Source organism: Lepus europaeus, chromosome 1 (genome assembly GCF_033115175.1).
Source record: "Lepus europaeus isolate LE1 chromosome 1, mLepTim1.pri, whole genome shotgun sequence".
Classification (NCBI taxonomy): Eukaryota; Metazoa; Chordata; class Mammalia; order Lagomorpha; family Leporidae; genus Lepus; species Lepus europaeus.
This window is the reverse complement of record NC_084827.1, coordinates 25,087,071-25,159,159: the sequence shown is the minus strand read 5'-3', so window position 1 is coordinate 25,159,159 and position 72,089 is coordinate 25,087,071. Positions and strand designations below refer to the sequence as shown.

Below are 72,089 nucleotides of genomic sequence, written 5' to 3'. Positions count from 1 at the left end.
ATACCTTTTTTGTTGGCCCTCTATTTTCGCTGTGAACCATCACAGAATCAAGTAAGTATGCAATTTTCCACTTAGGAGTCATGTCAGTACTTAAAACTTCCAGATTTTTTAGCTTTTTGGATTTTAGATTTTCAGATTAGGGAGGTTCAAACTGTAGTGATGTAAACCTTATCACATGTCATCAGAAATGAGGGGCAGAGGACAAAGCCTCATTTTTTCTAAACTTCTAGGAAAGAAGATGATAATATAAAGTTCTGGGCAAGAGACTTCTGTTCTGGGGCTGGTGCTGTGGCAAAGCAGGTGAAGTCACCGCCTGTAGTGCCAGCATCCCATCTGGGTGCCAGTTTGTGGCCCAGCTGCTCCACTTCCAATCCAGCGCTCTGCTATGGCCTGGGAAAGAAGTAAAGGATGGCCCAAGTCCTTGGACCCCTGCACCTGTGTGGGAGACCTGGAAGAAGCTCCTAGCTCCTGGCCTCAGACTGGCCCAGCTCCGGCCACTGCAGCTATTTGGGGAGTGAACTAGCAGATGGAAGACATCTCTCTCCCTCTCTCTCTCCCTCTGCCTCTCTGCAACTCTGCCTTTCAAATAAATGAATAAATATTTTTTTAAAAATCTCTATTTTTATCTCTCCTGAAAAAAATATGTTCTTAGAACATTATGAATAGGGTGGGCATCTAATTTATCATCCAAGCCAGGTTATGTCAGGCAGTGAAAGTAGATAATATTAATCATTATATCAAAACATAGTATAAACCAGAACAATCCAGGTAAACAAGAAATATTCACTCTGTGTGTGAGCATTTCAATTATGTGTTCTCCCAAAGAACGTTCACTTTTTTGTTCAGTAAAAACATACTCTGCTCAGCACTGTCATGTGTAACACTGTACTAAGCACTGCTGGATACACTGGATGTAAATTCTACTACCAGAATGCCTAAGGCATTATAAGACACAGGAGAGGAAAGTTATAAACACAATACAAAGTAAAATGCATGTGTGGCAGGGGCGGGAAATGTGTACAGCAGAGAGACAAAGTATTTAGCAATGGTTAAGTGCAGACTATCTAGCACCCAACTGCCGAAAAGCACTGGTTCCACAGCTTAGCTACACTCGACAAGTGACTTCCATGTCTATTTTCATTCCTCAATGTAAAATGGGGATAATAATACCTGCTTCATAGGATGTGGTATAACTTACAATAGCACCTGGCACTTTAAGCATCACTAAATGTTAGCATTATTATTCCTTAGAGGCCACAGGAAAGGTAACACCTGAGATATACCTGGAGCTGTAGGAGAAAGCAATTTGCATTAAGACAGAAAATTAAGGAAACAGAATATAGTTCTATTTTCTTGAACTGTGCTATCCAATACAGTAAGTGCTACCCAAATATGGGTATCAAGCATTTAAAATGCAACTAGTCTGAACCAATATACGTTAAGTATAAAAGTTTACTAGACTTTGAAAACTGGAGAACTATAAAATATCATTAATTTTATATAATTATATATTGAAATAATATTTCAAATATTAGGTTAAATAAAATTAACTTTTTCTTTTTAATAAAAAAGTGAATTCTAGAAAATTCAAGATGAAATTTGAACATGGCTAACATTTAAAATTCACATTGCATTTTTAAGTAGACAACACTTGGCTTACAGGCCATATACAGAAATGATCAGGAGATAAAGGTGGAGAAAAGGTCTGATCATAACGACTTTGCAGTTCAAGTTAAAGTGTTTGGGCTTTATTCTCTGCACCATGAAAAGATTTAGAAAAATCCAATGATTTAGATTTGTGTTTCAGGAAAATTCAGCTAGCAGTGAGTTCAAAAGATCACAGAAGAAATGAGGCAGAAAGGGCACTAACAAAGTTGCTGCAAAGTCTCTAAACAAGGACAATGACCTAACCTATGGTTGTAATAGAAGGAACAGAAAAGGGGTCACACTGAAGGGTTACTACAGGAAAGAATCAACAGGGGCCAGCACTGTGGGGTAGTGGGTAAAGCCACCACCTGCAATTGCCAGCACCCCTTATGGGTGCCGGGTTCAAGTCCTAGCTGCTCCACTTCCGATCCAGCTCTCTGCTATGGCCTGGGAAAGCAGCAGAAGATGGTCCAAGTCTTTGGGCCCTTGCATCTGTGTGGGAGACCCAGAAGAAGCTCCTGGCTCCGGATAGGTGTAGCTCCACCAGTGCAGCCAACTGAGGAGTGAACCAGCAGATGGAAGACCTCTCTCTCTCTCTCTCTCTCTCTCTGCCTTTCCTTCTCTCTGTGTGTAACTCTGACTTTCAAATAAATAAATAGATCTTTAAAAAAAATCAACAGAGTTCATCTACTGGAATGGATATGAAGGTATGAGGGCAAGAGAAATATTAACTATGATATCCAAATTCCCAGCCCCAGGAATAAAAATATTCTGATACCAGAGTGCCAGTCCTCAAGGAAGATGGAGAAACCATGAGTTCAAACTTAGTCAATAACGAATATAAAGTCAATATGAACTCATAATGGGTACAAGACATTCATTCAACAGGTACTGTTTACCAATGACATACCATGTGCAAGTCAGAGTTCCAGCAGTAAATAAAACAGTAACGGAAAAAACCTCTGCCTTTATTAAACCAACATTTTAGTAGACACAGACAAACAAGATAAATCCATGCAATATGGTCTGTCGAACAGTGACCTGTAGAGGCTCTTTAAGAACCCAGGCTTTCATTTAGAGCGATAGGGAGTCACTAGAAGAGTTTAAGGAAAGTGGCATGACCTGACTTAGATTTTAGCAGAATGTCTGGTGCTTGGATGAAAAAACACCAACTGAGGCAGTTAACAAGAGTTAGAGGCAGAAACTGGATGATAACCCACAGCACTGATGATGGTAGTGGAGCAGATGATAATACCAGAGAGGTGGTGAGTCACGGTCAAAAATCTGGATATATGTTGAGGGTAGAATCTCCAAGATTTACTGCAGGTCTACATACAGAATGTGAAATAAAGGAAAGAATCCAAAATAATTTCAAAGTTTTTGACTTGGGTCAAAAGAATGGACTTGCAATTCACTTGGCTGAATGAACTTGAGGGAAAAGCAGATTTTAAGGAAAAAATCAAAGACCCCATTTTGGACAAACTTTGGGTTGCCTGTCTGACATCCAAGTGTAGATGTGTACTAATCAGTTAAATATATAAGACTTTCATAAACTGAGAGGTCAGTATTTGATATGGAAATCTAAGAGTGACAACTGTATAGATAGTACTTAAAACCATTAGACTGAGTCCTATCAGGAATAGAAAACAAAACTAAATAAATTTATTTATTTGAAAATTAGTTATAGAGAGAAGGGGAGACACACACAGAGATATCTTCCATCTACTTGTTCACTCCCCAAATCAAGAACTAAATCTTGAAAAACTACAAAATTCCAAAATGGTGACAGGAGAGGACATATGGTGCAGTGGTTAGGATGCAGCTGCTTGGGACTGCCTGCATCCCTTAACAGAGTCCCAGCTCCATCTGGATTCTGACTTCCTGCTAATGTGCACCCTGAGCAGCAGGTGAGGGCTCAAGTACTCGGATCCCCATCACCCACATGTGAGACATGGACTAAGTTTCCGGCTCCCAGGCATTTGGGGAATTAACCAGCAGATGGAAGATATGCGTGTGTATGCATGTGCATCTCTCTCTGCCTCTCAGTAAATATAAATAAATAAATAAATAAGGATATGAGGACTAACCAGAAAAGCTCACAACAGGAACTAAATAATCTTGACATCCAGCAAACAAAGTGCTAGACAGAGAGCACCAAATGTGTCAATGCTGCCACTGGATCCATTAAGATGAGAAATGTAAGCAGCTGACCACTAGACTGACACAAAGAAAATTATCAGTGACCTTAAAAGTGCATTCCAGGGGAAGTAAAAAATTGGAGAGAATAAGTATAAAAAAGAGAGAAATGGAGTGGTTATTGGAGAAGATTTAAAGGAGCTTCCTTTTTGATGGACGCTTTCCTCAATGCTGATTAGAAAGACGACCCAGTACAAGGGTAAAGGTACACCATCTACACCACCCAAGCAGACACAGTGATACAAACGAAAAAGGAGGAAATACAGTAATGGGGCCAGCACCCCACAGGGGCTCAGGTCTGAGTACCTGCTGCTCCACGTTCAGTCCAGCTCCCTGCTAACGCACCTGGGAGACAAGCAAGGATGACCCAAGTGTTTGGGCCCCCTCGATGGAGCTCCTGGCTTCAGCTCCTGCAGTTGGGGCCATTTGGGGAGCGCACCAGGAGGATGGCAGACCTATCTCTGTAACTGCCTTTCCAGTAAATAAATCTTTAATCAAAAAAAGAAAAGAAAGATACAGATTTGGAAGGGCGCTGGCAAGAGAGAAGCTACAAGAATACCAAGGGAAAAAAAAATCTCTAGAAACACAGTTTAACAAAGAGTCTGGAGGAAGGGCGGTGCATCGGATCACGCTCTTGCCCTGAAGAGCGGGCTGTAGTTCGGGGTTTGAAATGCCCGTATCCGGTAAACGCTGCAACACACAAGGTCACAGGGCTCCAATCTTCCTTGGGAACTTGGGGATTAGAAAAAAAAAAAAAAAAAAAAGTACCTACCTCGTGTGGACTTTCACATACAGCCAGTCCCACAAGGCCAGTGGTCTGTTCAAAAACAAAACAGGAATGATGCTGTTGACTGTGGTTTCCACGCGTCCACCACGCGACGGAGCTGCAAAACCTCGACTCCCAGGCTAAACCTGGTCTAAGCCCGCTGCCCGCCGGGCAAGCCTCTTCGCGAAGTTCCGCGTCTCCGCGCCGAGCCCCCAGCCTGATCACCCCGAGAACAGCGCCCGGACAAACCCCCAAACCTCAGCACTCAGCCCGCACCCCGGGGGCAACGGGCTGTCAGGCTGACACCCTCAATTCCCAAAGTGACCTCCATCTGTCTCACCTTCTTCAGCAAACCAGCCATGGCTGAGCCGAGAAGCCGAGAACGCGCAGCCTTCTGGGAAACTGGCTCAGACTTGCTCAATCGAGGGGCCGAGAACACGCAACCTTATGGAAACCTCGCTCAGACCCGCTCAATCGAGCGCGGAAGCTGCCTCTCCGACACCTTGGAAACAGTTTGGTTTCGCTTACTCCAGATCTCCGAAAGAGCAAAACGCTGTGCGCCACAAATCCCAAAAGAAGAAAATTGACGCACGCGCAATGAATACACAAGGGTCCACACTCGGCTTGGGGACAGTTGGCGGGAAGGTCGTGTGTTAACCTGTGTTCTGTCTTGGCCCTGTCCCTACTAAGGCGGATGGCTTGCCCCAAAGTTGAGGGAAACGCTCCAGACTACCAAAAGATATCTCCGATGCAGTCGCTGCACTCTGCTTAGCCTTCTTCAGCCTCCCTTAGTGTATGTCAAATAAATATTAAATCATTTTTTTAAAAAAGGTGAGCAGTAGCGGAGCTGAACTCACATCGACCAAAGTGCTCCCTTGTCTGTATCCTCAGTCTTAGGAACCGAAGCAGCATGCAGTGTGGGGCCCTGCCGGGTCATTATCTGCTGCTTCCCTCGCTGCAGTACATCTTCCATTGTCTCGTTTTCCCAGCGGACGCGATTCCACACCAGGGATGGAGCGCTCCCTATCTACACATTTCCGGTCAAGCGGGATCTCACACCCTGGGATCCACAGAACGAAGAAGACCTGTGTCAGTCAATGAACGGCTTAGTAAGTGAAATAAAAGAGGTGTGTGGTAGCGAGGAAAAGGCAATAACAACCGAAGATGGTGGGTGACAAGTTAAACAAGGAATTTTTCTAAGTCAGTAGGAGAAAAGCACAACAAATTCAAACAACACAGGAACAACGGGACAGATAGAATGTACACTGTGACTGCAGGTGGTTTGATGTGAGTGCAAAGATATGATAAGGTAAACTGCTTAAGGTCATGAATAGCCTACAGATTTTGTAATTTACTCTGTAAGAAATGAGAACAATTAGAAAATTTTAAATATCTGAGTGATATCAAATTCATGTTTCAGGTACACAAATGACTGGTAACAGTCGAGGAGGAAGAGTTGGGAAAGATAGGGCAAGATTAGAGACATGAAATTAGAAAAAGAATACTAAATGAAAAGCAGAACAAAAGAAATAATGATTAGAGCATAAATAAATGTTTTAATGGAGAAAAATCAGTAAAATCAGACATTGATTCTTGGAAAAGGTTAATACCTTTAGAAAGAAACAAGACTCACTAATGTCAAGAATAAAAGAAGAGCCATCATTCATGACCTTACAGAAATGAACAGGAATAAGAAGAAATATTGCAAACAACTGTGTGTTAACAAATTAGATATTATAGTTAAAATAAATTCCCAGAAAGACACAAACTATGTATATAATTCGTGGGTGCAAAGAAAAGCCCAGGTCCAGATAGTTCACTGGTAAATTCCACCAAAAAACAGTCAACGAATACTCTTTCAGGAGTTATTCCAAAATATAGAAAAGGAGGAAATATTTCCTTCTATATGGCAAGTATTATTCTGATACCAACCAAAGAGATCACAAGAGAACTTCAGAACAATATCCCATATGAATAGACACAAAAATCCTTAAAAAAGTATAGTGAACTAAGTTCAGCAATATATGAAAAAGGATTGTGCACCATGACCAAGTGGGATTTATTATAAGAATAAAGGTTGGTTTAACATCCAAAAATGAATTAATACAGTGCACCATTTAATAGAATAAAGGACAAAAACTTTATGATTATTTCAGTAGATGCAAAGCAGCATTTGACAAAACCAATGCCCTTTCATGATAAAAGCAACCAACCAATTAGAAACAGAAAAGTCTTCAACATAATAAGAAGAATTTAGGAAAATCTCACAGTTAACATCACACTTAAGGTGGAAATGCTGAACTCCTTCCTCGTAAGATCAGTAACAAGACAAAGATGTCAACTCTAACCATTTCTATTCAACATTGTATTGGAAGTTTTTGCTAGGGCAATCAGGCAGTTCTGAAAATTGAGGGGATACGGGGAGAGTTAGAATAAATGGAAAAAAGTAAAACTATCTCCACTCACAATGAAGAACCTTGAATATATAAATATTAAGAAATGCACACAAAAACTATTAAATAAACTCAGGAAGGGTTCATTAATATAGGATCAGCCAAGACCAGTTCAGGCTGCCATTACAAAGTACCAAAGAAAGTGGTGTTTAAACTACAGAAATTTATTTCTCATAGTTCTAGATCCTGGGATGTCAAAGACCAATAAGGTAAATCGGTTGTTGAGGCCTTTTCTCTTGGCTTGTAGGTGGTTAATAGCTCAGTATGTACATGACCAAGAATGACCAAAAACAAATTTGAAAAAGAACAAAGCTGGAAGACTTTTACTTCCTTATCTCAAACATTACTACCAAAGTGTATTACTCAAGATAGTGTGGTATTAGCAAAAGACTGACATTCGGATCAATAGAACAACATTTAGAGTCCAAAAATAAATCTTAACTTTGATTTTCAAGAGGGAGCTGGAATAAGTCAATGGAAAAACATTTTTTCAGCAACTGGTGCTGGGAACACTGGATAGCCATGTGCAAAAGATTGAAGCTGGACCACCCTATCCCACATCACCCACCATAAAAATTTTAATTTAGAATGGAACACAGGTCTATGGCCAGAGCGAAAACAATAAAACTCTTAGAATAAAAGCCCTAAGAAAAACTAGTGGAAATCTTGATAATCCTGGGTTAGGTAGTGGCTTCTTAGCTATAATACTAAAAGCACAAGCAACAAAAGAAAGATAATTTGGGCAAAAACCCCATCAAAAATGGATTCTGACCCTGTGGTATGAACAGCAGATGTTTTTGAGAAAGCAAGTAAATATTACAGGAGTAATAATTCTCTGGGAGTGGGAAAAATGCAAGAAAAGGAGCCCAGACAGGTCCTCTGGAGACAGGTCAGAATGCAGTCTTTAACCTTAGGCCTCTGTAGATGAGCCGCGAGGTAAAATGTTGTGCAAGTTTCATCTGTGTATACAAATAAATGGCCCTTACTACACAGAGCCCACCTACAGATCACTGAATGATGAGGGTCATATAGCCATAGGCACTTCTCTAAGGGTTTTAAACAGGGAGCACTGGAATTGAGATTGATATTTACATAGATGTCACAACATTGGCAATGCAAAGAGTATGTCTGAATGTGGCAAGTGTTGGGGGCAGGAAGACCAAGTGCAAGAGTCTAAAAAAAAATGAAAGATTGATAAATGTGACTGCATTAACACTTTAAACTTCTGAATAATCAAAGATGCAACTTAAATAATAAAACGACCCATAGGCTGGGAAGAGGCATTTGCAACCACATATAATAACCCAAGATAAATAGTGCTTAGAATATGTAAGGAATTTCTGTAAATCAGTTTTAAAAATGAATACCCTAAAGATCTCCTTGCTACCTTTCTTGCCTCCCTCTCCAGGATACATTAGGAGACTTAATATGGGCAAAATGGCTGGCTCAGTACCCAAAACATAACACCATGCATTTAATTGCTATCAACTTATTGTTTCACTATGATTATTCTCAACCCAGTAGCTATAACAAACCTTTTCCACAGCACTTTGCTCAAAATCCTCATTGGATTTTTTTTCACTCAAGTATAAAAACCAAAGTCTTTATACCTGCCCACAAAGTCCCCACCCCTCACTTAGACCCAGACACCTCAGCCAGTAGAATATATATAATGTACATACACACACACCTGCACATGCTCACATATGTGCAAGGGGACTGCCAAAGGTTTGTGGGGAAATGGAATGAAAAGATTAGTTGGAGCAAGAGTTGTGACATAGAGGATTGAGGATTAAGCCACTGCTTGGGTTGCCTGCATCCCAGGCCCAAGTGCTTAGGAGAGAGTCTCACCTCCATTTCCCATTCAGCTTTCTGCTAATGTGCACCCTGTGAGATGGCAAGTAAAAGCTCAAGTACCTGTATCCCTGGTACCTGTATGGAAAATCTAGATGGAATTCCTGGCACCTGGCTTTGGCCTGGCCCTGGATTGGCTGTTGAGGACATTTTGGGGGTAATCCAGTGGATGGAAGATCTCTCTCCCTCCCTCTCATTCATTCTGCCTTTCAAGTGAATAAACTTTTAAAAAGATAAGCTGATTTTGGTTTAGAAAATTTTGAAATCCATGCGTAGTTTTTTCATAGTATATATTTTGTCTGAGATGTTTGAAAACTCCTCATATGCAGAGATTTCAAAATTTTTTTGTACCTAGATAAACTGATCTTCTTATTTCATAAAATATAAAAACTTTTTAAAGTCCTCTCACATAAATCTCCAAATTGCACAGGCTAAAATATAATCTAATAACTGGCAAAGCATTATTTATGTGTGCCATCTGTGGTCTCTGAGAATGTTTCTAAAGAAATTAGTGTTGGAATCCATAGACTGAAGCAAAGATTACAGCCACAAATGTAGCTGTATATCATCTAATTTGTTGAAAGTCCAAGGATGAACTCATTCTTCTTTGAGCTGGGATACACATTCTCTTTGACCCTCAGGCATCAGTGCTCCAAGTCTCCAGGCCTTCAGACTCCAAAAAAGACCTAACTGGCTCCCACTGGACTTGAACTGAATTGCACTACCAGATTTCCTGGTTTTCCAGCCTAACGAAGGCTGATCATCATGGGGTTGTTCAGCCTCCATCTTGTGTGAGCCAGTTCTTATGATCTCTCTCTCTTTCTCTCTCTCTCTCTCTCTTTCTCTCTCTCTCTCTCTACCTCTACACACACATACACATACACATACACATACACATACACATACACATACACATACACACACACACAGGGGTTTCCAAAAGGTCATGGACATGAGCATTATCTCTTAATTCTATATCCTATCCCCACCAATATCCCGTTGATTCTGTTTCCCTGGAAAACCCTAATACTATATCCCCCCAAATTCTCACATTGATGTCTAAACTTCTGCTAACTCAGAAGGTGAGCTTTTTTGGAAACAGAGTCATCACAAATATAACTAAACTGATATCACTAAGGTGGGATCTTACCCAATAGGACTGATATCTTTGTTGGTTCTTTATTAAAAGAGGAAATTTGGACATGCACACACACACACACACACAGAAACCACTCTGCACGATGAAGGCAGAGATGGAGATGATGCTTCTATCAGCCAAGGAACAGCAAAGATTGCCAGAAAACCACCAGAAGATAGCAGAGAGACAGGGAACAGATTGTCAATCTCCACTCTCAGAAGGAACCCACACAGACTGCACACTGGTCTCAGACTTCCAGCCTCCAGGACTGTGAGATAAGGCATTTCTGTTAAGTCTTCCCATTCGTAAAGCTTTGTCACAGTCACCATACCTAGAGAATGCACTGAGTAGTAGATCAGTTTTGTCATATGCTCCTCTCTTTAGAATAGCTGTTCCTAGAAACATGAACCTTGGGGATACAATCTTTCCAGTTCTGATTGCCCAAGAATAAGCCTTTACCATAATCACCTTCACAGTTTTCAGTTTTCAATATTTAATCATCCACAATTATAAAATTAGAATAGAGAATACATATATTAACAAATACATGTATGAATGACATTTGAAAGATACATTTGCATGTATATGCACAAATAAATATAAAGAAACCTAAATTTGAGCTAATCCATTGAGCCTGCTGTATCCATTGACTCCTCTGTGAAGTGACATATGCATCTGGACACACTGGATCACTCTTCTCAGGAAACTACATTAGGACTGGATAGAAATGCCCTTATTTTTCAATCCAATCAATGACATTGTAGTCACTGGAACTTAGATGAATTACAGTTTATGAGGTCACGGTCTTTGTTTCCTATTGCTCCAGATTCTAAGAACTTTCATCATTGTTAGATGTATTCTAGAATATGGAACTATATGATTATGAAAGATGCATGTATTTTCATTTCTTGTTAACTTTGGATTCAGGCTTCTGCTGTGCTGTATTTTCTAGAAACACCAAGGCTAGACAGAGCTAACTGATCCTAGCTAAGGTACTGCATAACTGACCAATTCCATATGGTAGGATTATGTATAGCTTTTCTGTGCCAACCCTTTTACAAAGAGACAAATGTATGGAGGTGGCTTGATAGTGGTATTCTATGGCTAATGACAGCAGAATTAACTACAAAAAGGTAGCATCTTTGGCACCTGTGATATCTGAAGGGGATTGGGGAATGTCTTAATGTGAGTAGCAATGAGATTCAGTGCAGCATATTCTTAGCTGGGAGAGGAGTTTAAATGCATTCCATTCTCAAGTAGGAGAGGTAAGCTGTATTAACAAGAGGGGTAAATGTTCCAATCCTCTTCAGGAAAGAGATGAACGTTGGGAAGTTCTTCTATAAATAAAGTTAGCAGGACAGGTGGGTTACGGCCAAAATCTTTGTGTCACATTTTCGCCTTGTGTCTCTCCAGTAAGAAAACTCTTATTTCTCCAAAATTAGGAGACTGGAAAAGTTAGGACTCCCTAAACTGCTTCTCAGTAATGTGAGGCTCTAACCTTACCAAAGTTCGGAGGTGAAAATGTTTCTTTGGAATCTACGGCTCTGGAGATCCACTCCACAGCCAATAACTGGAGAAGGCTTGAGGCCTAAACACTGAAATGCAAGAAGGCATTTCAATCCTCAGGGCAGGAGAGGTTCATTACGGAAAATGTGCATTTAGGGCACTTGTACTGCCTTTGCCAGTTTACCCTTGGTTTTCATGATAGAAGAGCAGAGGTGAAAATAACTTCAAATCAGGGAGCATTCTTTACTTTCTCAACATTGGGGGAAAAACAGTCTGCTGAAGTTAATTGTTAAAATAGACAAATATTCAAATTCCAGTAGTTTGGATATTATCCATCTGTGTCTCCATTCATATCAGGTATGTTCAAAATGATTTGGATTTTTGCTTGTTTCTCCATCAAGATAATTACATATTTCAGGTATTCAAGGTTTTTCAGGTTTTTTGAGGTCCTCATAAAAATGGGCTGAAATGAAGATAAAAGCCATTATCTGTGTTTAGTGGTCATTTCCCTCCATATGGTTCAGGTGATCAGTAGTGTGTAAATGGGGATGACCAACATTGCCACCAGATTTGGATAAGATTTTATATTAAGGTTACACAGAGCTGTCTCCATTGAAAAACAGAGGGACTCTGTGAGAGTACTGAATCACAAGGATCTCTAACCATCTCACCCTGCAACTGGGGGCCTGTCTGGGTCTACTTCTGTGAACCAAATGTTGTTTTTTCTCATTTAAGAATGAAAAGATGTAGTTAGCATTGTGGCATGGCAGGATAAGCTGCTGCCTGCAACACTGGCATCCCATATTGGCACCAGTTTGTGTCCCAGCTGCTCCACTCCCCATCTAGTTCCCTACTATGGATTGAGAAAAGCAATGGGGAATTGCTCAAGTGTCTGGGCCCCTGCCAACCACTTGAGAGATTCTAATGAAGTTCTTGGCTCCTGGTTTCAACCTGGCCCAGCCCTTTCTGTTGTGGCCATTTAGGGAGTAAACCAGTGGATACAATATCTCTCTCTCTCTCTCTCCCTCTCCCTCTGTAATTCTGGCCTTCAAATAAACAAATAAATTTCTTAAAAAATTACTTAGCCTGAAAAAGAAGTGATGAAGTATAAGGTAATATATTAAAGGAGATGAGAACTATTATTAACATAAGTGATAGTAAGGATATGTTAATAAAGAAAATGACAACAAACCATAATTATTTTTAAAAATGAATACCTTAGTGGGATTTAGAAATAGATAAAATTATGTATAAAAACAATTGAAAAGTATGAGAAGATATCATAAAATTTTTTTCTTAGATTTATTTATTTATTTGAAAGTCACAGTTACACAGAGAGAGAAGGAGAGGCAGAGAGAGAGAGAGGTCTTCCATCCGCTGGTTCACTCCCCAGATGGCCGCAATGGCCAGAGCTGCACCGATCAGAAGCCAGGAGCCAGGAGCTTCTTTAAGGTCTCCCACGCTGGTGCAGAGGCCCAAGGACTTGGGACATCTTCTACTGCTTTCCCAGGCCAAAGCAGAGAGCTGGATCGGAAAAGGAGCAGCCAGGACTAGAACCGGCGCCCATATGGGATTCCTGTGCTTCAGGCCAGGGCTTTAATCTGCTGCACCACAACACCAGCCTCAGTATAAATATGTTTATGATATTGGGGACGACCTGTGGTGTAGCAGGTAAAGCTGCTGCCTGCAGTGCCAGTATCCCATATGGGCACCAGTTTGAGTCCAACTGCTCCACTTCTGATCCAGCTCTCTGGTGTGGCCTGGAAAAGCAGTAGAAGATGGCCCAAGCCCTTGGGCCCCTGCACACACATGGGATACCAGGAAGAAGCTCCTGGCTCCTGGCCTCGGATGGGCACAGCTCCGGCCATTGCAGCCATCTGGGAAGAGAAGCAGCGAATGGAAGTCCTCTCTCTCTGTCTCTCTCTCTCTGTAACTCTGTCTTTCAAATAAATAAAATAAATCTTTAAAAAAAATTATACTGTATTTTTAAGTAATCTTATCCAACATAAGATGACAAATTAAGTGAAATAAACAAAATCAGATGATTGACTTCCCTGGTAATTTACAAAAGAAAGAGGATGCAGAAGAGAGCTAGAGTGTAATCAAAACACCTTCCTGTGGATAACTTAGTTAGAAACTGGAAGCACATGATTGTTATGATTATTCTTTGTCTAAGAAAATATGTATTCTCATGGAGTTTGACTATACCTTTGTCAATCATGCTAAAAACTCACAACTACTGTCAAAGCATTTTCTTTGAGACCATGTCACCCACCTTGACCGTTGTCAGACTGTCCTTTCCACAGAGGGCTACGGGGACTGCTGCTGCTACAATGCCCAGGTCATGTGATACCTCCCTAAAAAGCCTTTTTATTTTGGGGGTAATCTAGGTATGAGCAAGGAAAGCAGATGTGCCTTGCTCCCCTGTACCCATATGCTTGAAACTGATTCAACTTGATAATAATGGGACTGAGAAGAATGGCCCTACAGAGTCCTTCCATATTACTTCTAGAAGTGACACACTGCACGGGAGAGAGGTAATTCCTCCTCCCCTAAATCTGAGGAGTTGGATAGGTTTAGATATCTTTGCTTCTCAAGCTCTACCCAGTTTCCATTCCTATTACAATTTATATATTCCTAACAAGTTTATCTCTTGTGTGGGCTTCTCCTCATAATCATTAAAACTGAAAGGAACTCTCAGAAGGATTATAGCTCTGCAATTTGCAACTTCCTAGCTTGGGTGAATCCTTCACTTCTCTGGATCATGGTCAATATTCGTATTTCTATCTGTAAAGTACACAATGGTTAGACTGGGCCATCATTTGCTTATGGGTGGTTCAAGGACCCCTAACTGTCCAAGTCTATGTTCCGGTACATTGAATAGAAGTTGCAGTATTTGTTCCCATTAAAGTGATAAGTAAAAAATAAAAAATGTTTTGAATTTCCTTTTAGACAAAAATACTTGAAAGCCTCCAAACTGCACAGTAGGTGACTACCTACCAACCACAGTGCGTGCTGTGTCCTTAGTGGAAGTCAAATGCTATTGGGAATGCTTTATCAAACCCTCACATCAAAAGAGCTCAGAGTTTTGTCTGTTATCTAGTCTTAAGTTGTTTTTAGTTTTTGTCTCACTGAGATTTTTTTATTTTTAAAGGATTTATTTATTTATTTGAAAGGCAGGTTACAAAGAGGCAGTGGCGGGGGGGGGGGGGGGTCTTTCCTCTGCTGGTTCACTCCCTAAATGCCTGCAAAGGCTGGAGTTGGGCCGATCCAAAACCGGGAGCCAGGAGCTTCTTTCGGGTCTCCCACGCGGGTGCAGGAGCTCAAGCACTTGGACCACCTTCTACTGCTTTCCCAAGATGTGACAGAGAGCTGGATTGGAAGTGGAACACCTGAGATTTGAACTGGTGCCCATATGGCATACTGGCTCTGCAGGCGGCGTCTTTACCAGCTACACTATAGCGGCCACTTGAGGGGTGAACCAAGGGAAAAAGGAAGACCTTTCTCTCTGTCTCTTTCTCTCACTAACTCTGCCTGTCAAAATAAATAAATAAATAAATAAAATTTTAAAAAGTAGGGATCACTTTTCAGTTAAATTTAAATGCCTAAGAATAATTTTGTTTGTTACAAAATGGGGGAATCTGGAAAACATCATGTTGAGTGAAATAAATCAGTCCCAAAGGGACAAATATCATATGTTCTCCCTGATCTGTGACAACTAACTGAGCACCTAAAAGGAAATCTGTAGAAGTGAAATGGACACTATGAGAAAGAATGACTTGATCAGCCCTTGTCCTGACTGTCGAGGAGCAACTTACTATTTTATTCCTTTTAGTATTTTTTTTGTTCTACTTAATTCAATTGGTTGAACTCTTTAATTAACAGTGCAAATGGTTTCTAAGAAGGTATCATGTTGTCTCTGACATGTCATCTAGAGCTGCAGCATACACATGGTTATCAGGGAGTCATGTCAGGTGCATGATAGAGAAGTGGATGAGCTGACCCTGCATCCATATCGGATCAACACAGAGAGGGGTGGAGTTTTAGTGGTGTGTGGCTCTGGCTCAGAGACTGCTTATAGTCTCTCAGCTCCCTATCCTTCACTTGCTTCCTGCCTAGTCAACACCATCGTCATCTATGTAGGAGAGCTGAATGGAGCTCCTGCCTCCTGGCTTCAGACAGGCACTGGCCCAGCTATTGCAATCATTTGGAGAGTAAACCAGTGGATGAAAATATCTCTCTCATTCTCTATCACTCTGCCTTTCCAATAAGTAAGTAGAACTTTTATAAATATTTTCCTTATGCCTTTAGTACTCATTTATTTATTCATTCATTTTGTTAGGGTCATTTGAATTGAGGCTTTAGTTTTTCTACCATTACTATTACCAGTCTTTATATTTATTCTAGATCTCTGTTGGATTTTGTATTTACTCTTTTTTTTTTTTGAAAGATTTATTTATTTCAAAGACACAGTGATGGGGGTGGGGAGCACTTCTAGCCTCCGGTTCACCTTTAAATGGCTGCAACAACCAGGGCTGGGCCAGGCTGAGGCCAGGAGCTAGCAACTCCATTTGGGTCTCCCATGTAGGTAGCAGACTCAAGGACTTGATCCATCATCCGCTGCATCCCAGGCAAATTGGCAGAAAGCTGGATCTGAAGCAAAGCAGCCAGGACTCAAAACAGTGCTCTGATGTGTGATGCCCACATGTGAAGCAGTGGGTTAACCTTCTGTGCCACAATGCCCTACCTTGAATACACCCTTATATCTGAGCTCATAACAGAGGTTGCTGTGTACCACAGTCATTTCATTCAGTGCCTCATCCTTTTATTCACAGTGAGTCTTGCATGCCTGGTTAGAATGTTATGGTACAGTCTGTTCTACCAATGTTGAAATTCATGATACTGAATCTTTGCTACCTTTGTATTCTATAAAGCCTTATTTTTCAAATTTCATCAATCTGAAATACCCAGTTTTGTTTCTTCATGAATATAAATCTGTGATGACATAATTTATGTGCAAGATATTTTGTATGCTAAGAATCAAGTAATAACATTAACAGTAAATGTTACTGGTTTGTAAAAATGTTTGTCATATTGACTTTATAAATTATATTAGAGTATATTGATTCCTTATTAAAGAAGGTTTTCCCTTGAAATTTCAGCTTAATTGGGAAAATCTTATTTATAATTTAAGGATAAGGATCTTATATTTAAAACAGAAAATTATTAAACTTCTATATCTCAATGTACACAAGTAAAATGCTTGTTTTCTAAATTGTTATTTGTTTTTTGTTACAATTTAGTTCTAAGCAAAATAGTCTCCCTAAAAATCTTCTCAAAAATACTCTTACAGGTTTTGGTTTTTTTCTCCTCCTTCTACTAATCTCTGCTAACTCTAGCCTTAGAGCTTAATAGATAATTGTATGTGAAAATGAATGTTGAAAATTAACTCTGAACAGGTTTGCAACCTGCCTGGTACCATGGAATTTGCAAATCTACTCTTCCTTCAGCTCCTGGGAGTTGAGTTAATTATGGTGAATCACACTAATGAAATTTTTTACTAGATCTTTATTAAAAACAAATATATTATGCTATAGAATTCATTGTGGATTTGGCTGATGACTCTCAGCCTGTCTTTCCTTGCATTGTGAAATTCCAATTTAGATGTTTAGTTTAAGTGAGAACATACTGTGTGATGAAGCTTCTAGTGTCTCTCGCTGTAGTTTAGGTCCCCAGGCTTTTAATTTAATTCACATTTATGACAGCTCATGTTGTGCAATGCCCAAGTGTTAGAATTGCTATGTATGGGGTGAGTGTTTGGGCTAGCAGTTAAGACACCTGGATACCATATTGGAGTATCTGCATTTGATTCCCAACTCACACCTGATTCTAGCTTCCTGTTAATGTAGACTTCACAAGGCAGCTTTCATGGCCCAAGTAATTGGGTCCCTGCCACCCATGAACCTGGTTGAATCCCTGGCCCCCTGGTCCAGCCCTGGCCATTGTAGGCTTTTGGAGTGTGAACAAGTGGGGGGGACAGAGGGAGCTTTCTGTCAGTTTCTGTCTCTCACCACTCAAATAAATAAATAAATAAACACTATACAAAGCAAATTAACTAAATAGGAAAATAAAGGAGGAAAAGGGAAGGGCTCTGGCAGTATTAGAAAATGTTCATGGAGATAGAGAAGGAAGATTTAAGTTAGATCCCAAAGGAGCAGAAGAACTTCTACAGAGAGAAACGTGGGAACAGCAAGGAAGGGCATTTGAAACAGGGAGTGAAGTGAATAAGAATCCAGGGGGAACAATGTGCATTTCCAGGAGCATGCAAAGGACTTGGCAAGCATTTGGCTTCACTGTTTGTTGAGCTGCTTGAATCACTTAGTGAAGCAGCCATCGTAGTAGACATGTAAGGTCTGAAAGTTGAAAATTATCTGCTCTGCTTTGGACCACTCAAGCAAGGACAGCTCAGGTATTAAGACTCTGGACAGCAGCGTTCCTGGTTCCAGACTGAGAATAGAAAAAGGCCATACAAACACCTGTACCTATGCACAGTCACACTTCTAGAACATTTAACATAATGGTAAAAAATCCTAGCTGTTTCCCCTCACTAGCTGTTTGACCATGAGCAGTTTTACTTAGCCCCTAAGCACTACTTCTCCATTGAAAAATGGTGACTATGATCTAACACCTATTTTTCAGGAATGCAGAGAGGATTACATAAGTTAATGCATCCAAAAGGCCAGGATTGTATCACAAAGCATTTTTTTGCAGTTTGGAAAATTTTGACCAACTCTATGCAGATACAACCATTCACCAAGACATTCACAGGGTGAGTGGAAATAAAGGTGGATTTTAGTTTCCTTACCCCTTCATCTTCAAGTTTCAGGGCACAGCCTGACCAACAGGGCAAAGGGCCTAATATAACATTTGGTGACAACAAAAACCTCAATAAATACTAGCCATCATTATAATTATGAAGCAGTAAATCACTTCAAAACACAGTGGGGAAGCTCACTCAGAAGCCATCTGCATGCCTAAGGCTGCTAAGAAAACAGATCAGTATTCACAATGCACATCAAGTCTTTGAAAAGAGTTCAGAATTCAGTCTTGGAAAGTGAACCAATGGGAGTCGTTACTGGGTCACTCTCCTACCACCAGAGGGTGCTGGCTTTCCTGTGTGCACATCTTCAGCTTGATGCAATACAAAGGAACTCCCTCGAGAAACATCTACCTACCAACAGGACAATCCTCAGGGTGGTGTCTGCCTCAGTTCTTTGCATACAGAACATGTTTTTGCATACACAGCATATGTTTTTGCACAATGTTTTCAAACATAGTTCTGAGCTCTCTCACTAGAAAGTGGAAGGCACTGGAGGTGTGTGGAGAAACTCCATTCATTCTCCATCCCTTCAAATTTGAAACGAGAATGTCATTGTATAATCAATTTACCGAGTAACAGAATCACTTTACTCTTTGTCTTCCTCCATCACTGTTATTGTGGGAGTGGAGGCAGGACACATCATCCACTAATACAAATGTTAATGTCCAGAGATCCCTAGTCTTCACCCCACACAAAGGGGTTCCTTTCCAACTTAAGTCCTAAGGATATTTTTTGTTGTTGTTATTTTCACCATCCTCTCTCTTTTCAGAATCTAAAGAACTTATGAGCTTTATGACATAACAAAAAAGCCTTTGAAAAATCTTTGGGTTGAATTTATGTACATCAAATTTTGAGGACTTAATACATAAAAAATAACTTAATTACATTATAGAATGAAAATTTTGTTGTGGCCGTTTAAGCCATGTATGTTCAAAGATTTTCTCCTTTTTGGCACTCCCCATCCAAAAAGTTGTGAGGATGGGGCCAGACTGTGGTGCTGTGTGTTAGTCCACTTTCCTGCATCACTGGCATCCCATATCTGAGTGCCAGTTTGAGTACTAGTGCTCCAATTCCCATCTTGCTCCCTGCTAATGTGCCTGAGAAACAATAGTTGATGGCCCAAGTACCTGGGTTCCTGAAACCCACATGGGAAACCCAGAAAGAGGGCCTAGCTCCTGAATCCTGACTTTCATCTGGTCCAGTCCTGCTGTTGTGGCCATTTGGGGAATAACCCAGCAGATGGAAGACCTCTCTCTCTCTCTGTCTTTCAAATAAATAAGACTTTTTTAAAAAAAGATTTATTTATTTATTTGAAAGAGTTACACAGAGAGAGAAGGAGAGGCAGAGGCAGAGAGAGAGAGAGAGAGAGAGAGAGAAAGAGAGAGATCTTCCATCCGCTGACTCACTCCCCAATTGGCTGCAATAGTCGGAGCTGAACCTATCCAAAGCCAGGAGCCAAGAGCTTCTTCCAGGTCTCCTACATGGGTGCAGGGGCCCAAGGACTTGGGCCATCTTCTACTGCTTTTGGAGGCCACAGCTGAGAGCTGGATTGGAAGTGAACAGCGGGACTGTAACCGGCGCCCATATGGGATGCTGGCACTGCAGGCGATGGCTTTACTTGCTACGCCATAACGCCAGCCCCATAAATAAGTCTTTGAAGAAAAAATTTTAGGGAAAAACATGAGACCTCAGTGAAACTTTTCAAAAGATTTCTGAAAATCTTTTAAAACTACATAAATTTTTTAGATGCAATAAATAGACTGTACAGAGCCTTTTAACTCCCCAGCCATGTACCCTGGGATGGAAATTATGTTTCTGTGACTCTGTTTATTTGTGAGCAGAGAGCATCTCATATTAACTTGCAACAAATTCTATATCTAAATTTCAATGGTAAAATATCTTCAAAACAAAGAGAGGGAGGGTAAAGTTTTGGCTCTGCTTATGATATTTTCCTACATAAAACATCCCCGTAGCTTCCTCTTGCCCTGTGGGGCCTAGAACACTTGATGGAATGGCTTAGCTCCACATGTTTTAAGGTCATGTCCTTGTGGAAGGAAGAATGTGTGAACGTTGAAAGCTGGAACTATATTAGAATATCCAAAGGGAATGTGCATTTCAAAATCTTCAGACTAGGGGCAGGCATTTGACCCAACAGTTCAGATGTCGCTTGGGAAACCCACATCCCATATTGCAGCACCTGCATTTGATTCTAGCTTAGCTCCCAATTCCACCTTCCTGCTAATGTGTACCCTGTGAAGCAAATACAATGGCTCATGTACTTGGGTACCTACTACCTACATGGAAAGCCTGTACAGATGGCCCACCTCCAGCTGTTGCAGAAATTTGGGGAATGAACCAGCAATGAGAGCTCTCTCGCTAGCTCGCTCACTCTCTCTGCTTTTCAAATAAAATAAATAAATAAACAAAAGAAACATTTTAAAAACTCATTCAAGGATGAAGATGAGATTCTTAAAAACTTCTAAAAATAGGATATTCAGACTGTGTACATCGTTTTTAGAGATTCTGATGAATAATATCATTTACCCCAGGTTACCCCAAAGAGAAAGCCTTTTCTATTCCCCACTGCCTTAGGAAAAAAAACCAAGCCCTGAATTTCTTATTCAGAATAAGATGTCCTACATATTTAACTACTGCCTAAGGCCCAACTTATCTTCTACATGTCCTCAATGCATTCTGTGACCAACCATAGTCAGTGTTTGTACTTCCCACACACAAACCCTTTCCCTTCAGACCCACATGCATGGTGTCTGCCTGGAATAGCTATCCCTTTTGCTTTTCTTCTCTCTCTCTCTCTCTCTCTCTCTTTTAATTTTTTATTAGAGAAAGAGACAGCTCCCATCTGCTGATTCACTACCTAAATGCCCACAATAGCTGAACAAGGCCAGCTTGAGGCTGGGAGAGTTAGGACCTCAGTCAGAGTCTCCCACAAGGATGGCAGGGACCCAGGTACTTTAGCCATCATCTGCAGCCTTCCAGAGTGTGCACTAGCAAGCAGCAGGAATCAGGATGAGAGCCGGAATTTGAAACCCAACATTATGCTATGGGATGTAAGCATCCCATATAATATCTTAACTGCTATGCCAAAAAACCCTCCTTGTCCCTTTTTTGATTAAAAAAAAAAAAGACGTTTTCAATCTTGATGTCTTAGCTCAAGGCTTTATCTTCTCTCTGACACACTTTTGGGTTTCTCTTGAAAGCTAAGCAGCATGCCTTGCTTTGGTCCTTCCATCAGTTCAGAGTAACAATTCCCTTGTTTCATTTTATCATTGTGGCCCACTCATGGTAGCTAAAAAACACACACAGTGAATAAGTGAATGCAATATTATCCAAAGTTTCCTCAGAAATGATAACTTAGAACTGAATTAAATATGTGTAAATCTTATTCAGAAAATTAACCTACTGGCCTTGTTTGAAAACCTAATCCACCTAGAAGGCAAATAAGGAAGAATTGCAAGCACAAGTATTAGCTTTGAAGGTAAGGGATATTCAGACAATCAAAATAAAATGATAGCATTGTAGATTGTACAGTTGAAGGGAAATTGAAGTTCAAATAATTCTAGGCTTAATGGCAGTATTGCAACTGAGCACCCAGAGAAGTAAGAGACTTACATTTCCAAGTGTCTAGGCAATTTCCTTTCTGATGAATTTATTCTAAATACAAAAATGCGTGGAAGTGAGATTGAAGGTGAAGCCACGATTGAGGACCACGTTGTGTAGAAAAATTCTAAAACATTCCCTCTGATATAGTGTTTTGTTTGCTCTCCAATGCAACATGTTGCTTATCTGGTGTTTGGTGATTCTCTGGGAAATTATAAAAAAGCATTTTAAATTCTACTTGAATTTCTGTTACATGATATACTTTTCTATCTTTTTACAGGTTTATTTTATTAGAAAGGCAGAGCTAGAGCATGAGATAGAGATGGAGAGAGAGAGAGAGAGAGAGAGAGAGAGAGAATCTTCCATGGGTTCACTCCCCAAATGGCTGCAACGGCAGGAGCTAGGGTGATCTAAAACCAGGAGCTTCTTGTGGGACTCTCACATGGGTGCAGGGACCCAAGGACTTGGGCCATCTTCCACTGCTTTCCCAGGCCATTAGCAGAAAGTTGGATCAGAAGCAGAGCAGCCAGGACTTGAACTTCAAGTACCCATTTGGGATGCCGTCACCACAGGCAGCAACTTTACCTACTACACAACAGCTCGTCAATAATTCTTAAATTTCCAACCACTCAGCACTATGACCCTGTGTATATAATGCAAAAGAAAAAATCTAAAATCTAAGAATAAGTGTTATGAAAAGCAGCAAAATGAAAATACAGCTACAAGGAGGGTTATCTCTCCATATGCCGGCAATCACCCTTTTTAAATATACCCTGGACAAACAATTCTAGTCACAGAGAAACAAAAACCACAAACATGAGAGAATTAAGACCCAGGGACTATTCAAGATTTCAATTCAAAAAACTAGAAAACTTTATATCAGTTCAAAAGAGAATTTTGAGTAAGTTCAGACATACTTTTTCTTGGGTGAGAAGATTCAATATTTTTTGACATGTCAATTCTTCTCACAGCAATCTATTTTCAGTGTACTTCTAGTCACAATTTCATTTTGACTACTGTAGGTGATTCTAAAAGTCATTTTCCAGGCAAACTGTGTAAAGTAAAACTATCTTTAAAGAAAACTTATGAAGGAAGAATGTCAGTAAATTTCACATCATTCTATGAAGTTGTAATAAACAAAATAATGTGAACCAGTAAGGAAGTAGACAGGTATGCAATAATGTGCTAGCATTTCCCTAGCTTTTTTAGTTGGGGGATAAAATTATCCAAGCAAATAACTCAAAGAATCTTGCATTTGAGTTGTGTAACAAGTCCTTTTTTTAGATATTCACTTTTGCATGTTAATAGTTCTGAAAAAAAACTGCTTAAATGTGTAAAATGATTAAAGAAAAAATTTTATGGAAGCAAGAGTAAAAATTCCCACCTAGTCTCTTAAACCCAATATAGAAAGCACTGGGATAGAGTCCCCAAATGATACCTGGGGGCCCATTTGTAATATAGCTGGATTAACATCTCTATTATCTGAGCTGAATTTCTTTCTTTCTTTTTTTAAAGACATATTTCATTTATTTGAAAGGCAGAGTTACAGATAGAGAGGGAGAGACAGAGAGAGATGTCTTCCATCTGCTTGTTCACTCTTCAAATGGCTGCAACAGGCTGAATCCAGAAGCCAATGGCTTTTTCCGGGTCTCCCACAGGAATGCAAGAGCCAAAATACTTGGGCCATCTTCTGATTTTCCAGGCATAGTAGTAAGGAGCTGAATTGGAAGTAGAGAAGCAAGACTCACACCAGTGCCCATAAGGGATGCTGGCACTGTAGGTGGCAGCTTTACGCACTATGCCACAATGCTGGCCACTGACTGGAATTTCAATTGTCTTATTATTTTATTTTTTCCAACTTGATTGAGGTGTGATTGGTAAATAAAAATTGCATACATAAAAGGTATACAGTATAGCTATTTGATAAACATATCTCAAAAGGATTACTGCAATTAAGCCGACTGACATATCCATCATCTAGTGTGTGTGTGTGTGTGTGTGTTTCATTAAGAGCATAGATCTATTCCTGGCACACCTTAAGTGTGCAATACCTTGTTATTAACTATAGTTATGCTGTACCTTTGACCTCTAGAGCTTATTTATCTTATAACTGAAAGGCTGTCCTCTTCAATCAATATTTTGCCCACCTTCCTGCCTCTGGCAACCATTATTCTACTCTCTATACTGGTAAGTTCAACTTTTTAGACTCTGAATATAAGTGATATTGCACAATATTTTTCTATCTGTGATTAGCTTATTTCACTTAACATAGATTCTCCCAGGTTCCTTCATGCTATCAAAAATACTAGTTTTTCTTCTTTTTAAAGGCTAAATAATATTCCCTTGTAAATGTCCAGCACATTTTCATTTTCTATTCATCTACTGATGAACACTTAGACTGATCTGTATTTTTGCCATTACAGATAGGGCTGAAATGAACATGAGAGGGTAAATAGTTTTTGAGATATTAATTACAATAGCTTTGGGTATATACTCAGAAACAGGATCTAACTCTAGGCCAAGCAGAAGCCAGGAGCTGGGAACTCAGTCTGGGTTTCTGATAAGGGTGGCACTGTCCCAACTACCTGAGCTATCACTTTCTGCCTTCTAGGGTGAATTTTGCAGGAAGGTAGAATTGGAAAAGAAACTGGGACTCAAATCCAGGCATTCTGACAGAGTGCAAGTAACCACTGCACCAAACTCCCTCTCTCTAGATCCATTGTAAATCAGATAACTTGCTTTTTAGATATTGCATTTATGAGTTCATCATGTATTGTGGATAGATGCATTGCAAATCTTTTTTCCCTTTTCTTGGGTTGCCTTTTCGTCTTGCTGATTATGTTCTTTGCTATGCAGAAACATTTCAGTTTGATACTCACACTTACTTATATTTGCTTTTATTGCCTACATTTTTGAGGTCATACCCCTCAAATTCTTGCCAACCCATTGTCAAAGAGCCTTTCCCCTGTGTGTTCTGGTAGGAGTTCACAATTTCAGGTTTTAAGTGTTAAGTCTTTAATTTTCAAGTTGATTTTTCTGTATAATGTAAGACCCAATGTTGTTGCTTTGCATGAGAATATCCTAGTTTTCTCCACACTATTTACTGAAGACACTCTCATGTCCCCATGGTGTACGCCTGGTGCCTTTGTTGCGTTGTTTATTCCTGTGCTCTGTACTCTGTGGATGTGGGTGTGTCTTTTCATGTCATGCATGTGTTGCCCAGTTTTGATTACTATGGCTACAGCTTATAATTTGAAATTGGGGCTATGATACCATTTGCTTTTCTCTTTCTCAAGAATAATTTCATTATTTGATGTCTTCTGTGGTTCCACACAAGTTCCACACAATGTCAGAATATTAATAAAAATAGTATTGAATCTATACATTGCTTTGGATAGTATGGACTTTTAAAAAAGATTTGTTCATTTATTTAAAAGGCAGAGTTACACAGAGAGGGAGGAAAGGAGGAAAAGACAGGCAGAGAGAGAGAGAGAAAGAGAGAGAGTGAGAAAGAGATTTTTATCTTCCACCCCCTTGTTTACTCCCTCAGTAGCCTGGAATTCTATCCATGTCTCCCACGTGGGTGCAAAAGGCCCAAGCACTTGGGCCATCTTCTGCTGCTTTCTCAGGTGAATTATCAGGGAACTATATTGGAAGTGGAAGATCCAGGACTTGAACCAGCACATATAAGGGATTCCAGCATCACAGGTGGCAGCTTAATGCACTGCACCACAATGCTGGCCCCGATATGGACATTTTAACAACATTAATACTTTCAGTCTGTGAGCACAAGATAGAATTTCACTTACTTCTGTCTTTTGCAGGTTATGTCACCAACATTTTATAATTTATAGCTAAATTTTCTAAAAAGTATTTTTTAGCTATTGTAAATGGGATTGTTTCCTTAATTTCAGCTTCACATAGCTTGTGGCTACTGTACAGAAACACTAATTTTTGTATGTTATTTTATTCACTTGAGTCCTTTTTTTTTTCCTTTAGGCTAACATAAAGCTTGAAAATTTTATCTTCTCCAAAAACCAGCTCATTTTTTCAAATGTTTCTTGATTTATTTTTATTGATTTGAAAAACAGAAAGAGAGAGAGAGACAGAGAGACAGAGAGAGACAGATCTTTCTTTTGCTGATTCATTTTTTAAATGGCCACAAGACCCAGGGTCTGGGCCAGACTGAAACCTGGATCCAGGTACTCCATCAAGGTCTCCCACATGGGTGGCAGGGACCCAACTTGAGTCATCACTTGCTACCTCCTAGGAACACATTAGCAGGAAGCTGAATTGGAAGAAGATGCAGAACTTGATCCAAAATGTCCCTAAAAACCAATTCTTAATTTCTTTGGTATTTTGCAATGTTTTTCTAGTCTCTATTTCATTTATTTCAGCTGTGATTTCTCTTTTTGATTTCTTTTATTACTTATTGGCTGTTTAGCAGTTTGTGATTTAATCTCAATATATTTGTGAATTTTCTAGGTTTCTTTCTTGTCTCTTACTATTGTGGCTAGAAAAGATATTCTTCTGACTCACATTAATTGTATTTAATTATTAATTATATTAAATTTTAGTTAAATTAGAAAATACTCACCACATAATCCAGTCATCAGTGTTCATCATAATATTTGACATATTGACGAGTACCTTTGTGCCAAGCACTTTACTAGACACTGGTGATGGAGTGATAGATGTAGCCTAATACAGAACATCTCTACTTCTTATCATTGGTTTAGTGTGACTACCTCAGTAAAATCTACCCTCTCATCACTTGTCTTTGTGCTGCTGCATGGCACCTAATGACCTGAGTGAGGTCAACCACGAGGGTTCTTCCAGGGACCGATGACATCAGTGCTCCCGGAGGAATTCAGTGCATGTTATCCATAGTTTGAGTTGTTTGTTCTTCAGAAAACAAAACAAAAAAAAAGTGTGAAACACAGCAAGAATGAACAATTATCAAAATACTGGGAATGATGCTAAGAATAAAGGATTTATTTTCTTTTCTCACATTTCTGGTCTGCTTTATACATAGCAGAAATCAAATGTGCATTTGTAATCACAGACCACAAAAGTAAAACTAATGAACAAATGCCATAAAGGAAAAAAGAGAGGAGAAGGAGGGAGTCTGAAATATATCAAAGGAAAAATGGATCCAAGTAAGATATTTGAGTTTATGGGTATTGCTTACTAAACAGCAAACTAATAAGTTAGCTTAGAGTAAGAATCTCCAGGGTGTTTGAACAACACCATTTTGCTCAGAAGGCAAATATGGAGAGATAAAACTGTAGTTTTGATAGGACTTTATAAAGAAGAGACTGAATCAGTAGGAACATGATAACTGGCTTTGTATGACTAATGTGACTGTGTGACTAATCATAGCACATGCTGTACTTTTAATTGACACTCAAAAGCCTGCAAGCTCCATACTCATTTTCAGGAACACAGACTACCGATGGGCAAAATGAGGCATAGTAGCAGCAGGCACTTTAAACACAAAAGCCAAGATGCCATATTGATCCCTGGAAACTCATATATAATGCCACTCAAATCTCTTACTCTCCAGACAGAAATGGGTTGGTCCAAGGACAGTCCCTTTAACATTGCGCTCCAATCATTTTAACCTAGAACTCTTCACAACAGGAGCTATAATTATCACCCTGAAGCAGGACGTGCACTTCTTGCTATATATAGACAGAAGGGACTGTGTTTGGATGTCTATCGCTGTGTGTGCCTTCCTCAGACCGGCAGTGGTATTCAACAGTCCTTCACCGTTGAATCATCCCCCTCTGTGAAACTATCCTCACCAGACAAACCAGAATCACATCGTTCAAAAATCGAGAGGTTGTTTTGTTTTGTTTCCACTTTAAGAGAATCCCCAGGGAAAGTCAACTTCACAAACATGCAAATATGGAGGTGATGGTTATTGTTATGAACAAATCGATCTTCCAAATATTTGTTGTTACTCCACAGTGTTTTATTGTGTATTTAGAGAAGATGAACTACTTAAGGAATAAATCTCACGAAAATGGGTCAATGCAGTATTATTAACATCACTCCTGTATGACAGGGTAACAAATTGAATATCAAAGAGAAGAGACAGTAAGAAATAAAGCAGGACTTATTGGTAGGTTATATAGTAGGTTATTACTACTGACATGCTATATAGTTATATAGTAGGTTATATATATATATAGTATAACCTATATATATAGTTTATATAGGTTATATAGTAGGTTATTACTATTGACATGTAACCATTCATTTTACCACACAATCACTCTTTTCTTGTTCTGTCATTTAAAGGTTATTTCAAGTATTGTATGGCATAGGTATACCTAATTGATATTATATTAACATATAAAACAGGCATATATTGATTGGCTTAGGAGCAGAAATGTCACTAAAATATACTAAAACACATATTAAAGTATTGTGTACACATTTTCATAAATTTCCAATATTGTAACCTGATTGGGATGCAGTGGATTAAACCACTGCCTGCAATACCGGCATCCCATATGAGTGCTGGTTTGAGTCCTGGCAGCTCCACTTCCAATCCAGGTCCTTGCTAATGCACTTGGGAAAGCAGCAGAAGATGGACCAAGTGTGGGGATCCTACCACCCATGTAGAAAACCTCGATGGAGTTCTCAATTCTAGGCTTTGGCCTGATCCAGACCCAACCATTGCAGACATTTAGGGGGGTTGACTGCAACAGCCAGGGCTGGGCCAAGTCAAAGCCACCATAGGCTGCTTGCCATGTGCATTAACTGTAAATTAGATCAGGAGCAGTGTAACCAGGACTTGAAATGGCACTCTGATAAGGTGTACAGATATCCCAAGGGCCAGCTTAACTAGCTGCACCACAATACTTGCCCTCAGTTTTTCAGATTTTGAAACAAATTCACTACCATCCACAAATTTATTTGTTAACACAGAGTACAAAAAAGAGGTAACAGAGATGAAAAGCAAAGCAAGAGCATGATAGTGTTCCTCAAAGGCTAGGGTGTAGAGACTCAGAGAAATGGGAGTGATCAATTGCAGCATATCCAGCAGAGGACCCAGAAAACAAGAAATCAGAAGACTCTGCCGACTTTAGAATCCAGGAGGTCACTGTAATCTTCAAGAAGCATTGTTTCAGTGGAGGGGAGGCCACAGAGGCCACATGGCCTTGTGAGTTCTGACTGCAGCCCAGGTTAATCCAAGGATAGTCATGTCAAACTAAATTTAATGCAGATTGAAATAAATAAATAATTTAATGCAGATTCTTTTCATTGGAAAATCAGTAAGATAGTAAACTTTTTTAGGAAAAATAAACTCAACCACAGTTCCAACTTTTTCCTTATATTACACCTGCTACTCAAAGTTTTTAGACTGTATTCTCCATAACTTGATCAGATATCACTGATTGACCTGCCTCCAACTGTGCATGACACTGTTAGTTATTAAAAGCAAATCAAAAGAAAGCCATTCAATTAGTATAATGAGAAGTTTGCATTTAATGATACTTAACCCGAGTCTAAAAGATGAAGAATGAGAAATAGCATGTGTTAAAGTTTGTCAAAAAGTAGATTAGAGTCTGCCCCTTCACAGACTCATAGATTTGTCTCCTGAACAAATTACTTTGTTTTAATTCCACATAAGTGATTTGTTTTTGTTCCTTTAGCAGGAGCCCTCCATGCTACTGAGTTGGCAGATCATTTGTTTTTGAGCCAATCAGGACAGGATAATCTTATTATACTGCTGGGCTTGTGTTTCTTTTGATGAGAGTCTAGAGAAGTCATGGGTCATACTTTACCGCGTGCCAGGAACCGCTTGTGTTTCAGTTGTCCAAGGTCAGATCTTAATTTAACCACCAACTGGATACTTAATTTTAGATACACAGAGGAACACATTGGCTCCAGGGCACTTCCTCTGGTTTAGGAAAGCAAGTCCCTGGATAAGAATGACAAGATGATCATTCCAAAAGGTGAGATTATGAAATATTTGATCTGTACCTCACCACCTAGCTTATAGAGTAGGTCCGTACTGACAATGTTGTAAATAGATGGAAATGCATATGTGGTAGCTACTCGTTACTTACTTTTTTATAAATTTACCTGTGAACATGCCTGTCTAGCACTAACTAGTAGAATAAAGCCAAGCTTGTTTTGTTTGTTTATGCAACATCAACACAATTGCAAAATTATTAAGCATAGCATAGAAAAGTAGATCAGTAATAAACATGCTTACAGGAAGTGTGAATGATTAAATGATGTTTTAAAATAGTTAAAGTTCTATCAATACTTTTTCATCACTTGCAAAACATAAATAAGTGTTTCACATTCAGATCGAAAAATTTCTTTAAATGAAGTAGATGAAAAAACCCAAACTCAGTAAAGTTGTTGGTTTGTTTCTTCAGCCTATATCACAAAATCTTGAGGTTGGAAAAGTCCTTAAAATCTGTCTGACACCATTACCCATGTAGTCGTTAAACGAGCAGATAACACCTAAGGCATCTCCTGCATTTAACATTATCTTGCTTTCCATAAAATGGCAATGGTGTGAACAAAAGTTCTATCATTGTGCTGAGAGTTTTAAATTATTGTAATAAACTATCAAAATTTTACACTTTGGTTGTTTTGATAGGAATGCCTTATTTTCAAATGAAAATTAGCCTAAAATTTTTGTTTCCCCTGGAGTCTTTAGATAAGCTTGCTCAAACTTTCAGAAAACTGAAAGTTTCTGAGGCATATGAATTTTGAGGTCACAAAATGAGACCCATTTTCCACTAATTGCATCAGAGTCGCTGGATTATCAGCTTTGGCTCTTTCAGCCCCTGTGTTATCGCATCGCTGACTGTGTGTGTGCCACTTCTCTACTACTCACTGGGTGCGCAGGCTTTGGGTAGATTACCTAACCATTCTCTGCTTCACTTTACTCATCTGTAAAGGGTTGGGGCTGACCGTGGGAGTCGCTGCAGATATCAAAAGATATAATCCATTCAGTGTGCTTAAGCACTCCGTAGATGTTGGCTACAACAGTTATTAAATTCAAGACAACAAATGTTTATTGAGGACCCACTGCGTGCTTGACTCTATGCTAAACCTCAAAAGAGAAGGAAGATACTGGTGATATGTCTAAGGAAAAGTCTGGAACACATTGTTTTAAGGTAGCAACCTGTTGAGGCCCTGTATGTCTGTGTCCAGTGCTATGCCTAGAACATAGCAGACACTGAATATATATTTCTGAAAAACCGATAGAATGGTCTGAGAATTTTTAGGGAAAAAGTAATATTTACCAAGAATGGATGGATAAACTCTCTTCTGTCTTCTTTGTAACTAGAGGAAGAGAATGTAGTTAGCCCCATGCATTTGTGTTCAACAAGGCATTTGCCAATATCTCTTGATGATGGCCTGGTTATCAGGAGACATTAATACTCGATAGTGGTGCCTTTAAGAGGATTTGTAACTGGATAAACAGCTTTTCTCAAAAGGTGCTAACTAATCGATCAATGTCACCATGGAAGCCTTGTCCTGTGCCAACTTCTGTTGAATGTTTATCATTGAAAAGGAACATAAGGACATAGAGAAAACATGCTTGGTAAGTCTGAAAATAGAACAATATTTGGAGGGACAGAAAATGCATTCGATCTTAGCAAATGGAAACAAAGGTTAAATATAAAAAAGATTAAATGTAATAGTTATAATTAGATCCTTATACAGAATTTTACAGCAAGTTGAAGAGAACAAAAAACATGACTTGTAGAATTTTGTGCAACTAGAGTTCAAATCAAGCTTGTAACAGGATAACCCCAAAATTCATCTGAGCTCGGGCTCTATTAACAAGTATATGCTAAGAAAAGGGAGATATTCACATGCACTTACTGTTGTGTGGTCTGCATGTAGACTCTGGCTCAAAGCCACTTTAAGAGACAGATGTGTAAATGAGTGTGTGTGCAGGAAAGCAATCAAAATGGGGATGAGGTGAGATCACATCATGGGAAGAATGTTCATCCAGACTTGTGAGGACATGGGAAGCATCAGCAGAGACCTGACAAGTCTTTCTGGAAGATGTTTAAAGGGTTCTCACATTGCACAAAAACAGCACTTGTTCAGTGCGGCTCTCAGGAAGAGACCTAGCATCAAGTGCTTTGAGGAAATAGCTTCACCCTTAGTGTTTTTCCTAATTGTTAAAGTTGGCCAGAGGGCTGTGTGGGTCATAATAAGCTCTTTGTCACAGTAGTGTTGAAGCCAAAGAAGGCCAATGACTTACTGGACATGTTGGAAATGGAATTTACATGAATGGGGCCAGCGCTGTGGAGTAGTGGGTAAAGCTGCTGCCTGCAGTGCCGGCATCCCATATGGGGGCCGGTTCGAGACCCGGCTACTCCACTTCCAATCCAGCTCTCTGCTATGGCCTGGGAAAGCAGTAGAAGCTGACCCAAGCCCTTGGGCCACTGCACCTGCATGGGAGACCCAGAAGAAGCTCCTGGCTCCTGGCTTCGGATTGGTGCAGCTCCAGCCATTGGGGCCAATTGGGGAGTGAACCAGTGGATGGAAAACCTTTCTCTCTCTCTCTCTCTCTCTCTCTCTCTCTGTGTGTGTGTGTGTGTAACTCTGACTTTCAAGTAAAATAAATAAATCTTTTTTCAAAAAAGGAATTTCCATGTGGAGCTATCTCAGGGTCTACTCTCATGTCTTCTAATTCTGGGGAAAAGGAATGAAAAGAAAATATAAGTTTCTAGGAGAGCATGTTCAAGGGCAAGGAATAGCGTTAAAGCTGTCTCAAAGTACAGCGTTCTATTTCCCTCTTCCAGAAGAGTTCAATCACAAAGTAATTACAGGCCATGTTTACTCTTTGCATCGTGCCAGACACAGCTAACCAGGCTACTAATACAGACAGGTCAGGATCTGAACAGCTGCTGCCTCCAGCAGCGTGAAATTAATGGTATATGATTTCATAGCAAGAGATAATGAAACAAAATGGAGCATTATTGTCTATGTGAATTTTTAATAGAAAAAATATTTGATTTGAGTCCCAGATAGGAGCTTTTGCTGAGTCTAGGAACAAACCATCCTAGAGAGAATATATCTCTATGTATTTGTATTTGTATAAACATTATACTTTAAGGTCTAGAGATATGTAATTTTTACTATTTTCATAGCTATTGAATATAGTCAAAACATTTTTTATTCACACTACAACTCCGTTGTGCAAACCAAAAGTAGCTTTTTAATTGTCCAGAACTGGCCTCACCTTCTTCTCCACCTGCCACTTACTAATCAGCGAAAACTACACTTTGGTGTTATGCAGACACTTACAGCTTAGAGAATGAAGCCCGTGAGTAGGCGATGCAGGTACAAGGACCAGTCTTTCGACTTTGTGCTCCTTCCCCAGCTTAGATGCTCTCCCTACCAGGTTTTTGCAGCCTTCCTGTAAATGTGGGCAGTTTCCTTCTTCCTATCCTGCTCAGCTCTGAGAGGTCAATTCTAGGCCAGTTTTCCCAAGACAACGTTGTAAGCTTTGACTGCATAAAGTCAACCTTAGTTCTCTTTTTTTTTGTTGGTGGTGGTGAAAACACTTCAGATCTGCTCTTTTAGCAATTTAAGTATGCAATCCCAGTACAATGTTAACTACAGCCCATTGTTGTACATTAGATCTTATTTTTTTTAATTTTTAATTTTTATTTATTTTTTATTTTATTTTATTTTTATTTTATTTTTGTTTTTTGACAGCCAGAGTGGATAGTGAGAGAGAGAGTGACAAAGAGAAAGGTATTCCTTTGCCATTGGTTCACCCTCCAATGGCCACCACGGCAGGCGCGCTGCGGCCGGCGCACCGCACTGATCCGATGGCAGGAGCCATGTGCTTATCCTGGTCTCCCATGGGGTGCAGGGCCCAAGCACTTGGGCCATCCTCCACTGCACTCCCGGGCCACAGCAGAGAGCCGGCCTGGAAGAGGGGCAACCGGGACAGAATCCGGTGCCCCAACCGGGACTAGAACCCGGTGTGCCGGCACCGCAAGGCGGAGGATTAGCCTAGTGAGTCGAAGCGCCGGCCATACATTAGATCTTTAACTGACACTTTGTGTCCCTTCACAACATCTCTTTACAATCCTTACCCCAGCCCCTAATACCTTCTGTTCTGCTGAGTTTCTATGAATTTGATTTTTTTAATTTCACATTTAATTTAGATCTTGCAATATTTGTCCTTCTGTGTCTGGATTATTCCATTTAGCATATGTCCTCCAGGTTCATTCATGTTGTCATAAATAGCATTATGTCCTGCCTTTCAAAGGTTGAATAATATTCCATTATAAATATATACCATGTTTTCTTTATCCATTCATCAGTTGATGGACATTTAGGTTGTTTTCATCACTTGGCTATGTTTAATAATGCTGCAATGGATACAGGAGTGCAAATATATCTCTTCAAGATACTGACTTCAATTCCTTCAGAAATATATTCAGAAGTGGGACTGCTGGACCATATAGTAGTTCTGTTTTAAACTTTTGAACAACTTACATGCTGCTTTTCATAATGGTTGTACCAAAAGAAAAAAGTACGTGAAGTGATGAGTAATTTAGCTGGCTTAATCGTGGTTACTATTTAACAATGTATGCACATATTTGTATACCTTGAAGATTTTTAAATTGTCTACTTCAAAAATGTTAGGAAAAAAGTCAACTTTGTTTACTTAAAAGTGGTAATATCTGGGTGCTGCCACTGTGGCATGGTGGGTTAAATGTCACCTATGATGCTGGCATCCTATGTGAGGTCAAGTTCAAGTCCTGCCTGTGGCACTTCAAATCCAGCTACCTGTTAATGCACCTGGGAAAGTAGTAGAAGATGGCCCAAGTCCCTGAGCCCCTGCACCCATGTAGGAGACCCTGATGAATGCAGCTCCCTACTCCTGGTTTAAACTTAGCCCAGCCCTGGTCGTTGTGGACATTTGGGGAGTGAACCAGCAGACGCATGAGTTTCTCTCTCTCTCTCTCTCTCTCTCTCTCTCTCTCTCTCTCTCTCTTTCTCTCTCTCTCTCTCCCTCTCTCCTCCACATCCCCCCTGTCTGTTTGTAACTCTGCCTTTCAAACAAAATAAATAAATCGTTTTTAAAAAAAGATCATATCTGGTTATTTGAGCATCATTTTAAAACATGACAGTTTGCCCATGACATTAAATCAGCCTAATGAAGTCATTTGTCAATTTATCATTTTTGTGCTATGGGATTCCAAAAAAATTAAATTTGTAGACACAAAATAAATACCAAAATCATGAAACCATTCTATTGTTGATTCCACGATATCTTTAAAATTACATTGTAGGGGCTGGCTCACTTGGCTAATCCTCCGCCTGTGGCACTGGCATCCCATATAGGCTTGGGTTCTAGTCCCGGCTGCTCCTCTTCCAATCCAGTTCTCTGCTGTGGCCCAGGAAGGCAGTGGAGGATGGCCCAAGTGATTGGGTGCCTGCACCTGCGTGGGAGACCAGGAGGAAGCACCTGGTTCCTGGCTTCGTATCAGTGCAGCGCCAGCCGTGGCGGCCATTTGGGGGTGAACCAAAAGAAGGAAGATCTTTTTCTCTGTCTCTCTCACTGTCTAACTCTACCTGTCAAATAAGTAAAAAAAAAATTTACATTGTAAATAAAGTGTAGAATTTCCATTATTTTGTATATAATAACCTTTCATAACAAAACCAAAAAATGAAATTTTCCTATTTAACACTTGCTTTTCCTCTGATAGGATAAATCTTGATGATTTTCTCTGGGACTCCAATATATGAGTTCATCACTCAAGAGTTGTAGCAGTTTCAAGGTAAGAGAAAAATTCCTCAGTGCATCAGGGTCCCCTAGTACACAGAGTAGAAGCCAACACCTTCACAGCATCAAGTTTGGATCTGGGCTGGCCTTCTATTAAATAGTGAAGGAAATCACATTTTCCTATGTTGCCTTTTTTGATCCTCTCTTCTCACCCCCCTCTAAATCTCAGCCTTAGATTGTCTGTCATCCTTGAGCCCCATGCCACTCCCAATAGCTCTCCCAAAAAATTCTATCTCTATACTGGGGGCCAGTGATATACTACTGGGACATTACAAGGGACATTGGAAAATGGAACAATAAGCTTTAAAGGACAGAATCTCTCGCTGATGTAACAGAGTGGCAATGATGTGACAGGTGGTGAGGACAGTATGATATTTATGGACACAGTGCTCTTCCTTGTACCATAGAAACAACTGTGTCCGCTCTGCACTCTCTTAAGGCTGGCCCTGTTTTGGTATCATGGAAATGGTTTCAATTTTGTTATGCCCAAGACAGGGTGTTAGGGTAGATAAGATTAAACAAATTTTGATTTTGTCAGGAGTAAGAAACTAAAAAATTCACAGCAAATGAAGTAATATGTGTTAGTGCTTGTTGAGGGAAAAGGAGAACTTTGGTTCCAGGTTGGTGGAGTGACCATGTTTCAGAGAAGCTCTGAGGGGTGTCACACACTTAACAACCACCTTAATAGCAAAGCATTAGCACAGTTGATGGCTTGGAAGTAGTTCACAGAATCTGATGCAGAGAGTGTCATGCACTCGTGTTCACTGCTGCCTCATTCCTTGCAACATCATCCTAACCTCCTGACCATTTCACACAAGCACCAACAGCTATGCTGATCCCCCCCCCCGCCTTTTTTTTTTTTGGACAGTGATGTTTAGATTCCAAAACAAAAATGGAGTCAAGCTTAGGATACTTCAGACCACCCTAAAAGAAAAAAAAAAAAAAGCTTTATTGCAAGGAGCCAAAGAAAAAGATTTATGTGTCCCTGGAAGCTATTTTTTTATTTTTGGAAGTTATTGTCATCAAGAGCTGGCTGTGAATAGCACCATTAAAGTGTTTTCTTCTAAGGCAATAGAGTGTGGGGGGGTGTTTTCCTGCAGCTTTTGAAAGACCTTGGAAGTGAAGGTGTCCCTACTCTGCTCTGAATGTGCTTACCAGCTCTGTGACATTGGGTGGGTCTTTAACTTCTTGGAGCCCAATTTTTCATTTCTGCACAGTGAATCTATGATGGCAACAACATAGAATCACAGTGAAGATTTAAAACAAGGTAATGTATGCAAAAGCTTTGCACAGGACTTGAAACAAAGCAAGCACTTGTTACTACTGTCATTATTTCTGTTATTACCAAACATTCTAAAATTTACATGGTCACCAAACTTTTCCTTTTCCTATAATCTAAATTGGAGATTTAATTCATCCTGTCTGTAAAGCAAACTAGTAACTATTGATATAAGAATAGTATAATTGGCATTTAGCACTTGGAAATCCTTAACTTAGTGCTTCTTTATCAGGGGTACGTGAAAGAGATCCAGAGGATCCATGAATTTCCTAAAATCACATGAAATATTTGAGCGGGCATATGTCCCTCAGGAGACAGCATCCATAGCTTTCACCAATGTCTTCCTGACTCTACGCAAACCTAACTAGTGCTTCTAATGAAAAGGTTAATGATACAATGTGATTGCCCCAATCGTTTTGTAAATAAGCTACTTATAAAGAATAAAGTATCTTGAAAAGGAATTTGATATGAATGGAAGGGGAGAGGGAGCGGGAAAGGGGAGGGTTGTGAGTCGGAGGGAAATTATGGAGGGGGAAGCCATTGTAATCCATAAGCTGTACTTTGGAAATTTATATTCATTAAATAAAAGTTAAAAAAAAGAATAAATTATCGTGCTATTGGGTTTCTCCAGAACAATAATGGTAATATTCAAAATTAATAATAATAATAATTGAAAATTATTTTTAAAAGGAGTGTTAATATTTTTAGACTGAGAAATGAAACACCCATTACTAGGTCCTAAAAGATCTCAAAGGGATGGACGTTTGGCTCAGTGATTAAGACACTGCTAGCAATGTCTGCGTCTCTTACTGGAGAGTCTGGGTTCAAGTCCTCGTTCTGCTTCTGATTCCAACTTCCTGCTAATGCACACCCTGGGAAGCTCAAGTGATTGGGTCTCTGCCATCCGTGTAAGACACCCACATTGAATTCGTGGCTCCCAGCTTCAGCAGTGGTCCAGCCCCGGTTGTTGGGGGCATTTTGGGAGTGAATCAGTAGATCCAAGATCTCTTTCTGCCTGTATGGCTTTATCTGTTTCTCGATCCATCTGTCTCTGCCTATCAAATGTAAAGATAGAAAAAGCTTTCTTTTTTTTAAAAAAGGTGTCAAAATATTACCTGGCCTATCCTCATAATCTTGAGTGGTGTTTTACTTAATTTTCAGTGGAGTTTTGTCAGCCTTCAGTTGGCTTTGAGTCCTTGTTTAAACTTGAAGTAGAGCTCAACAAATGTTCTCTTTCCTTTCTCCTTACATCTTGATTATCTCCATGTCCATCCCAGTGGTCCTCCCTTGATTGTTTGTCTGACACCTTACTACATTTGTCCAGTGATCTTAACTTCATCCCGAGTTTGCAGTAAGATGTTGCGGATAGCTGGTATTGGGTTGGAGTTGTTCCTCAGAATAAGGGTTTTTCCATCATGTCTACCCTCCTGTCATTAGCGATACAAAACAGTTAAGAACCTAGATAATTTCCTTTTTGATGGAAGTTAAAAGGACCTTACAAAAAAGAACAAAAGAAAGAAAGAAAGAAAGAAAGAAAGAAAGAAAGAAAGAAAGAAAGAAAGAAAGAAAGAAAGAAAGAAAGGAAGGAAGGAAGGAAGGAAGGAAGGAAGGAAACAACTTTCCACAAACCAACTTGGTTCTCTGAGGAGCTTGTGGTGTCTCGCATACTGGAAGCCCAAATTTCAAATGGGCTTAGATTTAAGCTAGTGATTTAAATAGACAAAAGGATCTGTATCCTGTTACTAATCCCAGATCTTTGCCGTCCCCCCAACACCACAGTGATATCAGAGAGAAAGTCTCCAGGCAATGCCAAAGGTTGAACCTGTGATCCAGTTGCGCTGTCTGAAGGACTAACTGCATGTTAGTAATGAGTCAACAACTTTCTTACAGTTACCCGAGAGGCTGCTGTTTTGTATAGTTGGCTGTGAGAGGCAATAGAGGAAAATGGCACAGAGAAAAAGGAAAGTAAGATTTGCTTACTTCCCCTTAGAAATCTGATAGATCAAGTGAAGATAGGAAGTAGTTCAAAGAGTATATGAAGAACTGACAAAGCAAATACAGAATGAGTGTAAATCCAGATGCTGGATAAAATGTCACATAGGAGTGGTTATTCACAGATAAAGAAGACTGGAGAAGAATTGAAGAATTGTAGTTAGAACTTCCAGGGGAGGGAGACTATGAGCCAGGCTTAAGGCAGCATGTTGCCATGAGGGAAGGGTCTCATGAGTGAAGAGGAAAAAGAGATAAAAGCACAGAAGTGAGAAAAAATGGAATCATGCACACAGCAAGCAATTAAATCTGTTCAGTGGAAAGAGTCAGTACCCAGCAGAAATGATCAGTTCAAACAATAAACCTGAGCCTGAATTATGGTTCAGTTTCCATTTATTAACTCATTCACTCATACAACACACATTTAGACCATGGCAACATATCTCAGTACTGCTGTTACAGTCTCTGCTCTTATCTAGTTACATTCTAGGAGGAGGAGACAGACAATGAACCAATAAACAATAAATAAAAAGGAAAGTACCATTTGGACCTATTTGATAATAGGATCTCTACAGTGATCCAAATTAGTCTTTGAGGAGACTGGGATATCACAATATGAGGGAGTGGATTTAGCGGCATGCTGCCAGTGTCTCATATGCACTCTCTGAACCTTGTCACCATCATATTCCCCCTTTGTGGTGATAATAAGGCCACAGGTATACATGATGAACAATAAAACCATAATGATTTAATTGAGTGGGTATGCAGTTTGTCCATAGGTCAGAGACCTTGGCTACCAATTTATGAACTGTCTTTAGAGTTTGAGATTATCTAGCCCTGACGAATAACGAGAGGGGAAACACATGTCAAATCTGTTTTGGAAATTCCCTGAAGACTGTTTTGATTGTTTTCCCTTGAAAAGACATATTATGGTGTAAAATTTCACACAAAGAATAGATTTTGCCTCAAAAAGTACCACTAATTAAAGATAATTTCATATTGATAAGTCAACCCAGCTTTAGAACTATTTTGATTTCTCTACTTACTACATTTTCTCTGTAATTATGACAAAATAACTGATGTAGTAGTCAAGATATTCACTTGATATTTGGAAGAGATATGCCAAGGAAAAATAATCTACATTTTAATGTATTATCATCAGGAGGGAAGGGCAGTTGACAGCAATGGCTTGTAACAGATAGAGATGTGTAGGAGGAGGAGGGCTGGTTTACACAGGGCTAGTCTCTATCTATGGCTAGAATTAGGATGGTCCTCATCTCAACTGTTCAAAGAATGCTCTGAGACACCTCTGACCTTAGAAATCACTGCTCTCTTATTTCCTGTGTTCCATTTCTCCTTGGATTGAATTGTAACTGTCTAGTCTACTGTGCTGAGCAAACTAAATGGGCAAAATTAGCATAAATCAGAATCTCTCGGGGAAGGTGAATTCATATAAACCCAACTGCAGCCATAACTAAAAGAAGTCAAAAATTAGAAAATGTGGATACCCAAAGGGGAGATAATTCAAGGTTTCAACAATGAGGACACACTCAGTTAATCAAATGGATTTCATGTATTATATGGACTAAAATGTACTGTGTTTGTTTTCATTGATAGGGAAAGGTAAATACAATTTCACTTTTCAGTTTGCATTTTTCATGTTACTCTATATTACTGATAATAAGAAATTGCCTCTTTCAAAATTATATGCAGGCATGGGTGATAATGATGACCTTGATGAAGACCATCTTACAAGTTATGATATTCAGCTCAGTATTCAAGAATCGATTGAAGCCAGCAAGAATGTATTTTATCCCGAAAGGTAACCTTCAAATAGACTATTCTCAACTAAATTTCTTCATGGTATTCATTTTGTTGTAAGATCAAATGAGCAATTTTTCTGATTTCTTTAGGAAAAATGCTAACCCTTATTTTTCTGGTTGGGAACTGAATATCTTTGCAAAGGCCACCGTGTATGCATTTTAGAAATACGATCTTTCACAAATACCTCCCTCATTTGGAAAAAGAAAATAGTCTAGATGAAAAAATTCCTAATTGAATTAACGTGGAGTTTAAAAAAAAGGCAGGGAGTAGTTTGAACAAATTTGCAACTACACTTCATACAGGAATATAGAATTCTACACAAGAGCCTGCTCTTCTGCAGTCTCAGCTAGCCCTTTACAAATGACATATTCCAGTTCTGCATCTTTAAAACATGAAGGATAATGCTAATCCACCTAAGCCTATAGGTTCAATGAATTGGAGAAAAGTCATAGAATTTTATTAAATATGTGAAAGTAATATATAAACTACCACTTATTTAATTGTCTATTAGCCAAATGACAGGAGTTAACAAGGTAAAATACACATAACACTGAGGTATTATATAAGTAGGAGTTGTAAGGTTTAAAACTACAAAAGTGAACTTCTCTCTTGAAAAGCCCATATTATACTTCTGATAAAAATAAACTACAGTTTACATTTACATTCTACTATATCATGCATTCTGGAATTTGGTAGTACTTTTGGTAGTTTGAGTGCTATGAAATTACGACTTCTGAGCTTTTAAAATTGAAATATTACATTTAAATTCCTGGTATTTTTCATCTTTCCCTCCTCCCTAACATATTTTAGAACTTGAGAATTCCCCAGGAGTCATTTACCACACTAGAATGCCAGCAGATGTTTCTGCTTAATAGAGTTAAATAAATTTGTTATGAAATTCCTTGTTTCAATCTAATAATCACATGCCAGAGAATTGCCATGAGGGTTTAAATAATGCCCTGCTGGGCCAGTGATTGGGAGTTTGTTCAGTTAATACTCTGCCTATTTTCACTTGTGGATAAATTGATTAAAAGACTCTAACATGCAATGTGGACCATAAGTTCCCAAGTGTCTAATTAGCAATTATTAAGTTCAAAGCATCAAACAGTTAATGAGTACAGTTTTTAAAGTTGGAAGAAGCCTTAAAGAGCCTTTTTTTCTCAGATGAGAAATAAGTACCCAAAAAGACTAATTCCACCCCTGTTTCCAAATCACAAAATCAGGCTGTGACCTGAACACAGGTCTTCTTTCACTCCCTTGGTTTACTGCTATTTTTGTTTGTTTGTTTGTTTGCTGCTTATGGAGATCTCAACAACAGTATCATAATGTTGTGTTTTTTCATCTTCATTAATACCCTTAGATCCAGTGTATCACAAAATACATTGTATTTGGCTCCCAGACCTTTACATTTTTTAAAGTAGAAAAACTCAGATTTGTGCATTTCTTATAGCTCTTTTCATTAAAATTATGTACAAGAACAATATACATTAAGCTTTTTGGTTACCTGAAGTATACCACTAGTATAAGCATGGCTTCTTTTTCTTTCTCTGGTAGATTTGTACCCTTAAGTGAGCAAAACAGAAAACTTGTGGAGGCAATAAAGCAAGGTAAATGGGCGTACTGTCTATAGTGGCGTGGATGGTGATTCCACCTTGCAAAGATGAGCTTTGTTACGCCTCAATATACTTAATTTAGGTCACATTCTTGAGCTCCAGGAATATGTGAAGTGTAAATATGCTCTGGATGAAGCTGATGAAAAAGGATGGTTTCCACTGCATGAAGCTGTTGTTCAACCCTTTCAACAAATACTTGAGATTGTTCTGGATGGTAAGAGAAAATAAAACCACTTTGACCAAACCAGAGCTAGAATATAGAAGTTATGGATGCTGCCAATGAACATAACTAATGGAAAGAAATAGAAAAGAAAAATGTTGTTTGAAGTGTGAAAAAGGCATTACAGATGTTTTAAACTCAGAATACTAAAATGAGCTCATTTTGTGACTTCAGGGATCATTGCATGCATCTTTTGATTTAAGAATGTGATATAAGTTGGGGGGAAGGTGAGGTTAGCACCTTAAAATGATGAACGTTTATAAATATAATGAATCAGTTGATTCAATATAAAGGCTTTTTCTTTTGGAAGTCTTATTCTTACAACTTAAACTACCTCTTGAGTTTCCAAAAGATTATTATTTACTGCAACAAGTAGTACTTATATTTGTCCTTACATTACATATTTTTCGTAATATAAACATGAACACATATTGTGATAAATATACCCAGTGTTAAACATTAGTACATGTTGACTATCCCTTATCTGACATACCTGGAATCAGAGCATTTTGGGTTTTTAATTTTGTTCGGATTTTGGAATATTTTATATGCATTGTGACTTATCTTGAGCATAGAACTGAAGTCTAAATATGAAATTCATTTTTACATACACTTTATACACACAGTCTGTAATTTTGCAGAATATTTTTTGAGAGAGAGACATAAGGGAGAAAGGGAGACAGCTGTCATCTGCTCGTTCATTTCCCAAATACCTATAACAGTCAAGAGCAGGCCTGGGGCTAAAACCAGGAACCAAGAATTCAACTCAAGTCTCCCACGTGGTATCAGGGACACACTTACTTGAGCCATCACCACTTCCTTCCAGTATCTTCCCTGGAAGAAAGCTGGAAGCAGGAATGGAATTGGGACTTGAACCCAGGCACTTCAAGATGGAATGTGGACTTCTTAATGCTAGGCTAACCACCCACCCCAATATATATTTTTAGTACTCCTGTATTTCGGTTGTGACCCATCACATGAGCTCAGATCTAGAATTTTCTTACGTGGTTTCCCATGTCAGTGTTCAATAAGTTTGACATATTGGAGCACTTCAAAGAAAAGGTGTTCAGACTAGGGATACTCAACTTGTGATAATTGTTATAACAGTGTTTCTCACATCTCAGTATCTTACAGATGCTATGAAAATATCTTCTTTCAACTTTCAGGGTTTCTCACTAGTTCTCTGTTCTTGGAGTTAACAGAAATAGAGCCACCAGCTAGAAAACTAGACAGACACAGGATGTTAAAGATGTTTCACTTTTTCATCAATTGATTTTGTTCAATCTGGTGTGTATAACTCTGGGTTATTCTGCTCTCTATGATATCTTTTAAGTCAATATTTGAAAATTCTCAACACAATGCTTTCACATCTCAGCATCCTATAAGACTCTGTGGGAATTCAAGACCTGTGATGGAGAAACACCCTTGACTTTGGCAGTCAAAGCTGGTATGGTGGAAAATGTAAGAATTTTACTAGAGAAGGGTGTGTGGCCCAACACGAAAAATGACAAAGGAGAGACACCGCTTCTGATTGGTAAATGACCTTTTTTCCCTAGAACCTTCATAGTTTAAAACAAATAAGGAATATTTAATAAGTATTTGTTGGAAACCGTTGTGTCTTGGATAAAATTATTTTACCTCAATTTCTTCTATTCCGTGAGCCCCTCCCCTAACTCCCATTTCAACTGTCCTACGATTTTACTTTCCAAATGTGAAATATGGGTGCAACTTTCAGAACCCAATTATAGAGAATGCAACTAACAAGGAGGAATCTGAATTAATGTCATGAAGCCAGAGGTGCCAAGTTTGAAGGAATAATTGCTAGGCAGGATCTCATTTCAAGGAATGTTGCTTGTGCAACAAGCAGCCAGAAGAAAGAGGAAAAACAGGTGACCTCAAAGTGAGACACCAGGTGTCCATCACAGTAATCAGGCTAAATTAGAATCAAGCGGAGCCATCTGAGTACACATGTGTAGAGCTTGCACCTAGGAAGGGGCTCACAGCTGAGATATGACAGAGGAACAATGGTATTTACCAGTTTCTGTTCAGTCTCATATTTCCTGCTGTTTGTCAAGCAATAAGAATTTGCAGGTGAGTTAGTGGAAGTAGAGAGAGATGAGCATCACAACAAGAGACCAGAGATAACATTTTCTTTCTCTTAGGGACATACCATGATGAAGTAAGGATTTGGGCTTTGGTACCTGAGATCTGTGCCTTCCAGTGAGATTGCAATCATGGGCCTCAGTTTTCTCCTGTGTAAAATAGAAATACAACATTTATTATGTGGAATTATCATGTAGATGCTCAGGAAAGGAGAGCCTTCATGAGATTGCCTGTGTGAGATGGAAGTAAGAGAAGAAGGAGGAATATAAGAGAAGGAAATGCCCAAAGAAAATTCCAGGCAATCACAGAAGAAGAGGATAAGCATGACAAGTTTGTAGTCATGGCAAGCAAAGCACCATCTCAGCTCCTAGTCACAGGGGAATCCCTAGAGTTTTTAAAGCAACCTGAATATTGTCAAGAGAAAACCTAGACAAGTCATGAACTTAACTAACGTATATTCAACAGCAAGAACTCAACAGCATCAATCCTAAAAATATTTATTAAAAACTCACAATAAGCCAAAGGCTGCCCTGGGCAGCATGGACATGAAGATGAGTGGAATAATCTTCCTCTTCTCAAAGAGGCCAGGAGGAGAGGTGGAAACAATATACATGGAAAATGTGTGTCATACATTTTATGACATAAGTATATATTCAAAGAAAATTGGGGGATAAGGAAGCAGTGAATCTGCAAAGACTTCAAAGAGCCTTGCCCTTGGGTTGAGTCTTGAGGGAGGCAGAGGCAACATTGGCAGTCAGGAGACTTCCAGGCAGACATTCTGCCCCTAACATATTGGGTTCAATCTAGGGTATCGCCACAGCATGGGTCATTCTGATCCCATTCCTCTTGCTTACTCTCATCCCACATCAGAGTTTTGGCCTTCCCAAATTCAGACTAGATCAGAAAAGCTAATTGTTACAGTTGTAGTACTGGCAAAGCTTCTGTAACAAGAAAGAACAGACACAGCAAGCAGAAAAACAACAGCGACTTAAAAAGAAACAATTCACTTGTCTCATACAATACTTCAGACACAGTGGCCCAGGGCTGGCAGGGTAGCTTCACCACTGTTAAAAGGGCCTCCAAGGGTGCTTCAGATGCCACCATCTCCCGGGCAGCAGAAAAGAGGAAAGAGGAACTGTTGGAAAAGCATTTCTAATTGAGGATGAGCTGGACAATGCACCCAGCCCTTCTGTTCCTATCTCATTAGTTCAGATTTTGTCACATAGCCATATCAATGTACAAGGGAATCTGGGATAGTTAGTGTTTAACAGGATGGCCTGGGAACAGCTAATACTTGGGAGATTCTGTTGCTAAAAGGAAAGGGGGAAGCATGAATTATAAGGAACAAGTTCAGCTGAGTGTTGAGGGCTGTATATGTAACATTAGCAGACAGTCTCTGATAAATGCCAATAAGCATTTGTGTTGCAGTAGCATGTGCTCTCCATAAATAAACCAGGATTCTTTTTCTGAGCAAGCTCTACAGACTCCAAGTGGAATATGCACCTATGTATCTATGGGTTGTTTTGCCGCCACTCTTAATGTGATCTGCTTTTTTTTTTAAAGGCAAGCATATTCCAAGGAATGTTTGCAACCATATCATGTACTTCTTTTCCTACTATAGATACCCTTCAAGGTTTACAAAAAAGGTACTCTTTTCCAGAACTTAATGAATGTATTGTTTCATTTGGCAAATATCTAATGATATTTGATATCTAATGATCAGTGCTATTTTCAATCCACTTACTTCTTACATGACAACTAAGTTTTGATTATCACTGATTTGTTTGTATTTTTCTTTAATGCCCACAATAGAACATTAAAAATTTACATGCATTTCCAAGTTCTGTATGATGGTTTAATTTTCTCCTATAGTATCTTCTAAACTGTGGGAATCTTATCAGTGACTTATCAGAGTGGAAGTAGAATTAACTTTTAGAAATAACATATTTGCAGTATCAATTGGTTATGTCAAAGAGAGATAAAAGTCTCTAAGAAGGAATATCTGGAGGTGTTCTCTTCCATCCCCATCACCCACACATCTGGAGAAAGGGCTCTTTCTTGGGTTGGCATACCCAGGACATTGGTGGTGAAACTCACACAAAGTCTTTGTAGATTCTATGGGAAAATGGGTCATCTGTGGCATTTCTTTGGTTTTGTCTAGAACCATTGGGTTGCTTTGAAATTTGCTATTCACAACCCGCTAGCTTATATTGTTCTTCCTTTTTCTGTCTGATGTACTTTTTACTTTTCTTAGCCTGATGCCAGCATCCCTGTCTCTGTTTATGGAATATCCTTAGTTGGCCAAGATAATAATCATTTTGTCACTTCCCGGGCACTTCTTTCCTAGCCATCATGTGACCAACACTTAAAGGCACTTTAGTGTACCACAGTCAAGTTCCATGTGGCTGGCTGGTGGTAGACGTTGGATCTGTGACTCTGACACTTATTAAGGGGGTTTTGCACTTGGACTCCCTCTGCCCACTGCCTGGACTTGTCACTTTTCCCCAGTGGGACAATTCCAAGTTTCTTCTGGCTAGGGGAGCATGGAGTGAGCAGGAGGGCAGGGATGTGCTTGGCACAGCATCAGTTCTGCTGCCCTCCATACTGCATGACCTTCTACTGTTTAAAGGTCAGTTCATTTTACCTCTGATATTTTCACAGATGTGACATTCTCACAAATCAATATATACCCTCTTCACCTCTCCTCTTTCAGTTTTCTAGCTCTTGTCAAAGTACCTCAGAAAAATCTCTCTTCTCTGTAGGCTTTATGAATCAGAAAGTCATTCATGGCTGATAATAAGTAAGGCATAAGCAAAATACAGATATTCAGAAAAAGAAAGAAAAAATAAATTTAAAACTTAAGCTATAAAATGTTCAAAAGTGCCTATAATATGTGTAAATTCCCTGAATGCTTTAACGTAATTTGTTTTTCTTTAAGCATTATATAGACGATATAAATTTAAAAATTAAAATTTCTAAACAAATTCCAAAGAATTCTAAATTTTAAAATTTAAATTCTAAAGAATTTTTTAGTTTATGTATAATAGATTCTACTCTTTTTTATAAATGTATAAAAGCTTAAGAACTTTTTAAATTCTTACTTTACTTAATCAGCTTTTTAAAAAATATTTATTTATTTATTTATTTGAAAGGCAGAGTTACAGAGAGAGAACGACAGGTGGAGAGAAGATCTTCCATCCACTGGTTCACTCCCCAAATGGTTGCAATGGCCAGAGCTGGGCCGATCTGAAGCCAGGAGCCAGGGGCTTTGTCAGCGTCTCCCACATGGATGCAGGGACCCAAGCACTCGGGCCATCTTCTACTGCTTTCCCGGGCCATGGCGGAGAGCTGGATCAGAACAGAGCAGCCAGGACAGAAACCAGTGTCTATGTGGGATTCTGGCACCCCAAGCAGCAGCTTTACCAGCTATACACAGTGCCAACCCTTTAATCAGCCATCAGACGCCAATACTGTCCTTTAAATATTTTCTTTGGGGCTGGCATTGTGGTATAGTAGGTTAAGCCTCATCTGTGGCACTCACATCCCATATGGGCACCAGTTCATGTCCCAGCTGCTCCTATTCCAATCCAGCTCTCTGCTTATGGCCTGAGAAAGCAGTGGAAGATGGCCCAAGTGCTTGGGCCTCTACACCCACATGGGAAACCTGGAGGAAGCTTCTGGCTCCTGGCTTCAGATCGGCCCACCGGCCGTTGTGGCCATTTGGGGAGTGAACCAGCAGATGGAACACCTTCCTCTCCATCTCTCCCTCTCTCTATAACTCCCCCTCTCAAAGAAATAAATAAGAAGAAGAAAATAATTTTCATCATTCAGTCATTTTTGGTTAAGTATGTCTTCATGGATTTGCTTAAAAGGAGTTTCCCACAATTTTCCTTATTATATGTATAAGAAATATATTCTTAGGTGCCAAAAATTTAAATTGGAGCTGAAGCTTTGATTTAAAAAAAAATATATGTTTAATTGAAGATGTCCTAAAATTATTTTCTAGAATAAAGATGAATGTCACTAATCAATATGTTCTCTGAGTCAAAAAAGAAACAACATGAAAGAAGAGGATGATTGTTTTAATGTACTTTTTCTAATTATAAAAACTGCAACAGGAGCAAGAAGATAAACGAGGACACATTTCTCATAGTTTGTTTAGCTTGCTTGATGTTTGCTCCGCAGTAATACCAGCTAGGATGAGGTCATCCCCTGTAATCAGAGCTTCCAGCAGCAGCTGGGCAATGCAGGGTGGCATTTGTCAACAGGTTCCACTGCGGACAGTGAGCAGGAGAAACACTGGGATCCCACCACAGTCATAGCCTGCCTGCCATTAGGTGAAATGGGCAGTTTGTCCTCATCCTCCTATTAGTCCATTTGGAGCTGTTTTCCTCATCCTGGCCTTAGATTCTCGGTGCATGCTGCCTCCTCAGTGCCCAGAATGTTCTAGAAGGCCTCATACTCCTGCCTTACCTAGTGAAAGGCCAGATTTTGGGTCTGTCTTCAAAGAGAAGACATAAGTATAAACTTCTGCTGTGGACTTTAAATGTCCTGAATGAGGACCAAATCTTTTTCCTATAGTCCACCGTGCCCAACACAGAACCTTTGATGTAAATAGCATATATTAACTGAATGAATAAACAAACAATATTGAGTGGTTGAGCAAATGTAACCGATATGCTTCTGTTAAGATTTTACTCATTGAAAAAAAAAATGTGCCATGCCTTTCAGAATTATATACATCAAAACAGGGACAATTATTAAGAAATAATCCAGAAGGGGAAAAAACTCCATTTAAATGTACTTTCAGCTATTACAGACAAGCAGAGAGAGAGAGAGAGAGACAGGCATCTGATTTAGTTACTCTCCTAAATTGTACTCTATTAGCTGTCACATACTTCATCCATTTGGAATAGCTGAACTGCCAAGATTCTATACAATCCTATTGTTAACTTCCCATTGGAAATAGAAAAAATTCATTTAATAATTATTGCTATCATTCATGGGGGAAAATCTGTTTCTATAGGGGGAAATTTAATAAGCTACTTACATATGGCGTTCCAGGGTTCTAAGAGTTACAAAATGATATTAGTAATAATAATTTATTGAACTTCTATTATATACTTGGCACAATACTAAGTATTCTATATACAAGGCTTAGTTTACACAACCCAACAACAGACAATATTTCCATTTGGTTGGTGAAGAGATTAAAATCTACAAAAAGTACACAGAAAACTTCCCACCCTAGTCACGTGCCTTTTCCATGCAACTCTTACTTCTCCCCTGGGTCTTAAAGAAAAGGCAGTATCATCTTGCACACTAATACTCCACAAATAGAAACTTGGGCATAAGAAATAGAAGGGGTATGAGAGATACAACATGCCCTTGTAGAAGGAAGAGGAATAGTTAATAACTACTTTGATAATAAATTTGGTAATGAGCTCAATACCATCAAGTATTCATGTTAATATGCCCACTGTTGGCTGCTTTTTTTGGAATCATTTTCCAGCTGTTAAAAAGGGCTCCTATGACATGGTATCTGCTCTGATCAAACACAACACCAGCCTTGATCAGCCCTGCGTCAAGCGATGGTCAGCAATGCATGAAGCAGCCAAGCAAGGCCGAAAGGACATCATAGCTCTGCTGCTGAGGCATGGAGGCAATGTGCACCTGAGAGATGGGTTTGGAGTCACACCATTAGGTGTTGCTGCTGAGTATGGTCACTGTGATGTATTAGAGCATCTAATCCACAAAGGTAGGTGAAAAGGAATGATACTCTTCTCACCTGTCCTGCTTCCCAAATGCCTTTTCTCCATTCCTCACAGCCTCCACTTCCTTCTCTGAATGTAACTGGGCATCAGGCTTACACCTAGCCCCCTCCACAGGCCCTTTTCCAAGATTGCATTAAGCCCTATGCATTGTGACCTACAAATCTGGAAGTCTAGCCCTGATTGATCTCTTTAGAGACAGCCTTGTTTTCACATAGATGATACAGGAGGGTCTCACATTCATCTTCTAAATTGATTCCTCCTATTATTTCTACTACAATAATTACTCTCCAACAGGGCTAATGCCTCCCCCACCTACTTTCCCAAATGCAATCAGTTGCAAAGTCCTATGGCGTCTCTCTTGTTTCTATCATTACAATTTTTCAAACATATTGATCAGCCTCCTCTGATTGTTCTTGGGCCAATTTGATCATTCCCTAACTATTCTCGAGATCTCCAGCCTCCATCAGGGGATCCATACTACACTTTGCAACTTGGTTCTTCTCCCTAAGGGAGAATTTATTCAAAACATCCCCTTCTTTATCACTTAATTGTTTTTCCAGGCTTTCCTTCATCACTCCCATCTTGTATCCTGTGCTTCAGCCAAATAAATTTGCAGTATCCCAAAGCACACCTGGCATTTACCCTGAGTTTGGGTCAGGTCCCTGCCCTCATCGGCAAGACTTTCCACCACAATTCAAAGTCAGTCTCTTGAGGCCCCATTTTACTAAATCCTTTCCTAATTCTCCACAGCAGATTGTCACATTGCTCTCCTCTAAACTCTCCAAAGAGCTTTATAGAACTGCAGGACAAGGAGATGAGAGACCTTTTCCTCACCTGGTTTCTGTCACCTACTTGTTATGAGATGCTGGCATAGTTACTTAGATATCTGGTCCTTGGTTTTCTCATGTGTAAATGAAGGCTAGGACTACATGATTGCCAAGGACCCTCTCGGGGGGGGGAGGGGGGGGAACTACCGTTTTGCAGCCCTCACCCATGTATCCTCATTGAATTATCAAATAAGCCCTGTGAAAAGTTCATACTGTATTATTCCAAGGTATGGATGCAGAGGGGCAGATACGCAGAAATAATAACTTTGCCCAACTCTCACCACCAGCAGCAGAACCATAATTCAAACACACAGCTGTTCCCCTTACATTAAGCCTCCTAGTTCTCACGTCACTTGGATGTCATATTATTTGTGTTCTCTGATGGTATTCTGTTTTGTTTCCCCTTTAAGCTTCTTAAAGTACTCAGATTTATTCACACCCAGTGTTTCCATATAGAGGGTGGTCAACTAATATTTGCTAAATTGAAACACAATATTAACTATTGCCTTCAAATTAAAAGGCCTAATGATACCTTTTCCTGAAAGGAAAATGGGCTTTTGATTACTGTCAAGTTTCTGTGATGCAAAGATTTTCTAATAAAATAGAACTTGCCATGTGAGTGTTTATTGAAAATATTGAGGACACAGATGTGTTTAATTCTACACTTCTAATTTTACATCATTACCAGAAAGGAAAATAACAGATTATTATTAAGGGGGCTATTTTAATGATGCTACAAAGTTATCACTGTGCCACCTGTCTGTTCCACCAGGCGGTGATGTGCTTGCTTTGGCAGATGATGGGGCATCACTGTTGTTTGAGGCAGCCGGAAGTGGCAACCCTGACTGCATTTCCCTCCTGCTGGAATATGGAGGAAGTGGCAATGTGCCTAACAGAGCAGGTCATCTTCCTATACACCGAGCTGCCTATGAGGGACATTATCTGTGAGTAATAAATTATAGGGTGATCACTTTAAAGTAAAAATAAAAATTGCATTATTATAATCACAAGTCACTCTCTAAGGATACTCCCAAAAATTTAAAGAGAAGCAAGCAAAAAGTTCACAAGTTTTGTATTTAGATGATTAAAACTTGATTTTATCCCTTCTTTTCATAGTTTTTCCTTCCACAAAATGAATTTATATTATTTTTATTGTGAAAAAATTATTTTTAAGAAATTATAAAATATGAGTATTCTGCACAAGCTTCCCAAGAGTTCTTTTCTGTTTTTAAAAAAATCAGTTGTTTAACAAAAGGCAATGGAGTTTCTAAAAACTGCCCTTAACAAAGGATTAAAATTTATGGAAATACTATGTATTATTCCAGTTATCTTCTAGTATCCCCAGGGTATTTTGGTATAATGTCAAAATATTCTTAAACATAAAGGTTTCATTATAAGTTCAGATTTCTTTATTAAATACAAACAGTGAACAGATTTTTAAATCACAAAATGTGTCCTTCTCATCACATCGTTTAGTCGAGAATCACTTTATTGAATTGTCCACCATGAGGAGATGGCTCTAGGCAATCAAATATATCTCATAAATTCTAAAACTTTGGAGTAGTTAGACTTGATCATTTTCAGTGACCACATTCGCTGAGCGGTCAATGAAGCGTAACCGATGCTAAGTGACACACTGTTAAAGTTTACCTGGATTTACTCCCAGTGTTCATAAATTCACACATGGTAGCTCTGAACTGGGCACAAGAGATCAAGTTATCCTTGCCTGTGGCTCTCCTACGTGTCTAGCTAGTTGACCAAGTGAGAGATTCACAACTATTTATTACATGTACTTTAAGAAATGTACACTGTGGTCAGTTATTTCAATTGGCCTGCTGCAAGATTGATGAACTAATAAAGACTCCTCCTTTGGTTAATATTCAATTGCATGTTGTGTGGAAGACTACAGTATATACAGGACCAACATAAAGAACAAATTGCTTAGGAATCAGTGAAACAGGAATAATTGAATTTACAAGGCTTAAATTCTGGTATTTTCTTTATACTTAACTGTGAGACTTTAAACAAGTCATTTTCTCTCTCCTGATTTCATAGTCAATGAAATCATTGAACTAAATGATATCCAAGGCCACTTCCAGCTCTTACATTCTATCATTCCATGATTTTAATTGTCAAAATTACTAAGCATTTTCGTGGCATCAGAAGGGCTTATTTTTCTTTCATGCTTCCTATTAAATAGCACTGGCTGCTTATAAAAATTACTGTTCAGAACTGGACTGGAAGATGCAGGGGTGGGGGGACCTGAGGAATCACAACTATAGGACCAAACATAAGACTGGAATAATAGGAACCTAAAAGACTGAACTAAATTATGCTAAATAGTGTAGCTCAACAAACAAAGGCTACATGTTTCTTTTTTTTTTTTTTAAAGATTTATTTATTTTACTAAAAGTCAGATTTACACAAACAGAGGGAGGGAGAGAGAGAGAGAGAGAGAGAGAGAGAGTCTTCCATTCGATGGTTCACTCCCCAATTGGCTGCAACAGCCAGAGCCGCGCCAATCCGAAGCTTCCTCTGGGTCTCCCATGTGAGTGCAGGGTCCCAAGCACTTGGGCCATCCTCCACTGCTTTCCCAGGCCACAGCAGAGAGCTGGACAGTAAGTGGAGCAGCCGGGTGTCGAACCAGCGCCCATATGGGATGCCGGTGCTCCAGGCCAGGGTGTTAACCTGCTGACCCACAGCGCCCGCCCCAAGCTACATGTTTCTGTATAAGATGATCTTGAGAAAATAAGGAAAAGTAAACAAACTGTTTTCACTCATTTAGTGAGGAATCTGGTTTATTTAATGTCTTGGTTTTCTTTATGGCATGTGGATATTTCACTCTTTTTTTCTAGGGCACTGAAATATCTCATCCCGGTAACATCCAAACATGCAATTGAGAAAAGTGGACTAACTCCAATCCACTCAGCTGCAGATGGACAGAACGCACAGTGCCTAGAACTACTCATTGAAAATGGGTTTGATGTCAACACCCTACTTGCTGAGCACATCTCCCAGAGCTACGATGATGAGAGGAAGACTGCACTGTATTTTGCAGTTTCTAATAATGATATCCATTGCACAGAAGTCCTTCTGACTGCGGGTGCAGACCCAAACCTAGATCCCCTCAACTGCTTACTTGTGGCAGTCAGAGCCAATAATCATGAAATTGTCCGGCTACTTCTCTCCTATGGAGCTAATGTTAATTGTTATTTTATGCATGTGAATGACACTCATTTCCCCAGTGCCATTCAGTATGCCCTAAATGATGAAGTAATGCTGAGGCTATTGCTGAATAATGGCTATCATGTGGAGATGTGCTTTGACTGCATGCATGGGGACATCTTTGGAAATTCATTTGTGTGGTCGGAGATAGAGGAAGAGGTAGTTCCAGGATGGACATCTTGTGTGATAAAAGACAACCCGGTGAGTTACCTCATTTTCTTCTTCATAGCATCATCCTAATTCTTATAAATGTAACTCACTTAGGAATGTTGTTGAGAAAAAACAACCCTAATCTTGGAAAATTTTTATTCTTGAATTATTGTTTGCAATGATATGGGAGTGTAAAAATAAAACCAGCCCCCCCAAAAAAGAATTGGAACAAATGTAGAAAATTGTAAAAACACATGTTTTTGTCTCTTATGCCTATTTGATAGAATATTGGGGCTACACAGACTCTTTGTTGTGCTGATCACAGTAACTTCAGAGCTGTGCACATGCACTCAGGGCTCATAGCTTCACTGAAACAAGGAAACAACTTTTCAATTAATTTTCCATTTTGTGTTTATTACAAGAAGGTATTTATCTCCTATAACAAGAGAAAGAGTAGTTTTTCACAATAAAATTTAGTGCTTATGTATGTGGTTTAATAAAACTACTACTAAACTAAATTTTGTCAATTTTCTCAGTTTTGTGAGTTTATTACAGTTCCTTGGATGAAACACTTAGTAGGCAGCGTTATTCGAATACTAATAGATTACATGGATTATGTCCCCCTTTGTGCTAAACTGAAGTCTGCACTAGAAGTTCAGAGAGAATGGCCAGAAATCCGCCAAATACTAGGTAAAAAAAACAAGTTTTGCCTACATTTTTTAATTGAAAATTTACATGAGGGACGTATCTTAATGTCTTCTTAGATGCTTTTTCAGTTCTTTATTTTCAGAATTATATGGGGTTTTAAAAATCATTTTTCACATTTTGTTACACATTTTTTGTTTTTCTTGATATTTTCCAACTCTGTAATTATATAATGAGTAATAGTATAGCTATAGTAACATTCTAACCACAACTCATTTTTTAGAGTTACCTTCTGTAATATCTATCAACCTCCATGTGGGGTGGGCATGGATCTGCTTTGTTTCCTTTTGTATTCTCAAGGGCAAGTATGATGTGAGTAAGTAAGTACTCAATAAATATTTACAGAGTAAATGAATGAATGGAAGGGTTTAGAATTACGCTGTTGATATGCTTTCTTGGAAGTCTTTTATCTTTAAAAAATTTTATTTATTTATTTGTTTTAAAGGGGGAGGGAAGAGAGAGAGAGAAACTCGTCCATCCAGTCGTTCACTCCCTCAATGGCCACAACAGCTGGGGCTGAGTCACGCTGAAGCCAGTAGCCAGAAACTCCATCCTGGGTGGCAGAGGTCCAAGTACTTGTCTCATCTTCTGCCCTCTCAGGGACATTGCAGGAAACTCTCTCAGGTCTTGATTGACAAAGTCCTACCATCAAAGGTTTGTGCTGTCAACAGGCCACGTCGTAGTTTCTAGGTGAAAATTTAATTATAATCATGAAAGTGAACCATAATGTAAATGTTTCAATGAAGCACACTTTATATTACTCCAAATACAAATAGAAACGAGACAAAATGTCATAGATTGGCTATGACTTCTCTTTCAAAACATGGCTTTAAAAGAAAATGAACTTTTAGGGGCCAGCATTGTGGTATAGTGGGTAAAGCCACCACCTGCAATGGTGGCATCCCATATAGGAGCTGATTCACGTCCCAGCTGCTCCACTTCTGATCCAGCTCCCTGCTAATGGCCTTGGAAAAGCAGCAGAAGAGGGTCCAAATGTTTGGGCCCTTGGCACCCATGAGAGAGACCCAAATGAAGCTCCTGGCTCCTGGCTTCACAGCCATCTGGGGAGTTAGTCAGCACATGGAAGATTCTATCTATCATCTCTCTCTCTCTCTCTCTCCCCCTCCCTCCCTGCATCCCTCTCTCTTTGTAACTCTGCCTTTCAAATAAATAAATAAATCTTTAAACAAAAAGTTACATTGAAAAAATGATAAGAGCATAAAGAGAAGAAACCGTAGCTTAAAAGAGACTTCAAGGACATAGCAATTTAAATAGTATACTTTAGTGTAGGGATAGTACTTGCAGATGATGGAACTCTAAGGGAAGAGATTAGGATACAAATCAGAAAAGAAGGTGCTTATGGGGGAAGGAAGAGACCCAGATTGGATGGACTGTGGAGGGAATCCTAGGATATCTGGTATCGTATTTCATGAGCAGGGGCAAAATCAAAGATGATCACCTAATAATATTTATAACAACTTATGAAAGTTTCCTATGTGTAGTTTCTCTACCAGTATTTTATCTTATAATTAACAAGCTTAAAACAGCTTGGAGATTACAAGAGAAAGAATAGTAAGGCTTTCTTAAAATAATTCCCAAAAATTATAGACATAAAACATGACAAGGAATTTAACTCTTCTCTGCCTTACTTCAAAACACAGCTTTGCTTCGAAGCACTTCTACACTGCTACTGCACTTCCTATTATAGCCAAGGTTTTATTTCTGAATATTAATTGTTCGTATATTTTTATTGCAAGAGTCACCAATTCTGATGACTTTAGAAAGGCAATACAAGTAAGAAAAAAAAAAAAAAGGTTATTGGTGTTGCTGTTTGTCTTATACATTCCAAGTCAGGTAGTTGCTATGAGCATGCTTAACCACTGGATGTCAGAATTATCCAGATATACTAAAGGCAGTGTCCAAGGAATCTTCAGAAAATTCATGGAAAATGTATATTTTAAAAACTATGCATAGATTTCAAAAACTTTTGAGCTATGACAATTTTTTAATTCAATTTTTTTAAGTACTCACATACTTGTTAGTGAAAATAATAAAATTATGACTTGTTTTAAAGACTTAGATTATATTTTCCTGCCTGTTGTGGTAACAATTTCTTCTCAATAATCTTTAGAAAACACTTTCAGTTTTTTTAATGAATAAATTTAATAAATCTCAAGTGTAATAGAAAAGTCATCAGTATGATTATTAAATTGAATGATAGTATTTATTAAATAGTTAAAGGTGCCTACTTTCTAATGCTTTGTATGAACTAATTTGGTTAATCTTCAAACAACCTTGTCAGGTATTTCCCAATATTACCACATTTCACAATGAGAGTACTCACATCTCAGGGGTTAAGTAACTTGTCCAGGGTCACACAAATACTAAGTGACAGAGCCAAGATTTTAATCCAAGTTGACTGTGTCCTGAGGCCACCTCTAAGTGTATCTGCTATGCCGCTCTTTTATGCATTCATATTGCTTGTATGGGTGGTTGTTTAAAAGTTTGTGGGAAAAAGGAAATAAAAGATGTTTATTTTGGTGCAAAAAAAATTGAAATCCATGCATGCAAGGGGTCTTCAAAAACTTCATGGAAAAATTTTATTACGAAATTTTTTTAAAAATGTTTTGCTCCATGATAAATTGATCTTTTAATTCCATTTTCTATGAATTTTTAAAAGTACCCTAATATATCAATACTGCACTTTTAACATAGGTAAAGTAATAATTGATGATAAAACTAGCATTAGATACTTGAGTAACATTGGTATCTATATATGTTTTAAATATAAAATATTTTGATGTTAGACACTGGCAAAGCTCAGATTGTGCTATGAATAATGCAAGGATTTGTATCAATGTTTCATGTGTAATAACTCATCAGAAAGATTGCCAAAAGAGAGAGGAAGTAAAAAAATATGTATAATACTAAGAATTAAACAGAAAGAGATATGAGACTTTCTTAAATCAAATCCATTCATTCATTTACCAGCTTCTAGCTGAACACCCATAATGAGCCAGACTCTTCCTGGCACAAACATAGATTGAATCTCTGCTCCTATGGAGCTTAGATGCTAGAGATGTAGTCCAAACACTTAACCTGCAACTGGAATTTCAAATAAAATCACCAGTTGCTGAAGTGGGCACATGTTTTTCAAAATGACAGCATGCATGTTAGTCTGAAGCAGCTTGTATCTTATGCATCTGTCCACTGATATTGTTTTTAATATTTGCTTGTTCCCTATTCATTTTAGAGAATCCTTGTTCGCTACAGCATTTATGCCGGTTAAAAATCCGAAGACTTATGGGACTCCAGCGACTCTGCCAGCCAGACTTAATGAAGAGGCTTCCTCTACCACCAGTTATTCAAAAATACATATTATTTAAAGAGTATGATCTCTATGGGCAAGAGCTAAAATTGCCAGAATTTTAAAATACTATTTTAAAACATGATTTTAAAAAATATTTAAAAATATGATTCCCTCAGAGAATTGCTTAGAATCATTTTACAACCTTAAGTGAATTTAAAGTCACTGTCAATTTTATAGTGGATCACATGTTCTTATGGGAATGATGTATTTTATGTCTAAGGATCTTTACATTTTTAAGTGAATATTTGTATTTGTATTTCTGTTGATTATCTTAACTTCCTATGAGTCTTCAAAGTCTCCCTATCAAGTGACTCCTACAATAGCCACAATCAACTCTCTATATTAAAAAAAATAATAATCATCCTTTGCTCAAACCTACATCTCCCACCAGGTGCTGGCCTATTTCTCTCTTCTCTTTGATAGCCCCACTGAATAAAAAGCTCCAGTTTCCTGCACCGGCATCTGGACTCTGTTGCCTCCAGTGCTCCAAGGTCCCTAACTATATTCTTGTTGCCAAACGCAGTGAGCATTCTTCAGTCCCTTTTCCAATTGATTCCTGTAGCATCTGACGCTGTGGTCTGCTTTCCTCTTTTTCTTCTAATGCTATGTCCTCTGGGAAATTTCCTCCACTTTCTTGACTTCAGTCATTTTCCTGGTGACTACAACCTTTATGCTGAAAGCACAGCACTTCTTCTCATGTGCTTGAGGCCTCGGTAGACAACTGGCCTATGGACATTTGAACAAAAACACATCTCAAATTCAATAGGACCCCAAATGAAATTACCACTTTCCTTCATAAAAAGCCCTGTTCTCTTGCGTTTTCTCAGTAGTTAGCACAATGATCAACTCAATTTCCAAAAGAAAAAGCCTGGACCAGGATTGCCCCATTTTTTTCATCTGCTATAACAAATTACCAAATCCTGGTATCTCTTGAAGTCATCTACTGACATGTAGGCTCCCTGATTTGGCTCAATTTCTGGCTATTACCTTTTCTTCCCTGGCATTACACAGTTCAGCTTATCTGGCTTGCACACCTTCTGTCTTGCCCAAACACACACATCCTTACACACAGCATCTCAGACAGATTTATCACAAATCTAAATAGAGTTTCACTCCCCCTTGCTCTGAGGATAAAGTCCAAGGTTTTCACATGGCTCTTCACGCTCTCACTCCTGCCTTCTCCTTAACCTTATCTCTTGATGTCCTCCTTTTCCTCCCTCCTCTTTAGTCAAGAAGTTTATTCTTTGAACAGTGACTCCCAGATTTGAAATTTTATATAGTACAGCAGTAGTTTTTGTTCCTTTAATTAAAAAAAAAAGATCATCTATTTCAAAAAATGCTACCATGGTCATTTCATAAGAGGGGGTCATTTTCATGCCAGAAAATAAAATGGTCACAAACCCAGTCATTAAACTGTAGTGACTTTAACATTGAAAAGACATACAGCATTTTCCTCATTTTCCCAGTGATGGGTAAAAATGGAATCATGGCCCAAGAAGTAACTGAGGACCTTTGTGTGAGAAGCACTGCTGTAGAATAGACCTGTAGAATAGGTGCCTCCTGGACCTCGGGGTCTTTGCCTTTCCTCTCCTCCTACCTGAACCTTCTTTCTACTTCCTTTTGCCCTTCTTGGCCAGATGAACTCCCCTCACCCTGCAGAGCCCAGGTTAGATGTGGCTTCCTCTAGCTTGAGAGGCTACTACCCAGAATTTCTGCTGTTTTGTTCTTGTACGTCTTCCCCCCTAGACTGTACGCTCCATGAGAGCAGGGTCTACATCTGTTTGTCCCCAGAATTTCTTCAGGACCAAACACATTCCCTAAAGCAGAGGGTGTACAGCAATTATTTGTTGCACATATCAACTGAATGAATGCCGTAAAAGACCCACAGAAAAATAATCAGTAACCTCATGCTCAAATGATAATTTTGAATTTGTGAATTGGTTAATATAATCATTTAGATTTATTATTATCAGATTTTAATAATGTATTTTCTCATATTTATTTTTAGAGGTTCCTATATTTTTCAATAAGAATACCTCACTGGTTTGTAAAGTTTTCAACTTGTATTTAATTTTGGCTATTTTTGAAAGGTAAATAAGTATAAAAAAGGACACAGTTAAGGCTATAATTTTAACCTCTTATATTCCATAGAAACATATTTTGTATAAATTAAACTGTAAAGCATTTAATTTGAACTGTAATGTTTTGTACATGATTTCATAATTCCTGTGCTGCTTTCTTAGTTGTACTTAAAATGCTTTGTTACCTGTAGTTCTTACTCCAAATAAATGACAATAAAAAATGATACTGAGGATGACAGTCTGCTTCATGATACTTCAAGCACTAAACTGTAATACACTGAAGCTTGGGCATTTTTGTGTAGATATATTATGAAATACCTGGTTGTAAAACCATAAATTAGCAGGACACACTATATGTTTTGAGAGAGTACTTTTAGTATTTGTAACCCACCAGGTAATTGTGTCTCATAACACTAGAGCAATTGCTGTGTCCAAAACACATGGGGTCTTTTTGCTCACCACATTTTAGACTCTTCTAGCAGAGTGCTTGTTTCTGGGAGGGCCAAATAGGCAGAGGAGCTGATTTCTAGCTCTTCAGGACTCCCTCTCCCAGAGCACGTCACTTTATCCAGGAGAAGGCAACAGCTGCATCTCCCCAGGAGCTTCGCAGAAGCCAAAATTCTGCAGTGGTGCCCGTTGACCCTCTGTGGAGTCAACGCGACCCAGCTCCAATGAATGCCACCTTTCCCGGCTGCCAAAAAGTCTGTGGCTGCTTTAGTTGCTGGGTTTTGAACTGTATCAAATGGAGAGTATAACAGGAAAGAAGAAGCACATCCGAACTTTCACTGGAGGTTTTTTGGTTTTTGTTTGTTTGTTTGTTTGTTTTTTGCTTTTCTGCAGGCCACCACCAAAGAATATCTCCATTTCTGGCTAAAAATAATTTCAAGACATACGTTGAAACTCGGTGCTTCTGGAAGAATAGGAAATGTAAATATTGAATATCAGGCATAGGATTTTCATAACACACATTGTCATGAACTTGTTAAAGACCTGCCATGTGTTCTGAACATTATAGAGAGTCACAGGGCATGTTTCCAAGCACCCTGATAACAGCACAGAAAATGGGGAAATGTTTGCATACTGGCAGAAAGAATTCACAGGCAGAACTCCATCATAGGCAGGCTTTGGAAAAATCAGTACATGCAAGTCCAACCACAAGATGGAGTCTCTCGTGACACAGAGAACACACTTAATCCTTTCTCTTGCATTGACCTTTCACCAGAAATTTGTATCCAAATTTCAGTTTCAAGTGTCATTACTCTTATATATGACCTCCTTTCAAATCTTGTGTATAACCTCCTTTCAAATCGGAAATTGTTTATGACATCTAAAAATTCTAAGTTGCCTCAAGTTGTCTTTGAAATAGAATGAACATGATATACACATATATATACATCCACACAAGTACACATATATGACCTACACATGTAACACATATATATTCATGCACTGAAGTATGTCATGTCATTGCAGTGTCATATGTAATGTAAATAGACAAGACATACACTTTGTATTCCAATACCACATAGTATTGCTTACATGTGGAACCTAAAAATGGCAAATTCATGAGAAGAAAGCAGAATGGTGCTACCCAGGACTGAGAAGTAGAGGGGAAATGTTGAGGAGATTTAGTCAAGGATATAAAGTTTCAGTTAGCAGGCATAAGTTAAAGAAATCTATTCTGCAACTTGATGAATATAGTTAACAACAATGCAGTGTATACTTGAAAATTGCTGAGACTAGATTTTACCTGTTTTCACACACAGAAAAAGACAAATACTGTGAAGTAATGAAATATGTCAATTAGTTCAATTTAATTATTTCAAAATGTAAACATATTTCAAAACATCATGTTATACATCATAAAATATAATTTTGTCAATTAAAAATACAAAATATATATAAAACATACTGATTACCTTGATAATATATTAAGTTATACAAATATAAGTGTTATCAGTAAAAAAAAAAACAGACTTGAAGCAGCTTGAGCCAGCTCTTGCAAACTATTATCTGCTTGATTTTGATTTAATATGAGCACTAAGAGCACATGAAATAAGAGCTATTATTATTAATATTATTATTATTATTAGATAGTGGTAGTGTCCAGGGCCAGAGCTGCAAAAATTGAAAGGTTTGGTCTCCTGCTACAGACCTTCAGATTGTCGTAACGGAATATGAAAACATGAAAAATAATGTAAGTGATTTATGGCATCTATTACATCTAAATAGTTGGGCAGCACCCACAGGATGAAAACTTAGCAGAGTATTTTCCTTAGCACATAAAACCCCATGACTTGTTTTGCTTTGTAATGCTCTCATCATCAATTATTGACAAAGGAATAGAGATATATTTAGAAGGAGTAGACTTATTTGACCTCAGTGGCCCGTGTTATATAACCCCAGGGAATGCTGGGGATGTCTGGGGATTTGCTGTTTTCAGAGGAGACAGTCTAGTAATTTGAATCTGGGCACTGGGAGCCCCTGAGTTCTAATACTGGATTGGCCAGTGATTCTACCAAAGGCACTTGACAGGAATTCACATTCTATGCTTTAGATTCTAGTGAACTTGGGGCAGCCAATCGCCCTTGCCCTGGAAGTCTGCCATCCCAGGATCCCCCTAGGAGCTTAGTGATAAAGCTCCTTGAACGCAGCCTGTGGTGTCAGGTAAGGTAGAAGATGTGGAAGGTGGTAAATGTGCTACCTGCCTTTGGACTGAGTGTCCAGTTATTTCTCTTTGAAGCAAAGCACACTCTGCCTTCTCAAGGCAGCATTTTTATGCTTTGTGGAAATTAAATAATGAGACATGATAGACTGTGGTTAACAACCCATGTCTCTGAATATCTGAATATGTCTTCTTGTTGTTGCTGTTTTTAAAGATGTATTTATTTGAAAAGAGGAGTGGGGGGAGAGGGGGAGAGAGAGATTTCTTATAGCCACTGGTTCACTCCAAAAATGGCTACAACAGCCAGGGATGGGGCCAGGCTGAAGCCAGGAGGCAAGAACTCTATCCTGATCCCTTACCTGAGTCGCCAAGGCCTGGGTACTTGGGCCATCCTCTCCTGCCTTCCCAGGTGCGTTAGCAGGAAGATAGATTGGAACTGAAGTAGCAGAGCACTTCATTATGGGAGCACTCATTATGGGATGCCAGTATGCCACGTAATTAATATGTTAATTAGTTAATTGGTGCTGGCCCCTGAATATACCTTGATTAAATGTAGCAAAAGTTTAGTCACTTTTGACTGGACGATGCTCACATTTGCTTAGACTTTTCTTCAACTGATTGGAAACCTGTTTATCTGCCCTTAACTCTCCACTCAGTTCACTCTTGGGAGGCCACGTTAAATAATTAGTTGAGGTACTAAAAAGATTCAATTTACTCTGTGGGTTGGAGGGTACCCTGATTAAACCTGAACTTCAACTACATTGAATTGCATTCTTTCAACAGTGAGTCTATTGTAACTGAAGACACTTTTTCCTTTTTTTTTTTTTTAACATTTTTATTGACAAGCAGAGTTAGACAGTGAGAGAGAGAGACAGAGAGAAAGGTCTTCCTTCCATTGGTTCACCCCCCAAATGGCCACTATGGCTGGCATGCTGCGTTTTTTAACATTTTTTTTAAGGTTTATTTATTTATTTGAAAATCAGAGTTATACAGAAAGGAGAGGCAGAGAGAGAGGTCTTCCATCCAATGGTTCACTCCCCAATTGGCACAACAGTCGGAGCTGTGCTAATCCGAAGCCAGGAGCCAGGAGCTTCTTCTGGGTCTCCCATGAGGGTGCAGGGGCCCAAGGACCTGGCCCATCCTCTACTGCTTTCCCAGACCATAGCAGAGAGCTGGATTGGAAGAGGAGCAGCCGGGACCAGGACCGGCGCCCATCAGGGATGCCGGCACTACAGGCCAGGGTGTTAACCCGCTGTGCCACAACACCAGCCCCTGAAGACACTCTTTTCAAGAGGAAGCAAAGCTTTTTACTTGACAATCAATCAAAAGTAAAGTTTAAAATGCAAGTGAATTTCAGAGGCAGAATGACAGTAAATCTTTTCTTAACAAATTTTGACAAGAGAAAGTTCACAGAAAGAAAAGTCTAGGTGTTTCCTAAGGTCATGAATGTGGAAAGAATCTTGAGAAATATTCAATCCATTTGAATGTCTGGAAGTCTGCTTGGATAACAATGCCTTTCATTTGTCCTCTGTTTTACAGTTCACAAAGCATTTCACATACATTATCTCACTTGACTGTTTTTTTTTTTTTTTTAAGATGTACTTATTTATTTGAAAGGCAGACTTACAGAGAGGCAGAGGCAGAGAGAGATCTTCCATCCACTGGTTTACTCCTCGAATGGCCACAACTGCTGAAGCTGAGCCAGTCCAAAGCCAGGAGCCAGGAGTTTCTTCCAGGTCTATCATGTGGCTGCAGGGACCCAAGGACTTGGTCCATCTTCTGCTGCTTTCCCAGGCCATAGCAGGGAGCTGGATTGGAAATGGGGCAGCCAGGACTGGAACCAGCGCCCATGTGGGATGTTGGCACAGCAGGCAGCAGCTTTACCCAATATGCCACAGCACCAGCCTCTCTCACTTGATTCATATAAGAACTCTAAGAGCAGGGCAGGGTTAATTACCTCCTTCCTGCAGATGAAGAAATAAATCATGTGGTTAATTAAATTAATTAAAGGCCAGAACTAGGGCTCAGCCTGGGATTTCTGACTCCATACTCAAGCTCTTTCTATCTCATTATTTTCAGGTCATCAAAAAGTGGAAGAAATTAGAATATGCATCAACCATATAAACACAGTGTGGCATGCCTATACAATGGAATATTGTTCATCGACAAGCTGTATCATAGGTGAACCTCAAAAACATTGGGTATATGAGAAAAGTCAGACACAAAGCACAACTCCATTTATTTAAATATCCAGACAAGGCAAAGATAAGAAGAGAAAAAACAGATTAGTAGTTGCCTGGGCTGGGGATGGGAACATGGGTCAATGTGCACAAGGGATGTTTGCAGAATAATATACCTGGTTTGTGGTGGTGGCTGCACAAGTTGGTGAATTTACTAAAAAAAAAAAAAAAATTGAAATTCACACTTAAGGTGGGCAAATGTTATTGCATGTAAAGTACATCTCATAACATCACTTTAGAAGAAGGTATTTGGCCTAGCAGATAAGACACCAGGACACCCACATCCCAGTTAAAATGCCTGGGTTTGATCCCCGGCTCTGGCTCCTGATTCCAACTTCCTGATAATGTGGACCCTGGGAGGCAGTGCTGATGGTTCAAGTAACTAGGCTCCCAACATCCATGTGGAAGACCTGAGTTGGGTTTCCAGATCCCAGCTTTGCACCTGCTTCCAGACTATTTGAAGAATGACCAGTGGTCGGTCATTCTCTCTCTCTCTCTCTCTCTCTCTCTCTCACTCAAAACAAGAAAAATTACTTGGGATGGGGGCGGTGTTGTTGCATAGTGGGTAAAGCCACCACCTGCAATGCTGGCATCCCAATATGGGCACCAATTCGTGTCCCAGCTGCTCCACCTTTGCTCCAGCTCCCTGCTAATGGCCTGGGAAAAGTAGCAGAAGATGGCCCAAGTGTTTAGGACCCTGCCACCCACGTGAGAGACCTGGATGAGGTTCCTAGCTCCTGGCCCAGCACTGGCTTGTTACAGCCATCTGGGGAGTGAACCAGAAGATGGAAGATGTCTTTCCCTATGTCTCTGTAACTCTGACTTTCAAATAAATCTTTTTAAAAATTACTTGGAAAGAAGGAGTAAGAGAAGCAAGTCTCTCACTGACAGGTGATCCAGTATTTACAACCTCACTGAGGAGGCCCAGCTGAACAAGAGAGTCATGTGGCTCAGAGGAAAGCACTTGGTTCTTAGCAGCAGCACACGATTTATTCATTTTGACGCACTGACAAGATCAGGAAAAGCAGATGATGCGGCCTTCAAGGGCAGCACAATGTTTGCTGCCTTCGTGCATCTTATCTGGGCCCTTAATCTAGATGAATGCAGCTTGCTCGACAAACCTCTAACATGCTCAGGCCAGCTGTAATACGACTTTTCTACCTTTTTCTCTTTTTAAATTTAAAAATAAATGCAGACAGATATGCAGTTCTGAGGGCTGACAGTAATGGTTCCCTTCATCGTGAAGGGCCAGGGATGAGGTTACCAGCAGGATCCGTTTTCTGTAGCACCTTAGCTCCAGTTCCGACTGGATGCAGTAGAAGAGAGCAAGGAGAATGGCAGAGTGTGGAAATGAGTGCTGGGGGAATTCAGGGCCAACACGTAACAGGCTGTGGGACTCAGGAACACAAGGAAACTATGTCAGGAAATGTCAGTTAGGAACTGTGAGTCTATGCAGATTTGATTTTTGTGATAAAATTGTAGATGACAAAACTCAGTAACTGTGTATGAGCTTTCAAGCACTGATAGGACCATGATTGGGCACACTGAGTTCCTGTGTTCCTGCTCCTGGATTGACTTTGCCTCCCATCTCTCTCTTCATAGCAGCATCTCAGCTTTGCTTTGCTTTGCTTTTATATTATTGATTTGAAAGGCAGAGTTACAGAGAGAGAAGGAGAGACAGGACTTCCAAATGCTGGTTCATTCCCCAAATGACTGCAATTGCCAGGTCCAGGCCAGCCCAAAGCTAGAAGCTTCTTCTGAGTCTCCTAGGTGGGTCCAGGGGCCCAGACACTTGGACCATCTTCCGCTGCTTTCCCAGGTGCATTAGTAGGGAGCTGGACTAGAAGTGGAGCAGCCGGGACTCCAACCAGAGCCCATATGGGATTCCAGAATTGCAGGCAGCAGCTTAACCTGTTATACCACAACGCTGGCCCCGGATCTCAACTTTTCTGCTCTTTAAGATACCACTGCCCTGTGGGATTTGGAATTTTCTAAAGGTGCAGTTGTCATAAAGCTGAGCAGAGAGCGTCTCAAGGAAAAGGACCGTGTCCTGGATGCTTGCCTGCCACATCATTCTTCCTACAGCATAGTGAGGCAATCTGTCCAAACCCAGCACTAACACTTGCTGAAATGAATGAGGGATCTATTTTCCCTCACGTAAAATTCCCTTTATTAGAATGTCAATTAATGGGGACCGGCGCTGTGGTGCAGGGGGGTAAAGCCCTGGTCTGAAGCACCAGGATCCCATATGGGCGCCGGTTTGAGTCCCAGCTGCTCATCTTCTGATCCAGCTCTCTGCTATGGCCTGGGAAAGCAACGGAGGATGGGCCAGGTCCTTAGGCCCCTGCACCTGCGTGGGAGACCCAGAAGAAGCTCCTGGCTCCTGGCTTCAGATCAGTGCAGCACTGGCCATTACAGCCGTCTGGGGAGTGAACCAGTGGATGGAAGACCTCTCTCTCTCTCTCTACCTCTCTGTAACTCTTTCAAACAAATGAAATAAAATCTTAAAAAAAAAAGTGAGTATGAAATGTCTCCTCTTTCATAAGTAGAATTCCTATTGATGTTGCATAAAAAAGAAACACACAATTGATGAAATTCTGCTATTTCCCACTTTTGGGTTCTGAAAATCATTTGGTTTTGTCATTAGAGCTTTAGCATTATCGGTTTATCTGTTCATTTACTTGTTACTTGTCCAGGACACATTTTTGCATGCTTGAATCAGATTCACAAATGATAATCGCACCCACTACACACCAGGTCATGAATTGCATGCTTTACTACAAGTATCTTCATCCCATTTCATTTTGATGTATTTTGAAATGACCAACTAATAGACCTCAAGGTCAAGCAGCTTTCACTTATAGAACATAACTACATTCATCAGTTACAAGCTTAGATATACTTAAAGAGATTTCTTAACCTCTCAGGACTTGAAAATCCATTTTTATCCTTCGTAAAATGGAAGTAATCGTATTTATTTCTTCAAGTGTTGCCTCCCCTCACAGTAAGTAGTAGTATGTTCAATTATTAAACAGAGATCAAATTGCTATGATATACTACCTGGAACATTGGCTGTATACAAAAGTACCTTGCAAACTATAAATATCAAACAATTGCAAGATATTATTATAAATAGCTCCAATAATTTTAAATTTGACTCACGCTCACTACCACACGTTGGCATAACTGGGAGATTTGCTTGGCTGCCAAGTGTGAAAGTGAAGACTTGATAAGGGAGTTGCCAGTTCTCAACTGATCCCTGTAGCCTGTTTGGTTGCTGTCTGTCCAGAACCTGACCTTTGCCTGACATTCTCCCCTGAGAGCCTCTCTCCAGCTATTTGCGAAGCTCTCAACAAACAAACAGAGTCAAGTTGGAAATCTAACTTCCTTAGAAGCCTTAACATTCGTTCAACAGTCTTATTACAAACCATCTGTGGGAAATGTTGAGAACTCAAACCCTTCTGTGCTGTGGGAAACATGCTAGATCTATTTCAGGAAGCAACTTTGCACCTGCAACAGTGACAGAGATTAGATAAGGCTTAAAAATATAAAAATAAAAGGCAGGTTCTAGTAGAGAGGGTGAAAATTGGGAACAACTTGTTAAAAGTAGATCGACTGGAGGCAGGCACTGTGACATAGCAGGTAAAGGTGCTGCCTGCAGTGCTGGCATCCCATATGGGTGCTGATTTGTGTCCTGGCTGCTCCACTTCCAATCCAGCTCTATGCTATAGCCTGGGAAAGCAATGAAGGGATGGCCCAAGTCCTTGGGCCCCTGCACCAGTGTGGGAGACCCAGGAGAAGCTCCTGGCTCCTGGCTTCAGATCAACACAGCTCCAGCCATTGCAGTCTTCTGGGGAGTGAATCAGTGGATGGAAGATCTGTCTCTCAGCCTCTGCCTCTCTGTAACTCTTTCAAATAAATAAATAAATCATAATAAAAAAGTAAATCGATCCTTGACATTTACAATAAAAGAATTTCCAGTTTCTCAAATTTGCAAATAATATAGGATCAGAGATCCACTTTTCCTCATCATTCAACAGAGGCCAATTTAAATAAGAAGGGAACCTATGAAATGAATAGAAATGCCACCTTGAGATCTGAACCCTTGGGAGCCAGACGGGTCCATTCATCAGTATGGGAGCCACACTCAAGCAGACTCAGACTGACCGTGAAGCATGAGCGTCTAGGCCTGTGAGCACCAGGGTTTCCAGTTGTGGAGAGCTCTGGTTACTATCAGGTAGCATTTCTGGAAAACTACTTAGAGAACTCCCAGAAGAAGGAAACTTGAATCACCTAAGACCTAGTACTTTGTGATGATTTCTATTATTGTTTTAAATACATTTCCATTTTAAAACCAGTTTTGTATTTTTAATGTTGTATTATTATTTTTAAGGAGATCTCCACATTGTAGAATCTTCAGTCTCTTTAAGACCCGGATGCATCCTGCTCTACACTCCAACTCATGGGCTCTGTTGTGTGTGTGTTTAATGCAAACTACTTCCTGAACATCAAATAATCATTCTAGGCCTTGGAGACAGCCACTGGGGCAGACCCAGCCCTTTCCCTCAGGGAAAACCCCTTTCTGGTGAAGAACTATTGGAAATAAGCCATCCCAAGTGTGATCCTGTCATGAAGCAGTTCTGTAGCAGCAGGGAGCACTAAGCTAGCCTCAGGCATCAGGACCAGTCTCCCTAAGATAGACCTGAGTAAAATGAAGAAGAGGCAAAGGCTCTCCAGGCAAAGGGAGGAGCAAACGCAGTGATTTGGGACAGAGTGAGTGTGGTGAGTTGAGCTCAGCGTGGCTCACGTGTGAAAGGCAGGGAAAGTGACCCAAGCTGAGGCCATAGAGCAGAGAGGTGAAGAGGCCTGATCCCAGAGTGGGGAGGGAACATGGGGGGCAGAATGTTGCTGAAGTTTGTGTCTGAGGGACGACAGAAGTCATTCAAGGATTTTTAGGCTAGCAATGACCTGATGAGATTATGGTTTTGAAAAGACTACCTGTATTATAGGAAAAGGGAGAGAATCAGCAATGATGCATCAAGGATACTAGTTCACTGCTGCTATCACAAGAACACAGGACAGTAACTTACACCCAAGACAGAGGATGGCAGGAAGCAAAGCAGGAGTTCAAGAGCTGATTATCCTGGAACTGTGATTGAATGTGGAGATGTTGTATGAGGAGACAAAGGAAACACAGGATGCAGCAATGGTAGGTGAGGCCTGGGGGTGGGGAAGGAGAATAGGGGAAGTCAGAGTACTGATTTGGGGCTGGTTGAGTTTTAGTACCTCAATAGGTACTTTCACGAAACATTTTCAAGCTTGAGGATATCAACTCTTTCAAATCATTGAAACTACATATGATGAATCTTCAAAAAGTTCATGGAGGGAGCAGATGTTCAGTCTAGTGATTAAGACCCCTGCATCCCACCTTGGAGTGTCCTTGGACTGGATCCCTGGCTCCATTTCCTGACCCCAGCTTCCTGCCAATGCAGGGTCTGTGAGGCAGTGGTGATGGTGGAAGTAACTAGGGTTACTTTGAGGGAGACCTGTGTGCAGTTCCTGGCTTCTGGCTTCTGGCTTCAGCTTCAGCCCAACCATCATCTGTTGCAGGACTTTGGGGGATGAATGAGTAGTTGGTAGCTCGCTCTCTCTCTCTCTCTCTCTCTGCCTCTCAAATAAATACAAAATAATTTAAAGAATGATTTTAGGGGCCAGCATTGTGGCATAGAGGGTAAAGCTGTTGCCTGTGATGCTGGCATTCCATATGGGTGCACGTTCATGTCCTAGCTGATGGCCCAAGTGTTTGGGCCCCTGTCACCCACATGGGATACCCAGATGAAGCTTCTGGCTCCTGGCTCCTACTACAGCCTGGTCTAGCCCTGGCCACTGCAGCCATTTGGGGAGTGAACCAGCAGATGGAAGATCTCTCTCTCTCTCTGTCTCTCCCTCTCTGTGTAACTCTGACTTTCAAATAAATAAATGTCTCTAAAACAATGCTTTTTATGTTCATGGAAAATGCATGTTATAAAAATATATGCAAAGATTTCAAAATTTTCTGCACCAAAATAAACTTACCTTTAATTCTACTTTTCCATAAACTTTTTGAAGTACCCTCATATTAAAGTTGTGAATGATAAGGCCTGTTGAAGAATAAGGCAGAGG

At 39.6% G+C, this 72,089-nt stretch overlaps 2 protein-coding genes across 4 annotated transcripts in view; one reads left to right on the top strand and one right to left on the bottom strand.

The window, feature by feature from the left end:
* The window catches only part of NDUFA5 (NADH:ubiquinone oxidoreductase subunit A5), a 19,584-nt gene extending 14,559 nt beyond the window's left edge, over positions 1-5,025 (bottom strand). The window contains exons 1-2 of the mRNA XM_062205622.1: positions 4,950-5,025; positions 4,616-4,660 (exon numbers count right to left, since the gene is read on the bottom strand). Coding sequence (XP_062061606.1) covers positions 4,616-4,660; positions 4,950-4,970 — 66 coding nt within the window. The 5' untranslated portion in view covers positions 4,971-5,025. The remainder of the gene's footprint in view (positions 1-4,615; positions 4,661-4,949) is intronic.
* Positions 5,026-29,954: 24,929 nt separating this feature from the next.
* ASB15 (ankyrin repeat and SOCS box containing 15) lies at positions 29,955-61,082 on the top strand. Of its 3 annotated transcripts, none has more exons than XM_062198491.1 (11): positions 29,955-30,028; positions 35,786-35,857; positions 40,844-40,952; positions 42,509-42,561; positions 42,650-42,781; positions 44,163-44,321; positions 50,403-50,648; positions 52,264-52,435; positions 54,347-54,917; positions 55,508-55,556; positions 58,825-61,082. In XM_062198491.1, the coding sequence occupies exons 3-11, from the start codon at positions 40,846-40,848 to the stop codon at positions 59,001-59,003; spliced, it is 1,668 nt and encodes a 555-aa protein (XP_062054475.1). In that variant the 5' UTR covers positions 29,955-30,028; positions 35,786-35,857; positions 40,844-40,845; the 3' UTR covers positions 59,004-61,082. The 3 variants fall into 3 exon arrangements, with proteins under 3 accessions (XP_062054475.1, XP_062054472.1, XP_062054478.1); XM_062198488.1 differs by having other exon boundaries at positions 55,403-55,556; XM_062198494.1 differs by lacking the exon at positions 55,508-55,556 and having other exon boundaries at positions 58,825-58,946.
* Positions 61,083-72,089: the final 11,007 nt, after the last annotated feature.

Excerpts from the sequence above, each read along its gene's own strand:
- ASB15 (XM_062198488.1), top strand. The coding sequence starts at position 40,846 with ATGGGTGATAATGATGACCTTGATGAAGACCATCTTACAAGTTATGAT. Across the intron at positions 42,562-42,649 it reads TGTGGAGGCAATAAAGCAAG|GTCACATTCTTGAGCTCCAG; the intron begins GTAAATGGGCGT and ends TACTTAATTTAG. Across the intron at positions 50,649-52,263 it reads AGAGCATCTAATCCACAAAG|GCGGTGATGTGCTTGCTTTG; the intron begins GTAGGTGAAAAG and ends CTGTTCCACCAG.